General features: G+C 42.1%; 7 protein-coding genes, 1 long non-coding RNA gene and 2 other non-coding genes across 18 annotated transcripts in view; 6 read left to right on the forward strand and 4 right to left on the reverse strand.

Moving 5' to 3' along the window:
* Positions 1 to 1,402: 1,402 nt before the first annotated feature.
* Positions 1,403 to 3,193, forward strand: LOC122779842 (odorant receptor 131-2-like). Its single transcript, XM_044042493.1, has one exon. The coding sequence runs from the start codon at positions 2,043 to 2,045 to the stop codon at positions 2,982 to 2,984; it is 942 nt and encodes a 313-aa protein (XP_043898428.1). The 5' UTR covers positions 1,403 to 2,042; the 3' UTR covers positions 2,985 to 3,193.
* A 2,352-nt stretch (positions 3,194 to 5,545) lies between these two features.
* Positions 5,546 to 7,793, forward strand: LOC122779841 (odorant receptor 131-2-like). The gene has a single exon (XM_044042492.1). It carries the CDS (start codon positions 6,010 to 6,012, stop codon positions 6,949 to 6,951), a length of 942 nt encoding a protein of 313 aa, XP_043898427.1. The 5' UTR covers positions 5,546 to 6,009; the 3' UTR covers positions 6,952 to 7,793.
* An 818-nt stretch (positions 7,794 to 8,611) lies between these two features.
* On the forward strand, positions 8,612 to 14,269 carry trappc14 (trafficking protein particle complex subunit 14). Of its 3 annotated transcripts, XM_044042442.1 has the most exons (14): positions 8,612 to 8,857; positions 9,337 to 9,680; positions 9,935 to 10,030; positions 10,404 to 10,533; positions 10,638 to 10,724; positions 10,809 to 10,929; positions 11,140 to 11,287; positions 11,358 to 11,440; positions 11,515 to 11,666; positions 11,744 to 11,880; positions 12,332 to 12,410; positions 12,504 to 12,618; positions 13,059 to 13,133; positions 13,221 to 13,284. In XM_044042442.1, exons 1-13 carry the CDS (start codon positions 8,647 to 8,649, stop codon positions 13,117 to 13,119), a joined length of 1,764 nt encoding a protein of 587 aa, XP_043898377.1. In that variant the 5' UTR covers positions 8,612 to 8,646; the 3' UTR covers positions 13,120 to 13,133; positions 13,221 to 13,284. The 3 variants fall into 3 exon arrangements, with proteins under 3 accessions (XP_043898377.1, XP_043898374.1, XP_043898375.1); XM_044042439.1 differs by lacking the exon at positions 13,059 to 13,133 and having other exon boundaries at positions 13,221 to 14,269; XM_044042440.1 differs by lacking the exon at positions 13,059 to 13,133 and having other exon boundaries at positions 9,340 to 9,680; positions 13,221 to 14,269.
* zgc:152891 (uncharacterized protein LOC767741 homolog) lies at positions 14,132 to 21,195 on the reverse strand. Of its 2 annotated transcripts, XM_044042437.1 has the most exons (15): positions 21,164 to 21,195; positions 20,381 to 20,561; positions 19,768 to 20,002; positions 19,086 to 19,167; positions 18,871 to 18,960; positions 18,664 to 18,779; positions 18,175 to 18,347; positions 17,950 to 18,093; positions 17,670 to 17,873; positions 17,462 to 17,548; positions 17,188 to 17,357; positions 15,667 to 15,782; positions 15,487 to 15,587; positions 14,917 to 15,087; positions 14,132 to 14,794 (listed from the first exon to the last, which is right to left on the reverse strand). In XM_044042437.1, the coding sequence occupies exons 2-15, from the start codon at positions 20,534 to 20,536 to the stop codon at positions 14,615 to 14,617; spliced, it is 2,025 nt and encodes a 674-aa protein (XP_043898372.1). In that variant the 5' UTR covers positions 20,537 to 20,561; positions 21,164 to 21,195; the 3' UTR covers positions 14,132 to 14,614. The 2 variants fall into 2 exon arrangements, with proteins under 2 accessions (XP_043898372.1, XP_043898373.1); XM_044042438.1 differs by lacking the exon at positions 14,917 to 15,087.
* Positions 21,196 to 21,339: 144 nt separating this feature from the next.
* On the forward strand, positions 21,340 to 21,412 carry trnav-uac. Its single transcript has one exon. It is a non-coding gene; the product is annotated as a tRNA-Val (tRNA).
* Positions 21,413 to 22,426: 1,014 nt separating this feature from the next.
* trnaa-cgc lies at positions 22,427 to 22,498 on the reverse strand. The gene has a single exon. It is a non-coding gene; the product is annotated as a tRNA-Ala (tRNA).
* An 8,860-nt stretch (positions 22,499 to 31,358) lies between these two features.
* LOC122779867 lies at positions 31,359 to 32,866 on the reverse strand. Of its 4 annotated transcripts, none has more exons than XR_006361611.1 (6): positions 32,258 to 32,866; positions 32,114 to 32,155; positions 31,973 to 32,052; positions 31,775 to 31,869; positions 31,519 to 31,691; positions 31,359 to 31,390 (listed from the first exon to the last, which is right to left on the reverse strand). It is a non-coding gene; the product is annotated as an uncharacterized LOC122779867 (long non-coding RNA). The 4 variants fall into 4 exon arrangements; XR_006361612.1 differs by having other exon boundaries at positions 31,973 to 32,030; positions 32,272 to 32,864; XR_006361610.1 differs by having other exon boundaries at positions 31,973 to 32,030; positions 32,258 to 32,863.
* A 2,367-nt stretch (positions 32,867 to 35,233) lies between these two features.
* LOC122779801 (calpain-A-like) lies at positions 35,234 to 45,303 on the forward strand. 3 transcript variants are annotated; one of them, XM_044042431.1, is made up of 23 exons: positions 35,234 to 35,509; positions 36,544 to 36,601; positions 38,283 to 38,547; positions 38,896 to 38,977; positions 39,087 to 39,202; positions 39,287 to 39,420; positions 39,975 to 40,167; positions 40,255 to 40,329; positions 40,623 to 40,708; positions 40,831 to 40,902; positions 41,055 to 41,212; positions 41,344 to 41,498; positions 41,599 to 41,610; positions 41,713 to 41,915; positions 42,004 to 42,049; positions 43,110 to 43,166; positions 43,264 to 43,321; positions 43,442 to 43,497; positions 43,602 to 43,670; positions 43,965 to 44,043; positions 44,151 to 44,264; positions 44,736 to 44,788; positions 44,970 to 45,303. In XM_044042431.1, the coding sequence occupies exons 3-23, from the start codon at positions 38,308 to 38,310 to the stop codon at positions 44,994 to 44,996; spliced, it is 2,085 nt and encodes a 694-aa protein (XP_043898366.1). In that variant the 5' UTR covers positions 35,234 to 35,509; positions 36,544 to 36,601; positions 38,283 to 38,307; the 3' UTR covers positions 44,997 to 45,303. The 3 variants fall into 3 exon arrangements, with proteins under 3 accessions (XP_043898366.1, XP_043898365.1, XP_043898367.1); XM_044042430.1 differs by lacking the exon at positions 36,544 to 36,601; XM_044042432.1 differs by lacking the exons at positions 35,234 to 35,509; positions 36,544 to 36,601 and adding an exon at positions 36,660 to 36,678.
* A 1-nt stretch (position 45,304) lies between these two features.
* On the reverse strand, positions 45,305 to 48,328 carry nsrp1 (nuclear speckle splicing regulatory protein 1). Its single transcript, XM_044042469.1, has 7 exons — positions 48,267 to 48,328; positions 47,481 to 47,571; positions 47,348 to 47,404; positions 47,112 to 47,240; positions 46,779 to 46,986; positions 46,464 to 46,566; positions 45,305 to 46,354 (listed from the first exon to the last, which is right to left on the reverse strand). The coding sequence occupies exons 1-7, from the start codon at positions 48,284 to 48,286 to the stop codon at positions 45,613 to 45,615; spliced, it is 1,350 nt and encodes a 449-aa protein (XP_043898404.1). The 5' UTR covers positions 48,287 to 48,328; the 3' UTR covers positions 45,305 to 45,612.
* A 2,577-nt stretch (positions 48,329 to 50,905) lies between these two features.
* ssh2b (slingshot protein phosphatase 2b) overlaps positions 50,906 to 68,424 on the forward strand; it is an 18,133-nt gene continuing 614 nt past the window's right edge. Inside the window, exons 1-15 of the mRNA XM_044042419.1 lie at positions 50,906 to 51,135; positions 56,316 to 56,359; positions 62,501 to 62,613; positions 62,733 to 62,797; positions 62,880 to 63,001; positions 63,096 to 63,161; positions 63,251 to 63,316; positions 63,437 to 63,631; positions 64,139 to 64,232; positions 64,365 to 64,493; positions 64,757 to 64,803; positions 64,969 to 65,115; positions 65,196 to 65,396; positions 65,544 to 66,579; positions 66,788 to 68,424. The exon at positions 66,788 to 68,424 is cut by the window's right edge and continues 614 nt beyond it. Coding sequence (XP_043898354.1) covers positions 51,073 to 51,135; positions 56,316 to 56,359; positions 62,501 to 62,613; positions 62,733 to 62,797; positions 62,880 to 63,001; positions 63,096 to 63,161; positions 63,251 to 63,316; positions 63,437 to 63,631; positions 64,139 to 64,232; positions 64,365 to 64,493; positions 64,757 to 64,803; positions 64,969 to 65,115; positions 65,196 to 65,396; positions 65,544 to 66,579; positions 66,788 to 68,098 — 3,699 coding nt within the window. The 5' untranslated portion in view covers positions 50,906 to 51,072 and the 3' untranslated portion in view covers positions 68,099 to 68,424. The remainder of the gene's footprint in view (positions 51,136 to 56,315; positions 56,360 to 62,500; positions 62,614 to 62,732; positions 62,798 to 62,879; positions 63,002 to 63,095; positions 63,162 to 63,250; positions 63,317 to 63,436; positions 63,632 to 64,138; positions 64,233 to 64,364; positions 64,494 to 64,756; positions 64,804 to 64,968; positions 65,116 to 65,195; positions 65,397 to 65,543; positions 66,580 to 66,787) is intronic.

The raw sequence follows: 68,424 nt of genomic DNA on the forward strand, positions 1-68,424 counted from the left end.
AATCGATAAAATATGGAGAATTTCACATAAATCGCAGTGAAACAATAATGCTATTTTAATTATGTTCATATGAATGTTACTTATGAGGGTTGTCTTTTTGTTCTTTGGGGATTTTCCTTTTAATTTGAAGGATTTGGTTGCATTAATAGGTCCACATAATTGATTAGTTTAAAACAAAAAACATCAAGAAATCAATTGGTAGATTATTGTCTACATATATTTTGTCCCTTTGATGGAGGATTTATATAACATGATGATGCTGAAATACTTCATTTTCTTTGTCACTTACGCATTCAGCCTGTCGGCAATATTCTGCCACGCCACATCCCTCGCTTTATTGATTGCCACGGTATTGCCCTTCTTTCGGATTATGTGTCTGTAATCGTCATATACCTCCATGAGGAGGGTTTGCTCCGCTGCCGAGAACATCTCTGCACGCTCTTTTCCCTTGCTTTTCGGCATTTTTCACAGTTTCCGTGCTCGACTAGAATGGGCTTTTTATTTTCCCTGTGGGCGTGCACAAGTTGAGGCTTAACAGTTGAGGCTTGACTAAGCGTCAGGTGGAGCCAGCTGATTTCACTTGATGGAACGGCTTGGAGCTAGATTGGGAGGTGGAGCTTAGTCAAGCTTCAAGCTTACACCTAAATCTGGCAATTCTTAGCTACATTGATGGAATACCCCCCAGATTTTTACTGGCTGATCCTTTCAGCTCAATACTCCCTTCTGGAAAGGGTAACCAGAACAAGTACGGCAGGTATAACTCGATTGTCTTTCTGAGGTTTTTTTTTTTTCTTTTTTTCTTAAATGTATTTTTTCCTTTTTCTCATAAACAAACAAACATACAGAGGACAGGACCAAACAAAACAACAACAACAAGCTGGGAATAACAACACAAAAACCAAAAACCCAAACAGGGTTATCAGTTCCAGGCAGACGTGACAGGTACATTATTCAATACAGAGTGAAATACAGTGGGAGCTGAATAGAGAAAGAAAACAGAAATAAATAATACCATTTTTTATACAAATGCTCTTGTTAGTATAGCAGAAATACATTAATATAGTCAAGAAATGGTTCTTTCTGAAGGTTTATTCCACATACACCATTAAACAGCAGTTAGACAGCAGTCAGTTAGTGGTTAGACAGCAGTCCGTTAGTAGCTAGATAGCAGTCCATTAGTTAGCTAGATAGCAGTCCATTAGTTAGTTAGACAGCAGTCCGTACAGGTTCTGATGATAGATAGATTCAAAGGCACGCACGAAGGTAATATATCACAAAAAAGGGCTTTGACAATGCACCTTAAAGGCACTTTAAAAGGCAACGGTGCTTTGATACCAATTACAACAATAAACAGATAAATAGAATGAACGATAAATCGCTTTTCTTGCTAGAAAGTTCTACATCAACCGTGCGGCCCAGATCAGATAATTGGCCCAAATATTGACTTCAATAATAGGACTCTGTTTTCAGGATTACTAAAACAGGACAGATATCTGTTACAGATATTATTAATCTGTGTTCCCGTCATGGTGCAGTTATATCCGTCGCTCCCCCACATACGCGTCTTTTGCGTTCGTATAGACGTTTAAGTACCGTTTAAGACGTTGGGGTACCATTGAAGAGGTCATTTTATTGTGCTTGATCCGAAATAGACTGGAACACCGGCGGATTTTGCAGCAGTAGAATGTCGGACCACTGAACATGAAATGTACCATTAATGGGGAATATTACTCGTTGGTGTTTAGCAATGAGAGTGGCATTTTCAATATTTCTGTATGTCCGGCACAACTTTTTGACAACTTGCTTGGCCTCATAGTGCCTCTAATAAAGTGTGTTTACTTCATGCAGCCCTGTGATTGTCACCACCTACCAATCAGCTTTAGAGCTGATGATGTCACAGGAGGCAGGTCAGAGTTCATATAGAGTGAGTGGACAGCTAAACTCTGCACACACACACACCTGCGAGCTGCTGCCACGTCTGCTGAAGAAGAAAAACTTCAGCTTCAGCGTCAGTCATCAGATTTTCGTGGCGTTCGTCCTTCATGACCTTCACAAACCAGTCTCCCGCTAACGTCACTGCTGGACTTCAGTATCAGAGTTTTCAGGAGATTCTGATTTTGAACATTGCCAGCACAGTTCCCTGCTGTGTGTTCCTCTTCATCAACGGGACCATGTTGTACACGCTGCGCAGTAAAGCCGTGTTCTGCGACACGTCTCGTTACGTACTCCTCTATAACCTTCTGTTAGGCGACACCTTGCTGCTGGCGCAGAGTCAGCTGCTCTACCTGCTCTCTACGCTCAGGGTGACGATGACGTACGCTGCCTGCGCCGCTGCACTCATGGCCACCAACCTCTTCAACGGCATCTCTCCTCTTACGCTGGTGGTGATGTCACTGGAGAGATACGTGGCCGTGTGCCACCCACTGAAACACGCCACCATCATCACCATCAGGAACACGGCACTGGCCATTGTCGGAGTTTGGGCCCTCAGCTCGCTGAACATCCTGACTCAAGTTCTTCTTCTGCTAAAGTTTGGTTTTGTAGACGTGGCCTTTCTGTACACGAAAGACTTCTGTGGCAGAGAGAACATTTTCCTCAATCCAGAGTCCAATCTTTATGCCACAGGTTACATGTGTTTTGTGTTTGTTCTGACGACCGTGGCCATCGTTTTCTCCTACATCGGTGTCACGATTTCGGCCAGGTTGGCGTCCTCCACGGACAAAGCCTCGGCACGCAAAGCTCGCAAAACGCTGCTGCTGCACCTGGTTCAGCTGGGCCTTGGCCTCCTGTCGACGATACACAACCCCATCCTCTACTCCATCTCCACCAGTCTGGGCCGAGTCATGATCGTACGAATGCAGGTTCTTCTCTACCTGTGTGTCATTATTCTGCCCAGATGCCTCAGCGCTCTCATCTACGGCCTCAGAGATCAAACCATCAGACCCGTCCTGGTGCGACACCTCCGCTGTCACTGCAGACCATAGAGCAGTGGTCAGCAACTAGTGGCTCATGGGCCACAACTTGCCCGCCACCCCAAAATTTCAACAAAAATGACAATTTCTTACAGAATTCAAAGCTTTTATTCTGAAAAAAAAAAACACCACCTGAAAGAGATTCTGTTGCTAGAATTGACAAATAAGTGACATATGCTTGGTTTGAAATATTAGAAATAAATCATTGCTGTTGTAATGGAGAGTAAATGTGTGTAAAATTACTATTAGCATTTGTTTGGCTCAAAATTTAAATGCTTAATAATTATTAGTAGTAGTATACGAATAGTCTAGTTTAGTTTAATAGTTATAATTTCTTAAGAGCATTTTAAAGAGCATTGATTTAACCGTGGAATAACCTCAGAATAGGCTAAATAGGCTAAAAAAAAAAGATGGACGATTGTTTCAAAGTAAGAGTACTCACAAAAGAACATAAATGTAAGAAGAGCGGTAAATACTGTTGAATTTATGAATGATTTTCCATTGAAATCAGTGGTATAGTGATGTCTGACCTGATTTCCTCTGCTGTATTTCAGTAGAACAGTAGTCACATGTATCTTTACTCAATAATAATAATAATCTGCTGTACTACCAGTGGTAAAAGAGAGAGCAAAGTAAATAAAGAGGGGCTGAACTGAGTTTAAAATAAAATGTCATCCAAAGACCTTTACTTATGATTATCAAAAAACATTACAGTGTCAAATTTTCAACTGACATCCAGTGTTTGAAACTAAACCCTGACACATAATCCAAGAGTGAAGATCTATATCTATATAGACTATGTATAGAAATTAATATACTGTAGGTAAACAAGAAAATGCTTATTTTTGTCTGAGTTCATAAAATGCAGTTCTGTGGGTTTTCTGAATGAATTTGTTCATAAAAGAATACAATTCTGCTGACATGCAATTATTCTGTTTTTCTAATTGTTTTAGAAAAAGATTTAAAAAGAATGTCAGTTTAATTAAGGCCAGTTTTTAGTTATTGTCATGTGGACTTATATATTTAAATAAAGAGCTAATCACATAACATATATTTGTTAAATAAATTGCCATCATTCATCACAGACATAAACGCTTCATATGGAAAAGTGTCTACCAATTTTGCCTCACGACAAATTTACAACCACATCTGCAACATGTAATGTCATCTAGAATCTGTAAACAAATCATTTCAAAGAGATGTTTGGTGAATGAATTAAAATGAAGCTGTTTGAAGTGTTATGATTGAACTCCCTTCCTCCTTGAGGGATCCAGGATGAGGCCTCTGGATTGCACTTCTGGACTTCAGCCCTCCCAGTCAACCAGAAACTGGAAACCAAGGCCCCAATGGTGGACATCCAGAATGTGCCTGAAGGAGTAGGCTGGGTGACCATTGATGAGCCGGGTGGGTGGTTTAACAGAGAGACATTTAATGTGGGGTGCACTTTCAGAGGGGATTTGAGTCTCATCACAGAGGGATTGATGATTTTCTCCACCTCAAACGGCCCAATGTAGCAAGAAGTGAGCTCATGGGACTCGATCCTGAAGGGGCAGATCATGCAAAGGGATACAAACCTTCTGACCTGGAGTATTGGTGGGTGCAGGGGTATGGTGGTGGTCTGCTAGTTGCTGGTTCCTAGTGGTGGTACACAGAAGAGCTGCCCGACCCTCCCTGCAGACCCGACGGCAGTGATGGAGGTGTCTCTGAGTTGTCTAGGTTACGGCTAACTCCTCCTGCACAGGGAACAAGGGAGGTTGAAAACCATAGCAGGCCATGGAGGAGTCATACCTGTAGCCAAGGAGGTCAGGACATTATTGGTGTAATTGACTGATGTAGTTGTGTCGACCAGGAGGAGGGACTGTGGGTGGTAATACAGTGGAGAGCTTCCGCTAGGTCTTGATTGGCCTGCTCTGTCTGGCCATTGGATTTGGTATGATATCCAAGATCAGACTAGTGACCGTGCCCAGAGCCTCGCAGAAGGCTTTCCACACTTGAGAGAAGAACTATGGACCTTGATCCGAGAGGATGTCCGGAGGGATTCCATGGAGCCTGATGATATGTCCAACTAGGACGCCTACAATCTCTAGAGCAGAGGGGAGTTTGGGGAGAATCCTGATGTTGCTTCTGTCGCCCGCTTATTTCCCTTGCACTATTCAATATAAGAAAAATCAGACTGTACCTAACTCAACAGGCTGCCCAACTCCTAATACAGGCTCTGGTCATCTCCCACATTGACTACTGCAACACCGACTTAAATGCTCTACTAAAGGCTTATGTAAAGGCCTCGACGACTCCGGTAATCAAAGGATTGTCATCTGGTGGAGCCAAGACACTGCACAAAACAGTCCATGTGTCGTTCCACACTGGTGATATGACCTACCGAGCGCTACCAGAAACTCTTGAAAACCCAGCTCTTACGAGATCATCTTCTGTCCGAGCACTAACTCTACCCCTACCCCCACCCCTGCACTAGCTCCATCTGCACTTGCATCCACCTCGGCACTCTCACCTTCCAACAGTCCACTGTTAAGTGGATTTCTTTCCAAGACTTCTCATGTGGCTTATTCCTCTCTTGTAAGTCGCTTTTGATGATAGCATCGGCTAAATGCTTAAATGTAAATGATAAGTGGCAGGTGAGACACAAGAGGCACAGAGAGGGAACACAGGCAGAGACACAGGAGTCAGGGCCGGCCATAAGATGAGGACCCTCAAAGAAATCTCCCACAACCCGGCTGTGGGACCCAACCCAGTATTTGGGAACCACTTCATCACAGTGTGAACAGTTGTTTCTAATTGAGTGTGTGTTTCATCATCCAAACGTCATCTGAGGATGTTAAGTTTGCAGCCATGTGACTGTCACCACCTACCAATCAGCTTTAGAGCTGATGATGTCACAGGAGGCAGGTCAGAGTTCATATAGAGTGAGTGGACAGGTAAAAGCTGCACACACACATCTGTGAGCTGCTGCCACGTCTGCTGAAGAAGAAAAAGTTCAGCTTCAGTGTCAGTCGTCAGATTTTCGTGGTGTTTGTCCTTCATGACCTTCACAAACCAGTCTCACGTTAACGTCACTGCTGGACTTCAGTATCAGAGTTTTCAGGAGATTCTGATTCTGAACATTGCCAGCACAGTTCCCTGCTGTGTGTTCCTCTTCATCAACGGGACCATGTTGTACACGCTGCGCAGTAAAGCCGTGTTCTGCGACACGTCTCGTTACGTACTCCTCTATAACCTCCTGTTGGGCGACACCTTGCTGCTGGTGCAGAGTCAGCTGCTCTACCTGCTCTCTACGCTCAGGGTGACGATGACGTACGCTGCCTGCTCCGCCGCGCTCATGGCCACCAGCCTCTTCAACGGCATCTCTCCTCTTACGCTGGTGGTGATGTCACTGGAGAGATACGTGGCCGTGTGCCACCCACTGAAACACGCCACCATCATCACCATCAGGAACACGGCACTGGCCATCATCGGAATTTGGGCCCTCAGCTCGCTGAACATCCTGACTCGAGTTCTTCTTCTGCTAAAGTTTGGTTTTGTAGACGTGGCCTTTCTGTACACTAAAGACTTCTGTGGCAGAGAGAACATTTTCCTCAATCCAGAGTCCAATCTTTACGCCACAGGTTACATGTGGTTCCTGTTTGTTCTGACGACCGTGGCCATCGTTTTCTCCTACATCGGCGTCACGATAGCGGCCAGGACAGCGTCCTCCACGGACAAAGCCTCGGCACGCAAAGCTCGCAAAACGCTGCTGCTGCACCTGGTTCAGCTGGGCCTCGGCCTCCTGGCGACGATACACAACCCCATCCTCTACTCCATCTCCACCAGTCTGGGCCGAGTCATGATCCTTCGAATGCAGGTTCTTCTCTACCTGTGTGTCATTATTCTGCCCAGATGCCTCAGCGCTCTCATCTACGGCCTCAGAGATCAAACCATCAGACCCGTCCTGGTGCGACACCTCCGCTGTCACTGCAGACCATAGAGCAGTGGTCAGCAACTGGTGGCTCACAGGCCAAAACTGGCCCACCAGCATCAGTGAATAAAAGTCCGGTTTTGCCTGATAATTTTTCTAATTGCTTAGAAAAACATTGGCCCTAGGTCAAACTGACCTCTGACCTTGACCATAAAACTTGATTACAGAGGGGTTGAAATTAAAAACCATGTCGAAGTCAAGGTCCAAGAACATAATTCAGAACAAAACAAATTTAAAGATGAATTAAAGAAGCAAGTTAGAGGTCAAATTTGAAATTAAACGTGTTAAGATATATGAGTGAATGTAATGGATACTTTTATGATGAAAGGTCATTGATTTAACCACGGAATAACCGCAGAAGAGGCTAAATGTCAACAATGGGAGACTGTTTCAAAGTCCTCTCAAAATAACATAAATGTAAGACGAGCGGTAAACAATTGGTGACCAACATGGTGGTGCTAAGACACAGCGGCCACACAGGGCCTGAAAGTTAGTTTTTTTGTTTGTTTTTGTCACAAACAATCAGACACTGCAATCTGTTACATATTATATATACTGTGTGTTACATGTATATATTCTATACACAATCTGTACATTCTGCATATTCTGCATATCTCTCCCTGCATCTACTTATATATTCATATATACTGTACATATACTGCATAGAACATACTTACCACTGCTGATAAATGTATACATTTAGATTATAGATCTGTGTATAGGTTTGTCTCATCTCACTGTCTCGTTTAAGTGTTGATGTAGCACCAAATAAGTTCTGGGGAAATGTTATTTCATCTCAATTGTGTATTTGTATGTGGCTGAAATGACAATAAAATCCACTTCACTTGAAATACTGTTGAATTTATGAATGATTTTCCATTGAAATCATTGGTATAGTGACGCCTGACCTGATTTCCTCTGCTGTATTTCAGTAGAACAGTAGTCACAGCGACACACAGTCTGTACTGTCATCATTTTTACTTGATGTAAAAAGGTATAAGAGAAAGAGAGAACAAAATAAATACAGAGAGTCTGAGCCCCCTTATTTTAGACTTTTCTAGTTGGAAAAGTCTGTCTCACTGAAAGAGATCATAGACTTAAACTGAAATAGATTTCATAAAGGTGAGTGGTTTACAACTCTGGTTTAAAATAAAACGTCATCCAAAGACGTGTGCTGAAGAAAAACATTAAATCATCAAAATGTGAAGTGACGTTCAGAGTTTGAGATTAAACACTGACACAAAATCCAACAGCAAAGACAGTCACGCTAATACAAGATGTATAGAAATAAATCGGTATATTGGAAACAAGAAAACAGAACAAACAAATTATTGAATTCATGAATAAAACACAGTTGTGTGGGTTTTCTGAATGAATTTGTTTTTATTAAAGAATACTTTTCTGCTGCTGTGTAAAAAAATCAATAAAACAAATGAAAGAAACTGTCATTTAGTTTAATTTTAAAAATTCACATTATTTTCCATACTATTGTGTTTTAATTATAATATAATACAATTGTGCGCATTTAAAGAACAAAACTGTGAACAGAAAACACATAGAAATTCAGATTAAATATGTGGCCACTGAGAGGCGCTGTCGTAGCCGTTTCCCACTTTTGTGTGCTTTTATTGTGAAAGCTCGGAGCGGAAGTGTGTGTTCCATTGTTGTGTGTGTGGTCCAGCTGCTCAGCCTCCTCCCGTCGTCATGGTGCAGCAGCAGATGATGATGATGATGATGGAGTCTCAGTGTGAATACTTCATGTATTTCCCGGCGGTTCCCATCACGGACCTGTCGGACCCGGCCCGGTACCGGACGCTGCCGCGGCGGAGCCACCTGTACCTGGGGGAGACGGTTCGATTCCTGCTGGTGCTGCGCTGCAGAGACGCTGGAGCGACACCGACCGAGTGCGGGCCCGGTAAGAGAGGGGAGGGGAGAGTCACTGACACCGCACACTGGACACCAGACACCTTCATCATTGTCGATATTACATCACGATTTTATATAAAAAATAAATAAATAACAACAATAACAAAAAAATCCTCCATCCAATAAAATATCACCATTTAAATCATAAAAATAACAATAATGTATGTTTTTTTTCCCTTGGCAGCCATTTTGACTAATTTAAGCAGCAAAAGCACTGTTTTAAAAAAAATTAATTATTTATCACATTCAAAATGGCCGTAACCTCACTATTGTGCCAAGACTTAAATATCGTGACAATATCGTATCAATCAAATGATATAAATATCGTGATAATATTGTATCATGACTTAAATATTGTAATAATATGGTATCATGACTTGAATGTCTTGATAATATCATATCATTACTTAAATATTGTGATAATATCATATAATTACTTAAATATCATGATAATATCATATCCTCCAGCAGGAGGCAGCGACGGCCCAGCAGCAGGTTTTGGGACGGAGTCGGCCAGCGGTCGAGCGTGGCGAGAGCTCGCCGGCTCCCTGTGCGCCGTGGCCAGCGTGAGTCCAGGCGAGAGCAGCCGTCACCGAGGAAACCACCACCAGTATCACCACGACTACCAGAGCAGCGGGGACGAGGCCAACGAGGACGGCGAGGAGGCCTACATCGCAGCGGCGGAGGCGGCCATCGCAGCGCTTGGCAGCAGGGTGGACTCTCGCTGTCGCAGCTTCAGGGACTGTAAACCGCTGCTGATCCACAACTCCTCCGGGACGGCATCCAGGGAGTTCCGCAGGGCACCGGTTCAGGTATTGCGAGGGTTCTTCCATCATTCGTCGTCCATTTTGGTTCATGCAGCCATTTTGGTTCATGCAGCCATTTTGTACTGACATTCATGTGGATGATGAATCCTGGCAATGGTGTCGCTCATTTTGGCTTGTAGCACCACCTGGTGGTCACCCGACAAAGCACCATGACATCAACACAGAATAAAGACACAAACGCTAAGTTTCATATCTTGGAATCATGATAGTTCTGACACATGTTTGTTTGTCCTCGTCAGTCTCCTCTGGACGAGCCGGTGGTTTTGACGGACGAGGTCATCTTCCCCCTCACCGTCTCCCTGGACAAACTTCCTGTCAGCACTCTGAAAGTCAAGGTCAGGAGCTGAGACAAAATACATAGTTTACGATCTCTTTAAGAACACGTTCATGTCTTTATCTCACTGTGAGATAGACTTTTCCAACAGGAAACTGAAGTTTGTAAACCACTCACTCTCCCACACCAAACCTTATAGAGAAAATCAGTGGTTGATTTTAGCTGCTGGAGACATAGGAGCTGCTGGTCTACTGCTGCCTGGTGTGGTCACTTTGTGTCACTGATGTAAATCTAAAAAAAGTATTTCAAATGCCAAATTTAAAAATTAAGACATGTGAACTTAGTGATGGAGGCAGCAGTGGATCAACAACTCCTGTGAGCTGTGATACGAAAGCGTGACTGTGGTTGTGGACTGAACCGTCCCTTCACTTCAGGTGATGGTCACAGTGTGGAAGAAGGAGGCGGAGAAGGCAGAGGTTCTGGAACTCGGTTACCTGAGCGTCCTGCAGCAACGAGAACCCACACACACCTTCAGACACGACCTGAATACCTTCAAGGCTCAGGGTACAACACACACACACACACACACACACACACACACACACACACACACACACACACACGTACGTGTCAAACCAGGTGTTGACCCTCATCCTCTTCGTCCACAGTAAGCACCACCCTCACCGTCCTTCCTCCACCGACTGTGCGCTGTAAGCAGATGACCGTCTCTGGGCGGCAGCTCACCGTCCTCAAAGGTAAATAAAAAGATTCCTGATTCAGAGCAGACCGACATGTCTGCTCCTCGGCCCCTGAACTCAAATCACCTCCGCCGTCTCCAGTGTTGAACGAGTCGTCTCAGGAGGAGCTGAGTGTCCGCGATGTTCGCATTTTGCCGAACCTGAACGCCTCCTACCTTCCCATGATGCCCGACGGCTCCGTCCTCCTGGTGGACAACGTGTGGTACGTACATGGACTTGTTTAAGTGTCTTTACTTTGTCCCTTTGTGTAACAGCACTTCAGTAAAGGTCTTAAAGTATATGACACTGAATACACTGTTCATTTAGGAAATGGAGTAAAAGTACACAAATGGAGTAAAAGTACACAAATAGAGTAAAAGTACACAAACTTCTTCTTCTTCGCCTTCTTCTTCTTCCCGTCCTCGTCCTGCAGTCATCAGTCCGGTGAGGTCGGCATGGCGTCTTTCTACCGGGTGGACAGCGTGGCCTGCCGCCTTCCCAGCATGCTCAGCGCCTTGGAGGAGCATGATTTCCTGTTCCAATTGCACCTGAACGACATGAAGCAGGACGACTCCAACGAGGTTTGGACACCTTTTCCACGATTGTCGATTCCAGTGGTGTAATTAAAGGTGTGTGTTGACGTCTTTTCAGGGGTTGGAGGTTCCTCTGGTCGCCGTGCTGCAGTGGTCAACTCCCAAGATGCCTTTCACCAACTGTATCTACACGCACTACAGGTAAAGAGCGACTCAGGTACCAGGACGTCTTTTTTTCTGTCTTCTTAAACCTTCACTCACTCACACAATCTCAGATTACCCAGCATCCGTCTGGACCAGCCTCGCTTCGTCATGACGGCGAGCTGTCCAAGCACAGTCAAGGTCAAGGAGCACTTCAAGGTCAAATACGTTCTGCTGAACAACCTGCAGGACTTCCTGGCTGTTCGTCTCGTCTGGACTCCAGAGGGTCAGTGTGTGTGTGCGTGTGTTTACACTAACTCTGTGTGTGTGTGTGTTCACACTGACTGTGTGTGTGTGTGTCAGGTCGTGGTCAGGTGGAGGACGCCGTGTTGACTGCTGTGGTCTGTCACACTCCATTCAGTAACCTCGGCCACTGTCGTAAAGGAAGCACCCTGTCGTTCAGCGTGGCCTTTCAGATCCTCAAACCTGGACTGTACGAGGTACGTCACCATGATCCACCGCATCACAACCGCGGCGCTCGCTGTCGGGGCGTCACCATCTCTTAAAGGATCTAACCACGCCCCCAGTGTGACGTCCTCACTTCCTAAAATTGTCCTCACATTCTGAAAATTACCTCACGTCTGCTGTCCTAAACAACTAGAAACTGAAAGTGTAAAAATGTCCTCACTTTTCACTCTGAGCTAAAAGAGAAAAGATTGAGAATCAAATGGAGGATCTGGAGAATCGTGACACAGTCACATGATTAACTTCAGACACAGTCACATGATTTACCTCAGACACAGTCACATGATTAACTTCAGACAGTCACATGATTTACCTCAGACACAGTCACATGATTAACTTCAGACACAGTCACATGATTAACTTAAAACACAGTCACATGATTAACTTCAGACACAGTCACATGATCATGTCCCTGTGTCTCTGCAGCTGAGTCAGCACATGAAGCTGAAGCTCCAGTTCACAGCTTCGGTCTCTAATCCTCCACCGGACGCTCGGCCACTGTCGCGTAAGGATTCTCCACCGCCGCCGCCTGCCTTTGTTTCCGCAGCTTAAAGTTTCCATGGTTACCTGTGAAACGTGATGCCCCTTTAACTCTCAGGTAAAAACAGTCCGTCCAGTCCGGCGGTCCGAGACCTGCTTGACCGGCACCAGGCCAGTCTGGGTCGATCGCAGTCCTTCTCCCACCAGCAGCCGTCCAGGTCCCACATCATGAGGTGATTTACACACAATCTCTATACGCTTTAGTCCGGTTTATTCTGGTTTACTCTGGTTTATTCTGGTTTACTCCGGTTTAGTCTGGTTTAGTCCAGTTTCTGATTTTGTCTGGTTTAACTACATCTGTTCTTTTAGTCTAGACTATTGATTTTTGGTTTAATGTGGTCTAATCCAATCATGTCCACTTTAGCCTGGTTTAAACACATTTCCGTCTGGACTGACAAGATCTGGTTTGACCACATTTAGTTTAGTTTAGTTTAGCTTAACCACATCTGGTTTAGTTTAGTTTAGTCTAGTTTAACCACATCCAGTTTAGTTTAGTCTGGTTTAACCACATCTGGTTTAGTTTAGTTTGGTTTAACCACATCTGGTTTAGTTAAGTTTAGTCTGGTTTAACCACTTCTGCTTTAATCTGAACTGTCTATTTCTATTTTTTCAGGTCTGGTTTAATCCTGTTTGGTTTAGTCTGGACTAACGAGATCCGATTTAACAATGTCTGATTTAAAATTTTCTGGTATAACCACATCTAGTTTCATCTAGTTTAGTCTGGTTTGGACGCTGCTCTGGTCTGATCTGATCTGTTGTGGTCTCTGTGTTTCAGGACAGGCAGTGCCATGGAGCGTCGGGCCATCACTCCACCCGTGGGCTCACCTGTGGGTCGACCGCTCTACCTGCCACCGCAGGACAAGTCTCTGCTGTCGCTGGACAAGATTGCGAAGAGGGAGTGTAAAGTCCTGGTGGTGGATCCTGGCAGCTAGAGAGCGAGGAAGCAAGGAGGAATAGAAGGGAGCAGACAAGGAAGCAGAGAGGGGGAGGGTTTTATGACGTAAAAAAATCTTTTGTTTTGAACCATTACCGTCTACAACCACAAACTGCCAGCAGGGGGAGCAGGAGTCCTGAAACCAAGGCAACCTGTAAATGTTTGTGTGAAATGTTTCACGCTTTGCTATTATTTAAAGACACAGCGCCGCGCTAATGAGTGGCTAATCCACAACGTTATCAATACATCGTTGACCGGAGAGATAAAGACAGAAGTGTCTGCCGGACAAATAGCCGCATTTCATTTACACGGGAAGTCGGAACTGGGAGTCACGTCGCAAAGCCTACATCTGGGGCTAGTTGTTGTTAGCCGATGCTAGCCGATAACGGCTAGGTGTTTGTACAAGTGGCAGCCATCTTGCAATCCCAAGTTTCCAAGTTGGAAATCTTCACTTGGTGGAAATTGCGAGTTCGGACTACATATGGAACACACCAATAATCCTTGGCTATTACAAGCTAACAGTAAAAATGTGCAGTTTTTGTATGAGAGGCAGCCATCTTGGAATCCTATGTCGGGGTTTGTGAGGTTGGTCCAAGTTCCTCAACTTCCAGCCACAACTGGAATGTACCGCAAGCCACAGTAGTGACAGTATTGAAGCCCCTCCCACACACCTATGAAACCTTAAATAGTGTGGGGGGGCGGGGCTTATGACCCATGATGTAGCCTGACACCAGGAGGCACTCACACAAAAATGATTGAATAAATTGCAGTTTATTGCAGGAAAATCATGTTGTTTAAATCAGTATTAAATCACGTGTGATCATGGCTGTCGGAGTTTCTGTTTACATAAAAATACACAACCACAAATAAACAGTGTTAACTTACGCTAACACCATGTGTGTTATTGTTGTTTGCGGTGATCCCTGGTCTTGTTTGAGCAAGAAGCAACTTTTTCTGCTTTAATCTGTTTTAGTTCAATGTAACCCTGTCCAGTTTGACCACATCTGGTTTAGTCTGGACTCATGATTTCTGGTTTGAACATTTCTGGTTCAGCATTTGCTGGTATAACCATATATGATTTAGTCTACTTGTGGTTTAATCTGGTTTGACCACATCTGGTTTTATCCTGGTTTAACCAAGTCTGGTTTAATCTGGTTTCACCAGCTCTGGTTTAATTAGTGATTTTCTCAGGGTAAAAAACATTTGGGTGTATTTTCTGATTTTCTGAAGTTAATTCAGATGTTGACGCTGTTGTCGATGAGGCGGGGACACAGGTACGGGTACGGCAGCTCCAAGTGACTGTTCCTCTCAGAAATGTCCTCAGAAATCATCTCCAGTTCAGCCTGCACTTCCTCCAGCAGCCTGCGGTGGGCATCGTCCCTGAAAACGGCCTCCTTGTAGTGACACAGAGGAACCTGCAGGGGGAGAAATGCAGAGTCTTTTTTAGTCAAATCCAAACCCAAGCGTTTCTCGCAAGGTTTTCGTGTGATTGGTCGTTTCTCTCCCGGCGGCGCTGTGGTGGGGGGCGGAGCCTCACAAAGTCGGCAGCCAGCTGCGACAGCTGAGTCAGCACCAGGAGAACGCGACAAGACGTGTTAACGTATGGCAGAAAGGACACGATGTCTTCCTCCGTCACCGCACCTTTCACCTGCGGAGGAGGACGCATCATGGCGGGGGGACAGTTTGGCGTCCAGAGAGCAAAGTCCAGCTGGAGGACGAGATGGGAGACGAGACAAAAGAGACAAAGACACAAATCAAAGGAAAAACAAAAAGATGAAAACAGGAAGCACTTTGTTGCTTAGTAACAGAAAAGCCAAAAGAAGTTTCCAAAATATAAGCCAGAGTTACTGTTTATTCATGGTACAACGCAACTTTGCAGTTTTCAAAATAAAGGCCAGAGTTTCTGTTTATTCATGCTACAACGTGACTGCAGTTTTCAAAATAAAAGCCAGAGTTTCTGTTTATTCACGCTAAAACCAACCCCCACAGTTTTTAGAATAAAAGTTTCTGTTCACACAGTCCTACCATTTTTTTTTTCAGAATAAAAGCCTAATTTCCTGTTCATCACACGGACTTCCTGCAGACTTCTGGCGTCTGTGTGACTCACCTGGGAGAAGTTGACAGCGGCGTGCTGAGCTGAACACGTGTAGATGATCATGGTGACATACGTGGAAACTTCAGCTTTGCTGTTGAAAACCCGAGGGAAACCTGCAGGACGTCAGGAGACGATGACCAACGGGATCAGCGGCCATTTTCACAACAACAACAACAACAACATCTAACACACCTGCGCTGCGCGTGAATCCGTGAGTGTTGATGTCATCGAGCCAGTGTTGAAGCTCAGGGTCTCTCTGCGCGTCACTGTCTGCATGATAATACAGATCCACCCAGCTGACCACGAACCTACCACACACACACAGAGTCTGGTTTCCATCGCTACAGAGGACATCACATTGACTTGCAAGGGTGCCTGGAAAGTTTCATGATTCATACATTTTTATCATAATCTCGCCTGAGGTTTACAAATGTCTTCCATCAGAGTCGTGTTTAAGCTCTCAAAAATGTGTCCACTGCACAGACTTGATCTGCTTCAAAATGTACCCAGTTCTCCTGGGACATGAGCAGCCTGGTGAGCTCTGGATCAGGGGTCTAAAGCTGTGTTTCCATCGAGTGGAACGGTTCAGTTTGGTCCAGTTCTGTTTCCATTAGGAATAGTACCAAAATAACCAGCCCCAACTGCTCCATTCTTTGGCACCCTTCCCTTCAGGTACCAGAGTGTGATGGTACGGTTAGGCGACAGAACAATGCCACTTTGCTGTGGACCAGTGTTTCTTTGATGCCGTACTGTTGAGACAAACCGAGCAGGAAAGAAACAAACCTGCCGGATGTCCAAACTGAACTGTACCATGATGGAAACACGTCAAAAGGCTGTGGCACCCACTCAGTGACATGACACGTGAATGTTCTCTACTTCTTCATGGGGCATATTCCCATCACCATGTTCATCAATGTTTTCCAAGACGTCTGGTCCTTGGGTCAAGACTCCTTCTATCCCTCTTGAACTCACCTGCCCTGGAGCATTATCTCTTTAATGTAGCAGCCTGTTGGTGAAGGTTCTCAGTCATCCAGGCCATAGTCTTCTTCAGCAGTCAGCTGTGGGCGACTGGACTTGCTTTTAGTTAAGTTGAATACGTTCAAACTGTCACCGGACAGAAGAGCCAGGACTCAGCTGTCCACCTACATCTGAAGGACAAGGGACACTCTTTTGAGGATGAGGATGTTCATGTTTGAACATCCTCATCAGATGAGTGAAGGACGAGTGAAGGAAGCCATCAATGTCAATCTGGATAAACCATCTCTCAACAGAGGGGTGGACTAATACACCAACTATCAGCCTTAGAGATTAAATACCTGGTTCTTCCCAGGAGTTAGTCAGAACTGAGGAAACCTCTTGGATGAGAGGGTGAAACGTCTTCATCCAGTCGCCCACAGCTAACGACTGAAGAAGATCATGTAGCACCACTGTCTGCATGAATGTCCTTGGCCAACTGAAACCCCTTTCTCTGCAGATGTATGTCCGTCTTCACGGAATCTCTCATACTAATAATCAAAAGTCAGCTCTGAAATGTTTGAAACTTTGCAGTTAGAATCGTGAAATGTTGGATTTCATGGTTAGATAAAGGTTAGGGTTAGGACAGCAGCGGTTATGACTGAGGTGAGAGTCATAACCGCTGCTGTCCTAACCCTAACCTTTATCTAACCATGTCTTCACCTTCATGTAATAGTGTGCGTTATGTTGTTTGTTTACCTGTGCAGTGCGCGCCAGACTCTGAGTGCGTCCTGAGCGTAGTAGCTCTGCGGCAGCTTGTCCACGCCGCGGTCGGACAAGTCCTCGGGGACGCACAGGGAGCGGTAACGGATCCCCTTTGAAGCCCGGGACAAGACCACAGGTATCGCCTTGAGACCACAACCCACCATCTGAAGGAGTACAGGAGACAGGAAGGAGTGCTGGAGGAGGATTGTCCACAACCTGGCAACCCACACGCTGTTGTTGTTGTTTGACTAAACCCTGAATGTGATACCTTATCGAACAAGCCGTCAGCAGCGAGCAGCAAAGTTCTGGCCTGGAGATTAATCTGAAGCGACGGCCTGACGTGCGGCATCAGCAGCTGAGGACCAATCAGAAGAGAGAGGCACTCAAACTTGACAAAGACAAATAACAGCGTGTGCTTGTGTGAGGATTCCGTGTTGTGCAGGTGTGTGAGCGTGTGATTCTGAGCTGAGGTGAACCTGGTGCAGTGGGTGGACGTCGGGCAGCTGCCTCAGTGTTGCCACACAGAACAGTTCTGCCATCATGTGGGTTCTCAGGTAGTGTGAAATCAACTGGTGATACTGGAAGTCTGCACTGCGAACCCAAATCTTAGCCAACAGCCAATCACAGCCGGGGTCAGAGGGCAGGAAGACCGGCGTCTCAGGACCAGGAGTCTGCTGCAACTGAAGGGGTTGGGGTTTGGGAGGAGTGATAAAATATGGTCCTTGAGTCAGAGAGAATCTGTGTGTGTTGACTCACCTGGATGGCAATGGGGACGAGCTGCTGCTGCTGGTTCAGGTGCAGCAGGCAGAGCGGGGCGGACACAAATGTCTGTCTCCCATTGACGACATTGGCAGGGACGCCGTCCAAAACCTCGTAGTCCAGCAGATAAATGTGTCCTGTCTGTTAGAGGACAGAAGATGAGGACGACGAGAAGACAACAACAATAGCAACAACAACAATGTCACAGTCCTGCGTGCACACCTGCAGCTCCCGCTCCAGGGAGGAGCCTTCAGGCAGGAAGGGGCGGAGCATATCAGGAGTGACAGACAGGTGAGGAGGGAGGAGGCGGATCTGACGCAGCAGCAGAGGGTTTGAGCCGTTGACACACTGTTGTCCAAAATACCAGTCGTCCTTCCAGTGACCCCTGACCTTTTCTGACACAAGTAAACAAACACAAGTGACACAAGTAAACAAACATCAGCTCTCTCTCAGGTTGTTTCCTGTTTCTCTCTAAGGTTGTTTCCTGTCTCTCTCAGGTTGTTTCCTGACTCTCTCTCAGGTTGTCTCCTGTCTCCCTCTAAAGTTGTTTTGTTTGTTTGTTTGTGTGTGTTTGTGTGTGTGTGTGTTTGTTTTGTTTTGTGTGTTTCTTTGTTTGTTTTGTTGTTTGTGTGTTTGTTTTGTTTGTTTATTTGTGTGTGTTTGTTTGTTTTGTTTGTTTGTTTGTGTGTGTGTGTGTGTGTTGTGTCTCACTGGCAATGTCATTGTTGTGTCCACTGTGGACGAACATGGCCTCGAGCTCGGAGAAGCTGGTCCAGGCCTGGACTCGTCCAGTGAAGCCTTTCAGGTAGTGGACGTTCAGCTGTTGACTGAGGACAAAGACAGCGAAACCGTGGTGACTCGTCAGCGCCACCTGCCTGACACGGACACTGTGTGACAGCGATTCAGAGACACAGTCACCTGGTCCTAGAGAAGCTGAGGTTCGGTCCCAGTTCTGACAGAGTATTCATGTCCACACAGTGTGGAGCTCCGTCCACAAACACACACCATCTGTGAAGACAGATAGGACACAGCAGCTGCAGTACCTGCACTTCACCTGCAGGTTTCAGGCTTGTCACACATTTCAGGTTCTTTCTACAAACTCATGTCGTGTTCAAACACAAATAAATTCAAACCTGATGAGTTTCTGTCGATGCGTCAGCTGCTCGTGTCTCTGCTGCTTCAGCTTGTCCTCAGTCTCGTCCATCAGCAGACACACTGAAGACACAGTGAGACTTTAAAGGGATGGTTCAGGTGAGGTTTTATGAGCTGCTAGCATGGGTCAGAAGGAATGTCTTCTGAGAAACTGTCTCTATTTCACTCTTAGTTTGGAAACCGCTCACTCTCACACACCAAAGTCCACAGAGAAAATCAGTGATTTTGGCTCGAGGGGACACAAGAGCTGCTGGTCTACTGCTGCCTCTTGAAGTCACTCTATGTCACTGAGGTAAATCTGAACTAAGATTTTTAAATGCCGAATTGACCAAGTAAGACATTTGAACTTAATGATGGAGGCAGCAGTGGATCAACAACTTCTGTGTGTGTGTGATGTTAAAATCACTGATTTTCTCTATGGGGTTTGGTGTGGGATTGTGTTTTTTGTTTTTCCTTGTGTATCAGTGCCACAAAAACCTTGAACTATCCCCTTAAAACCTTGTTATCTCATTGATTGTGTCACATTCATTCTTTCACAACAACGTTGACACGTCAACATCATATTCCTGGTGCAAAGGCTGCTCCTTTGCTGCCACCTGTTGGACTGAAGTGGAACAAGCAGCCAAAAGGTAATGAAAATGAAATGAAATGAAATGAAATTACACTTTCCACTCCGCAGCTCCATGTCGCCATCTCCTGTTTGAAGCCACCTGTCACAGTGGAACACCTGCGTCTCTGCATCTTCAGGTCGTGACCCCGGTCTCTCATGCTGCCGTCGGACCTCCACATGGCTGCAGTGCCAGTCCAGGTTTGGGAATCCAGTCTGGACCTCGAGCCGGAGCCGGACCAAAACAAGGCGACCAAGAGAACTGTCGGTCTGGACCAGAACTGGACAAGTCTGAGACAAAAGACGTCGTAAAACCTGAAGACTCCCCATCGACATCCGGACAGCTGAACTAAATCTTCCGCCGCCGACTAAAAACACATTTCTTCCGACTCTACCTCGACTAAGACGACAAAAAAAACAAAAAAAAACAAACAAAAAAAAAACCTTGTACTTCGCACTTATGACTAGCACTTCACAGTTTCATCTACTTGAAGCTCTTACTTACTTCTAGCTCTTATTTGTACCCAAATGTTGAAATGCACTTTTGTAAGTCGCTTTGGATAAAAGCGTCTGCTACGTAAATGACATGTAATGTAATGTAATGTAATGTAATGTAATGAAGACAATTCTAAAACTCTGCTTTTATTTTGTGTTGAATGAAACACTCACAGATCCCGGCAGGAGATGACACTCGCCCTCGTTCACTCTGGTGGGCGGAGTCTCTCCCTGTGAGCCAATCAGGCTGAGCCACAGGTGACTGAAGGTTCCACTGGTGGGACCAGGTGAGGTGTGAACGCTCACTTCAAACTTCTCACGTGAAGCCATCGTGTCACCTGGACGTGAACGCCACCTGGTGACCGAAACATGATGTCAACCACAGGTCCAGGAGTCTCCAGGAGTCTCCAGGTGAATCTCCATACTTTTCGTGTCCATACATTTATTTATTTACATTTAATGACCTTTCAGGGACCACACTTTGGGCCTCTCTTGGTGGGGGTTTTGACATGTGTCCGATGTCACATGTGTGACGCAGCTGAACCTGGTTCTGAGGAGCTCATTTGTTTTTGACTCCAATGCTGATTTGATTTGGAAATTAGGTAAAAAATGAACACACACACATACACACACACACACACAGTTCACCCTTTCATCCTAACACACACACTCATGCACACACATAATTAACAAAATAAACTTTCATACTTTTACACTTTTATGGTGTGTCTTTAAAAAAAAATGTTGTTATTGCACGTGATAAATAACATATTATTATTCTTATTTTTCTTCTTATTATAATAATAATAATAATAATAATAATAATAATAAGAATAAGAATAATAACAACAACAATCATAATAAATAACAAACGTTGCCATGACAACAACGTGTTTAAAAAAAAAAATCAACATCATCATTTTGCTAACCCAAGAATGAAGATAAATATCAGCTCACCTGCAGATGAAAAACCTCCTCTGGCGTGTGTGTGTTTGTGTGTGTGCACGAGCGTGATGAATGGAACAGCTTTACACTCTCTCTCTCTCTCTCTCTCTCTACCTCCCTCTCTCTCCCTCTCGCTCTCTCTGTCATCATGTACTATTAGTATATAAACACTAAATGGTGTTAAACAAGGTTCCATAGTGTAGTGGTTATCACGTCTGCTTTACACGCAGAAGGTCCTGGGTTCGAGCCCCAGTGGAACCATATCTTTTTCACGTTGTATAAATAAAAACAGAAATAAATTAATGTATGAATAAATACATAAATAAATAAATACATGTATAAAATAAATACAGAAATAAATAAATGTATAAATAAAAACTGAAATAAATAAATAAAAAGATAAATAAATAAATATAGAAATAAATAGAGAAATAAATAAATACAGAAACAAATAAATAAATAGAGAAATAAATAAATGTATAAATAAAACAGAAATAAATACAGAAATAAATAAATAAATGCATGAATAAATACAGCAATAAATAAATAAATGTAAAAATAAATGTATGAATAAATACAGAAATAAATAAATGTATAAAATAAATACAGAAATAAATAAATGTATAAATAAAAACAGAAATAAATAAATGCATGAATAAATACAGCAATAAATAAATGAATGTAAAAATAAATACAGGAATAAATAAATAAATAAATGTATAAATGAATGAATAAAAGAATAAATGAAAGAATAAATAAATGCTTTACATTTATTTCTACATTTCTGTTCACCTACATTTATTCATTTATTTATTTAATTTATTTCTGTGTCCATATATTAATGAGGTAGGAGGTCCTAACCTCAGTCAACAGCATGATTGGTCAAATCGGAGACCCAGACAAACGCAAAGCAGTTCCAGTTAGCGTAATGTCCTCGACTGTCCTCCTGCAGACCTTCAGAGTGTTGCCAACTCTGTTGTGCGACTAGCGACAAATCTAGCGAGTTTTTCTGGTGTTACTGGAGACTTTTGTGGGACAGTTACAAAGCACTCACAGGCGGTCAGTCTCACAGTCGCCTCTGCAGCAGACCCAGCCTGCAGCATGGATGGCCTGCAGTCATTGCAGACCCTCACCACTCCGCTATGGAGGACGAAACCTGACTTATGTCTAAATAAATACAGAAATTAATAAATAAATGCATAAATAAATGTATGAATAAATAAATGCATCAATAAATAAATACATAAAAGAATTTCACTGACTTGTGAAAACACATGGAGATGCCGGGGATTGAACCCGGGACCTCATACATGCGAAGCACGCGCTCTACCACTGAGCTACATCCCCACGATATCGAGATTTTGCAGTTATATGATTATATATATGTACAGTAGTCAGTAATTTTGACGGAAGAATATCGCGAGAACTCTTCATCTCAGCCAATCAGAGCTCACGTTTGCAGTCGGTATTCTTCCGCGAGGTGTTTGGATACCATCGCGGGACGCGCAGTAATACTTTGTGCTCGTGTCGTATCGGAGAAAATGGAGTTTGAGCAGCGGAGTTAGGCGTGAACGCTCCCGAACTGTTTATCATCCCGTGTAGTCAATGGCAACTTCGGAAAAGGCTCCTTTCAGAGGAGGCGAGTCAGGAACGAACCACCGCTTCCAGTGTGTATGTATTCATCCGCTCTGACGTCGCGTGTGTGCCTAGAAATGTCGGTTTTTAGGCGATAATCTGTTAGAATGTTGTTAGGTTAAGAACTCTTCTGATCTGTTTGGAGATGCTAAGACTTTGTTAGGAGGTGTCAGGACTTTATCTATGGAGGACGAAACCTGACTTATGTATAAATAAATACAGAAATAAATGTATAAATAAATACAAAAATAAATAAATTAATGCATAAATAAATAAATGCATAAATACATGTATAAATACACAAATAAAAGAATAAATAAATGTTTTACATTTATTTCTACATTTCTGTTCACTTACATTTCTTTATTGATTTATTGCTGTGTCCATATGTTAATGAGGTAGGAGGTCCTAACCTCAGTCAACAGCATGATTGGTTACAGGAGTGTGCTCGATTCGGGTCGACAACTTCTGCCTTACTAGTCGTGTACAGGAATGTCGTTTGCAAAGAACTGAATCATATGAGTCACTGGCAACGAACCAGAGAGTCAAATCCTTTGAACAACTCCAATTCTGAAGTGAGTCAGGAGCTCAAAGAAATAAAATGGCAGACGAAAACCTACAGCGGAGACGGTCAAATGCGCAGTGGAACCTAACAGCGCGTATTAACCGCCTTAATGTCAACGCTGGTCGTCTAGGTACAGAAATATTGTCACAAGAGTTGGCAGGGTTTGAAAACGACTATGATGTTTTCGTCGATGCCTGCAATGAATATATTGAAGAACTGGGACAGATAGATAGAGAAGTATTCAGTTGTATGGCTTCCAGGGCACTGCATGCTGACATCGTGGAAGACCTGTCAATGGATGGATTCCTAAAGGCGTACCAGCGCTTCACAGCTCTCAGGGGCCACCCAAGAAAACTTTGGTCGGATCAAGGGACCAACTTCGTGGGCGCCAAGCCAGTTTTAAAGGAACTCTACGAATTCCTGAACAACATCAACAAGGACCTGTACGACTTGTCGGTTTTACAACAATATAACTGTCTAACTAATAACTGTCTAACTACTAACTGACTGCTGTTTAACTGTGTATGTGGAATAAACCTTCAGAAAGACAGTTGAGTTGTGGCGTATTGAGCTGAAAGGATCAGCCAGCAGAAATCTGGACATCAACACATCCATTATTACAAGTCTGTATGTCTAGTTGTCTTAAATCAGCACATATCGCCACATATTGAATCCAAACTCCACTTACGCATCAAATCAATCAAAAAACTATATTTTGCCAATATTTTAGAGACCCTGACACAATCGCACAAATCATGTTTCCAGGGGAACTCATGTCTCATTATGGGGGGCTGAGACCACCCTGGATCCCCCGTAGTTCGCACCATGGATATGTTATTTCTGATATGTATTAAATGCAGTGATTTCTTTTGAGAGAGACTGAGTTCGAAAAACTCGCGTGGTGTAAAGAAACATTTACACCACGCTCTGTAAGCCAGGGTGGAACACAACTGTGTGCTCACAGTGTTTTATTGACAACGTACACTCTACATCAAAACTTGGGGGCCTCTCTTTATTATGACGTCACACTCATGCGACTTCACTATCCTACGGTGTACAGTCATACGGTACAAACTGCAGAGTGATACGTGCTTTCATGTGAGTCTCCAAAAACCACAAAAATTTCCAATAACACCAGAAAAAGTCGCTAGATTTGTCACTAGTCGCACAACAAAGTTGGCAACATTGTGAAGGTCTGCAGTGAGCTCCCGGTCGAGGACATTACGCTAACTGGAGCTGCTTTGCAATGTTACGTTACATGGAGGAAGGATTGGGATCGGGAATCATTTGCTTTTGTCTGGGTCTCCGATTACATGTTAGTTCCCGCTGCTCCTCGTCCTCTCGCTGTTTCTGTCTCTGCGCAGAAGAAGCTCCGCCTCCGACAAAGGAAGTGGAACATTCCAAATAGATCGACACAGAGGGGAGGAGTGGAATGTACCAAGTCACGGAAACTACATAAATGCTTTTAAATCAGTGCGTGTTTGTGCAGGAGCAGCTCCACCTGTAATTAATCAACGTCCATGTCCTCGCTGGACAAATAAAAGAAAAATAGCAGCTGAAATTGTGAGAAGGGTCCAGCTGCAGACCCGAAGACCGCTCCACGACTCACCCTTTTTTTTAACAACTTTATTGCAATACGGTTACAGTACAGAAGTGATAAAAGAAACATACTGCATTTGTGAATAAACAAGCAGAGTAAAGACGAAGTTAAAGTTTCTTTTAACATACAATATTCCAGTAACGCCTCGAGATTTGCAATTGTATTTGATGCCATTCCATCAGGCACTTTAATGCTTTTCAGAGATACTGGCAGAACTCCTTTTTTAATGATTGGAGAAAAATTTAAGGGACATCTCACTTTCTGATCTTTGGAGATAAGAATACCCAGGTATGTAACTTCTTCCTTGATCGGAATGTTGCAAATAGTTTGTATATTCCAATCTTTTAAAGGTAACAATTCACATTTATTTATATTTAGATATAGACCAGAGGCCTTTGAAAAAGTGGTTGATTACATGAATGGCGACAGGTATCTGGCTAGCATTTTTTAAAAAGATTGTGGTGTCATCAGCAAGCTGACTGATGATGACATCCCTACCCGCAATGGAAATTCCTTGTATAGCACTGTTAATAACATGAGTTGTGAGAATTTGTGTGCAAAGTAAAAATATAGATAAGGTGAAATTGAGCATCCCTGCCGAATACCACGTTTCAAGTTAAATCTAGGGGAAGTTCCATTTTTCAGTTTAATAGAACTATTGCCATTAACATATAAGGTTTTAATCGCTTTGCAGAAAAAATCTCCAAATCCAAATTTTTTTAAGGAGAGAAAAATAAATTGGTGTTCTATAGTATCAAAGGCCTTATAGAAATCTAAGAAAAGGATGAAGCCATCTTCAGATATCAGGTCAGAGTAGTCAAGAATATCTAGTACTAACCTAATATTATTAGAGATGTGTCTATTTCTCATAAAGCCTGACTGGCTCCACGACTCACCCCCGACTACAGGTCACAGAAGAGAGTGCGTCTGAAACGTGAAGACGTTTACGTTGGTGAAGAAGTATGAAGAGAGAACCCGAGAGAACCCGAAACAACGCGGGAAAATCTAAAACGCGGGAAAATCTAAAACAACGTGTCGTACTTACAAAATGACGGAGGGAAGGGTAAGAATGGATTAAAAAAACAACAAATGTTGATATTGAACACTGTATGAATAGTCATTATTTGTATACATTAAATCAATTAAGTGTGGTTTATTAACCAGTAATGTCTGTACACTGTAATGATAGCGTTATTTATATGTATAGGTTATACCACTGAGACAGGGCGTCTCATTTTCAACCAACAAACGTATAAGATAAACTATATGCTCTTTATATATTAGTATTTATCTGTTTGTTTAATCTTTAAATGACTCTGAGAAGTTGCGTACAGCTTTTCTAATTTGAAAAACATGAAAAACTTAGTTCTACAATTGTTAAGATAAAAGATTTGATGATGAATAATATTATTTCATGTTTAGAAACATAACATAAATATTTCATCAGTCATCAGACGTTTTTTTGAAGTCATGAGTTCTATTATTGAAAGACTTCCAAATTGGCTGAAAACACATACAAGGACAACTGGCTCACATGGTTCAGACAAGGACTGGTGTTTCTATGGTCAGGGGTTCGAGTCTTACCTGAAGTGAATGTTTAAGTGGAAATTTACCTCGTCACTGTATTGCATGTTTGAATGGACTGGTGAACCCCGCCTATGACCCGATGACAGCTGAGTTTGGCACAGCAGCCCCCACGACCCTCCAGTGGAGGACAAAGTGGCAAAAAAGACAAGATCATAAACCTTGATCGGGGTCATCCATAACCCTGGGGTTGTCCCAGTCTACATGGTGGTACTTTTGGTTCCACACTGGCAGCCAAAATTTCAATAAACAAATCCTAAACCTGTCACCCTGTGCACTGGAACAACCTTTTGGGTTTGAACAAAACCACCACACCACTAGTTCCTGATGAGATTAGGACTTCAACTTGTATAGCTCTTCATGTCTGACGTGGACTCTGCGAGATCTGCGGACTTCAAGTTCAAGTCCTGAAAGTGTGAATGACAAGAACCTTATTAAGAACTCCAAGACCAAACTGTTTGTCAAATAGCTTTGTCTACCAGACGGTGACATATATTGAAAAAATTGATAAAAACACCTAATAAATACACTGTTACATGTTGAGTTGTTGATCTTAAAATATAGGTGTAATGAAGAGAGTATTTTCAAAACGCTGACCAGGATGAGAAAGTTAAACAGAGAAATGCAGCTTGAGAACATCAGGACAAATAGCTCAGTCTGTCAGAAGATGACTTGTATCTCTGAGATTATAAGTTTGAATCTCACAATGAATTGCTGAGTTCAAATCTTGCCATGATGGCTTTCTTTAGTTCCAGATTCATCTCACAAGGATCTTGTGTTTTTTTAGGTCAAGATTCAATGTAAACAGTCAAAGCTCCACCAAAACCTGAACAAGTGTAAGACCCGGTAGCTCAGTTGGTAAGAACCCTGCTGTCAAATTCTGATTGTGTGGGTTCAATTCTTATAAAGAACAACATATTTTAAAGTTGAACATGCACAGTTAACATTGAAAGGAGACCAAAAGACCCACACCTATCAGGAACTTGTGGCGCAGTGGCTTTGCTCTCAACCAAGATTGTGGTTGTTGTTCAGTTCATGAGGTCGCAGGTTCAGTACCACAATGGTTGGTTTGTGGGAATGGTGATTGGTTACACAACGGCTGGGTTGTGCGATAGGTTGATCGGTGGCATGCAGGCAGGGACTCGGCAATGTGTGGATTGACAATGGCTGGCTTGTGTAGACTGTGGTGGTGGTCAGATTCACACGGGGAATTTTTTTTTTTTGGGCGAGGGTTGCCAGGTTGGGTCCCACAGCGGCTGCTGGGTTGCGTGCAGTGCCAGGGTTGCCAGGTTGGGTCTCACAGCGGCTGCTGGGTTTGCGTGCAGTGCCAGGGTTGCCAGGTTGGGTCCCACAGTGGCTGCTGGGTTGCGTTCAGTGCGAGGGTTGCCAGGTTGGCTCCCACAACGACAAGGTTGGGGGTTTTTTTTGGCCACGGTTGTAGAACCAGACATACTGGACCGGAACAATGCAGCAGTTGTAGAACCGAACTTGCCGGACTGGCACAAACCTGCACCACAAATCTGGTAGGTTTGGTTCCACAACCGCAGGGTCGTTCTGGTCCAGCATGCTTGGTTCCACAACCACGGCATTGTTTCAGTCCACAGCGCGGCAGTCCCTGGCTCCCTCGAAGTGGCTGAAATTTTGGCCACACAGTGTAAAAATTCCTTTTCACTAAAATTAGGTTTTGGGCCCAGGTTCTGAGTAACTACTGTTTAAACATGATCAGCATATGAATGTGTGAGTGTCACTTTTACATTGTTAACACATGAAAACTAGTTCTCATGCTTTGACTCGTCTCAGTTAAAAGTATAATAAAAATAAATAAAATATCGTTTTAGCTCCTCCTCCTGCATGAAGTGCACAGGTTGTAAGACCTCCTACTCCTATTAGAGTTGCAGATAAAGTTTGCAGTCCAATGTTTACTCTTCACAGTAAGTCGTCGCTTGGTCTTTCTTTCTTATTCACTTGATCCTGGTTTGAAACATTACATTTATTATGTAACCTAGCTTAATACTGAATTTTGTTTGAAAAATCTTGTTTCCACAACAGTGTCAATACCTCATTCAAATATGCTTCTAAAACACCTGGACTGTCCCTTTAACTGCAGCCATTTGTAGGTCATGGCACAGGACGAGACAAAGTAGTAGCCATTTTAAAATGTGGTCATTGCAGAAATGAGTGAAGAAACGTGAGAAAAATATGTAAAACCTTTTTATTTTGATTAGTCCATATCAACACAGACACTTGTATATCGTACCTGAAGTCCTACAGACCTTGACTTTCTAAAGTGATTTTGGACGACATAATATACTATGACTTTTTTTAAGTGATTTTAGACCACATACTATATACTAAGACATTTTTAACAGTTCCTATTCGGATATTTTTGGATGACATACAAAACTAAGAAAAAGTTTGACAGTTTATGTTTTGACATTTTTGTTGACATACTATACTAAGACATTTTTGACAGTTGTTGACATAATACACTAGGACATTTATGACAGTATGAAGACATTTTTGACAAATACTAAATTCGTTTTTGAAAACAGTGAATTGTGACAGTTTCATTGACAACACACACATGCATGTTTAGACGATGATCGTTACATGTGGACTCGTGTCGTCACATTAGCAGCAGCAGTAGATGTAATCTGAGCACCTATGATCGGATCACTCGGGTCGGATGTTAACAGCAGGTGTGAACAGAGTTTCAACAGAAAATCTAAGAAATGTGTGGATCACTAAGGCTGCAGTTACCATATGTTTGTCCTCGCTGTTCCTCGTACCAAGTAACGGAAGGTATACCGTGGCCTTCAACTCGGTGTAGCTTTGTGCAGGAGCAGCTCCACCTGTAATTATTCCATGTGCATGTCCAAATTGACCAAATAAAAAAATGGCAGCTGAACTTGTAGTCAGTTAAAAACGTTAAAAACAGAGGGAAACCCACCACCGTAGGAAATGCTGCCATCTGCTGGACGTTCTTTCCCCCTTCATCTTTTAAAGGTCCTTATCTTCAAAGTATCAGCATAGATAATTAAGTCAGTGTTGAAATTCCATATGTTGTGTGTAAATTGCCACAGCTGTTTGCTGTCATGTTACAATTCACTGATATTTTGTTTTTGCATTTCACAGTTGGACACAAAATAATTGGACACCCTTTGTTTCCAATTTCCTCTTCATTCCTCTTAAAAAAACTGTTTTAAGTCACTCACAGTGGTAGTATGGTATTTATTTATTTATTTATTTATTTTTAAATAATAAAGAATATCTTGGGCTGTGACATATTTTCCGCCAAGTTTTGTGCAATTTGGTGCAACTTAAGATTCTGCTTTGGAAGCGCGACTGAGCCATTTTACACCACTTGGACACTATACCCCTTATTTTATAAAACATTTTGCCAGTTCTGCTTTACGTGCCAATTTTTTGTTACTGACCCCAACCCTTGAGGATAATTGATGGTTGTTTTATTTATGTATTATCTATAATCGGACTCTCAAGGTTTAACTCTCAAAATCTGTGAAAATCCCCACAACAGGCATGAGTAAACTATCATAATCACCAAAATCAAAGCCTATTTGAATCATAGCATGTTTAGTTGATGATGTAACACTGAATAATATCAAAATAAAACAAAGGACACGTGCAACAAATGTCATAAAGTAGTGTGTAGTGATGTTGCATCATTGTGGAAGGTGGAAGTTACATGTGTTGTGACCCTGGTACAGATAACCTTCATAAGTGTTTATAAAAGGCTTTGATATACATATTTGACTTAATTAATGAACTCATAGTATGTTTTAAGGTTTAAGAAACAGTGAATTTCTTTTGAGATAGACAAAAAATTATCTCTGTAATTTCAACAGCTGCTCCAATTTTTGTTGTTGGTCAATTAACAATGCATTTTCTCACTTGTTGGAATTCACCATTTGTTTCATCTCTTATATTCACATTACACAGTTCACAGTTGGAGCGTTAGGGTAGACTAACGCTCCAGACCCGCAGACCACTCGACAACACTCTGACTGGGTCACAGAAGAGACTGCGTCTGAAACGTGATGACATTTACTAACGTGATGACGTTACATTTATTGAAACTTTATTTACACACACGTATTTCACAGACACTTGTTGACAAGAGACTTTTATCCAACGATTGGAACTAATAAAAGTCTACTTGATCATGTTTTTAACCTGAAAAAAACCCTCCGAAAATTCTCTGCTGCTGTGGTCCAGCTGGTGGTGACAGACAGATGTTAAGTAGACGAGATCTGCTGAGTGTGTCATTAAGGAGATGTTATCTATTTCAGGGAAGATATATGAAACATTGGTATCTGAATCAAACCCAGCCAGTTGGACATCAGTAGGTTTTTTGATGAAAGTAAAAAAAGCACTGAAACCCTTGATTCTGCACAGGAAGTTGCATAACTTTCAAATCCATGTCATGAATACAAGTTATGAATGATCTATCATTTTTATTTGTATGCATAGCAGACAATTAACTATTTACATTTTTCAAAACGTTGTCATGGATTACAGGCGCCTGACAAAGGCCTCACTCTCTAAGGCTTTCCAGTTTGAGCCTTGCTTCCTTGGACATGTGGCTCTGAAGCTGAGTTATCTCGCTGATGAGACAAAATGATATAACAAAATAAAGTCATTAATGACACTCACATACATTATGGGATATAAAGTGTTGTGAAAATTGGATTAACAGTTTCCTAAATGATCAGTTTACCTGATAGATAGATAGATAGATAGATAGATAGATAGATAGATAGATAGATAGATACTTTATTGATCCCGAAGGGAATTCAAGAAATTCAGTCTTTGTCCAGGGAGATGGAGAGAACAGCTGCAAGGACATACATCAATGATGAAGATTTAAGATTGTGTTGGACAGTGAGCGTATGTTAAAAGGAGACATATGAAGTCATATAAAACATGTAGTCTACAAATCAGTGTCAGTGTCTGATATCTCACCTCTGTATGCTTGAAGCCACAGGATCAGCAGACTTCTTATCTGTCTGTGGACTTTCAACCACTCCAGACAAGAAGTGCATCACCTGGTCCACTTGGTCATCATCTTCAAAAGGAATGAAGACCCTGTCCTCCTTCTTGGCCCAGGGAGACACAATGTTGCCTCTGATGATTTTCTATAAATATATTATAGGTGTTTAGCTTGGGTATTCATATATAAATACACAAACACCACACACAAAATGCCATTGTCACTCACCTTAAGGTATTGCAGCATGCCTTCATCCTGAGTAATGACATTAATTAACAGACAACTGGACTCACATGGTTGCTGTTTGGCTTGTTGGGCCTCTCCTAAAATTAAATGATACAACGCATAAATATGTAACAGTGAATACATGTGATGAAGTACTTTGAATAAGACATTTTCTTTCCATGATCATTTGCACTTCCTTACATAGCACAAGACAATTTGAAGACGTGTCCTCTTGTCTGGCCACAGTAACATCACTGCTCTAAATGGACACACACATAAGCCTGACTGGGAGAGTAAGGATCTGTGTGGTTGATGATGTGTGAAAGAAATGCTGAGACTCACCAAGTCTTTGCTGTAGGGATGGTCTTCAGTGTCCTCTGGCACCTGGAGACCATCATCACAGTCACAATTGTTACATAATGTCTCAAATGCAAATGTCAACAACTTCCAAAAGAGATCCATGTTGAATTCAGAATGACACAGCACCATAGTAACCATACATGTTTCTTTCTGATGGTCTGCTGTGGACGCTGGAGTCACCGTGGACGCTTAAGTTGCAGTAATATTTGTGGTTGCTGTCTTGCAGCAGGGTTCAAACTGACAGACAAAACATTTTTCACAAAGCCACAGTGTTATGCAGCCGTAACACTGTGGCTTTGTGAAAAATGTTTTGTTGGCTGCCGTTTAGTGTACGTTCATTGTGTGTTCCCATGAGTGATTCTGCCAGGCATGCAAAGCAAGCTGTGTGATTCCCTGATGAGGATTGGTCCGGCCGAAGCAGAGGCGGTCAACTTCCTGCTTCCTGTCCACCTGCGTCTGTGATTGGTGTGGCTGTGTGTCTACCAAATCTACCAATCGAGACTCTGCAATCAACCCCAGCTGCAACATAAATAGCTTGTGTGCCCTCAGTTCATGGCGGCTGTGAGTCAGTGATCAGTTCGTCTAGCTGTTGGTTACATACTGTTACATTCCGTTGTGTTAAAGCATATTGAAATAGAGTGTTTGTTTAGTTTTGCCTGGCTGGAACCTATTAGAGTGGTTTTAGCCAGTGTGCTGAATCTGTGTACATTTAACTAGTTTAGAGAGTACCTTGATGGTCCTCAAGGACGAAGAGTTTGGTGTTTGGTGAGAGTTTGTTGAGCTCCGTTGATTACTCGGTGTGTTAAGTGTGCTCATTAGGGATTCAGCTGTCTGCTTGAGTGAATGCTGCTAGCTACTCAGCACCATGGCAGAAAAGTTTAACTTGAAGATATTTGTAGCCCATCCCACTGTTGACCAAGTACATAGTTGCAGGAAGGATGATTTAATAGAGATAGCGATTCACTTCAATATTCCTTTCAGCAGGGCCATGCTTAAAAAAGAAATTAGAGAACGAGTGATTGGGGGATTGGTGGAACAGGGTGTGATTACTATACTATGTGTGATGCACTTGAGCTATGAGATTAATGTATTCACTTTAATCACAGACTGAGGCGGGATGTGCCATCGCCTAATACTGGTATAAATAGTTTTCACAACAACTCAAGTTAGTCTGTTGGTTGTTTCAGGTCTTCTTGAGTAAAACCTGATGTAAATTTTGTAACTCATGTTCCCGTTTAGAGGAAAATAGATCAGCAAATTTTGGGATTTAGATTACGGGTGACATCATGACTACACATTGATGCAGGCCTCCAAAATCAAACTCTAGTCCAGTTGCTACTGACTGATTTGGGTCACTCTAATTCTGGATAAAACTGTTCATGAGGTCATGAAGTGCCACACACACCTGAATCAAAATGCTTGATTACAACTAGGGTATTGGCTTTTTTTTACTGATATTCGATATGCTGATATTGTCCAACACTTCATTTAATATTCCGATATCATCCGATGCAGATAAATACAGGCTTTCTCCCCACAAAATTGTCACATCACATATCTCGTGTCAGGGTGTGTGGTTCATATGCTGATATGAACATTCAGACTTCAGAACGTCAGACTGCCGGCCACTGATTGGTCATCACAGGAAGAGGCATGAGCGCGGCTTCTGACACAAGAATCATACCAAATGATGCCGAACAATCAATTAAAGAGACTTAACAATCCTGAAAATGCACAAAATGTCGCAAATCTCAACATTTAACAGGAGTCTGGTGTGTTTAGTGACAGCATTGCTGAAAGCCTGCGATGCCACTGTATCTCAGTGCAGTGACTGTGTCAGATGGAATCTGTGCTCCAGTCATGCAGGAAATACTGAACTAATCTTTTTAATTAACTAATTCCAATGATTCAGCACACTGAAAACAACTGCTTTACAAGGCACTTTGTTTGTGTTGCATGTAAAACAAAGTCACGGCAGTTTCATGCTGCAGCGCTGTGAGGACTCCGCCCACATCGAGGTGGAGCTATGTTGTAATGGAAAACCAACCAAACCGTGTAGAGTCGAGTCAAGGTTTACTATGTAGTGGAAAAGCGGCTTTGGATTCATGTAAAAAGGATTATCTGTGATACTAGGTTTAATCTCCATCCTTGAGAGCATGGTCCCAATCACATTTAAACTATAATATTTACATGTACATGTGGGTTTATGTGTCTATGTATGTCGACTCGACTGTCCATGACAACAATAGTGTTGTTATTTTTATTTTTCAAACCAAACATTTAGTTTAGGTTAACTGTCAATTCTAGCAACAGAATCCATTAGAATAAATGAATATCTTTTCAGAATAAAAGCTCTGAACTCTGGTCATCTTATGATTGGTCACTTTCAGTGTGGTCACACCCACAAGGAACTTCTTGAGTTCGACTGACAGCTATCACTTGGGGACATCCGGAGTGGAGAGCGCTTGTAATGTTCATAAAATGGAAGACTCCAAGTAAACAATTGCGGAGACGAGAAGTCACATTGAAGCATATGCTTGATGTTAGCTTTAGTAATACTGTAATGAGTCGGAACTAATCAGTCCAGTCTGTCTTCCTCTGTGTGGCACCAGGCACGACCGAGCTCTCCTGCTACAGTTTCAACAGTGCTGCTGTTGCACTGATACTATATACATACATAGATAGCATAACAGGTGTACGCTACTGACGTGCGCTGGCGGATTTCATGAATACCAACGGCACGTTTTCTTCGGGCGTTCAATTTAATTGACCGTAGTTATTCGTTTATGTGTTGTTACTGGCAGGAATCATGGTCCTGCAGACTCATGGTCACATTATTAGGAACAAAAACAACGTGTTGAAAGAAGTTTTATAACGCCAGATTCTTTCACTCAACATGTTACTTTATCTTCAACTCCAATTCACGTGTCCATCACATTTATCAGTAACGTTATGAACCGAAAGCGACGATAAGACAAGCAGCCTCCCCCGGAATCAGTGGTGAAGTGACCGCAGGTCTCAGTGCATCACACGGTCACAGTTCCACAGTCCACAACGGGGCCAAAGGGGCGGGTGCTCTGTCCAGTTCTTATAATACATCCACGCATCCGTCCCGTGTTCACGATGTCACTCTCCGCTCCTTAATGAATCCACGTAGCAGCTCGTTAATACGTTTGAAAATTAATGCTAATGCGGTGCTCTATCCAGTTCTTTTCAAACATCCATGAGATCGACCCTTCTCCTCCTGTGGGAGCAACCGGACAGTAGGAGGTGGTCGACCACGCCTCCGTAACAACAGCTCATCAGGTACATCACCACCGAGCATCAAGTGACACTTCTGAGGAAGGTGGAAAGATACGCGCGGAACTGTTTAACAAGGTAAAGGAAAACTTACTGTTAACTTTTCTTTTTATGTTGATTTTATGGTTGCGCACCCCCTGGTTTATACAGTATAGTAATATTTTCTAGTTGACTGGGGATTTTGTTCGTATTGACATTTGTATTTAAACTATATTTTTTTACAGTATAGAAGATAATCTGGAGCACACCGTTTTTGTGATTTTTGTACAATCATTTAGTATGTGTTAATAAGAGATTAAGTCTGCATGCAGTGTTACGCAGAACATGCAGAGTACTCTTTTTGGTTTTTTTTGAACTTGAATGTTTACTTGAATTCTTCAAGGCGATTACGAATCGTTCCCTTTAACATGTCCACTGATAAAAATCTGTAAGCAATAATGAGTCATAACTCGGACGATTAAAATCACATTTTTATAGTTGAGTGCCATTTAGCAGGATTGCTAAAACTGTCAAAATGGCTGCCGTATAAACAGGGCCGGCTCTACCTAATTTTGTGCCCTAGGCGAGATTGCTCTCCGGTGCCCCCCCCCCACACACACACGAATTACACCAGCCAAATGAACAATCACACATGTTTAATTTGAACAACAACAGCAAACAGCAAAAAATCACAACTTTCAAGTATTGAATTACAGCAACCAACAACAACAAACTTTCAGGTAACTCTTTCCAGCGTGTCTTTCACTTCAACTAAAATTGTACATGTCTGGACTTCCTTGCAGGAAAAGCATCTATCATCAAATGACACCTGCCTAGACACTTCACCGTTGATGCTCTTTTCAAGAGAGAACACACAAATGAGGGCGACTGGGAATAGAAAATCATTTTTATTTTCATTGTTTTAAATAAATTTATTTATTTTTTTTTTGCTGGAGGGGCGCCCCTCCAGCAGATGGCGCTCTAGGCGACCGCCTATATCGCCTATGCCAAGAGCCGGCCCTGCGTATAAAGAACCACTATAATCTTTGTTTCAGTGGACATTTTCTTCATTAAGTCACTTCCTTTATTTGTCCTGCCACGTGTAAGAACGAGTTTTGTTTTTATTTTTTTAGTGTGCCACGCCTTCACGTTCTTGTGCAACTCAACTGTTTGGAGTGTCCTGCTCAGAAGGTGACGATTATAGCGTTCTCAGACACTGAACTGCTGCCAAGCGTCAAATACTAGGGGACACAAAAGCCTTTTTGAAGGTGGTCATTACAGTTAAACCATAAGCAATTGTATACTTGTAGAGCAACTTTGTCATGACTGCTTCCTTGTCTCTGTCCAAAGCAAACAGTAACTGTGATCCTGGTGTATGTCCTCACTGGTGTCTGTCCTCACTGGTGTCCCTCTGTGTGTTGAAACCTTAGAAACACGCAGTAATCACTACAATCGTGGGCTTTATGAGATGGATTTGTCTCGATTGAATGTGAATATATTTATTTTCGAATATAGGAGAAGTGTAATTCTTTTTCTTTCTGATATACATACTAAAAAAATGAAGGTGCTGAATGGAGTTCTGGAGAATCTGAATTTATTTAGTTTCTAAATGCGTTCCTTCCTAAATTGATTGTTGGGGTGCAGAGATTCGGATGGTTCATGCCTTTAAAAGTCGACTGTTTTTAAATAACCAAGTTTCCATTTGGCTGAAATTGAAGATAAAACCGTGTTGCAACATGCAGTTTGACCCAAAAACTGTTAACCACACTGTGCCGTTAATACTGAGTCAGCTTAACAGAAGGGGAAATACTTGTTAAACAGGATGATTCACATTTAGGGTGTTGACTTGAAGTGAGCAGATAAAACTAGACTAACTTAACATTTTGACTAGTACAAATTTAAACATACTGTATGTAAGAAGTTGAGTGCAATTTCTTTTGTATATTTTGAATAAAACTCATAACCTTTTACGTTTAATTCACATACTACACATTACATGCTCCCTGTAGCATGTCCTACAGATCATTTGCATGTTGGAGGCATGAACTACCTGAAGTTGACATGTTGCAGCAGCTTCCTCTGGAACCTTAAGCCCTGCAATTAAAAGAACAAAATGCAGACTAGGTGGCCACACCGGTCGTAGAGTCTGTCTGGTGTGAAATGACTTGTAGTAAATACAGTAGTTGTAAAATCAAATTGTCAACATTCTTAATTTGCATGCAAACCCTCAGGAGTCTATATATAGATACATGTATGTGCACGTCATGAAATAAACAATTTCAGGAGTCTTTTTGAGAAAAGGGTTTGTGACAACAGAGCATGGATTATGATGACATGAAACAGACACACCCATGCAGATCAAATTGCATGAGAAGCTCAAGTGTCCAGTTTACAGGGAAGTGGATTAACAATGAGCTGTTTTTAAGTAATATTTAAACACAAACTACATTACACTGGATTTCTTCACAGTTTTCCAAACACGAGTCTCCTTCCTATCATCTTTTAAAAAACTGAAATAAGGAAACTGGAACACTTTCCACCTCCCATTACATATTTAAGAGGTAACAAACCACTGATGATACACTTTTTAACTCATGAGTTAAAAAAAAACCCAAAAACAGACATGGTAAGAACAATAGAAACACATAGTGAAGCCCCCATAAAAGCACATTAAGAGTCCATACTGTATAAGCTATTGTATGTACGTATATGCCTTTGAAAACACACACCCACCCCCCTTTTTGCCCCCAAGCAGCATGACATTCTGTGTGTTTTCTATACATCCTTGGGAGGAGGGTCTGGCTCCGTGTCGCTGCAGTCACAGGTGTTTATCTCCACTCTGCTCTTCTCTGATCTTGTGTCTCTACCTCAGACTCTGCCCGAAGCTTCTCACCACCATGGCTGTGTCTGGTAAAACCACCCCCCTCATCAACCTGAGCTACGAAGAGGGCAGTAAGGGCACCGCTTCCAACCCTGTCAAATACAACAATCAGGACTACAGGGATCTGAAGCGTTATCACATGGAAAAGGGGTGGTTGTTTGTCGACAGCTCCTTCCCACCAAACAGCTGCTCTCTGGGAGATCTTGCTTACCTCAACAACTGGGAGGAGGACAATGTAGAGTGGCTTCGTCCAGCTGTATGTCATTTAAAATTCCTCTCATTTCTATAATATTGTAAGATGATTAATGTACATTTTTGCATTCTGCAGTCAGCATTGTGTTATTTGACTCCAGATGTAAAAGAAAACCAGATTCTTTTTTCATATTTGGTTACACGGCAGAGTATTAGGGCCAAATCGAAAAAAAAAAGTTGTAATATTATGAGAATAAAGTCGTAATATTACGTGAATAAATTCTCAATATTATGAGAATAAGGTCTTAATATTCAGAGAAAAAAGTCTTATTACGAGAAAAAAGTTGTGATATTTTTGTTTCTGTCTACATTTATTGCCTAATGTTTTGTTGTTGTTGTTGTTTTTGTCCAGGACATAATGAAAAGACAGAACAAAAGTGATGAGCCCACTTTCTGTATGGACGGGACCATTGAATGCAGTCAAGGAGGCATAGGTAAGCAAGAAATTCTGCTTTTCATCATTTGTGTGTTTGAAAATGTGAACTATGTGAAGTATGTGTCAGTGCTTGAGTGCTTTTCTTTTGTTGCTTTGCCATTTGCCAGGTAATTGCTGGTTTCTGGCTGCGCTCTCCTCTCTGACCTTTAGTCGAGACCTGATGGTGCAAGTGGTGCCTATGAACCAGTCCTTTGTGGACTATGCAGGGATCTTTCACTTCAGGGTAAATATGTTGTCTTTGTCAAGAGTTAAAACTATGCATACATGCTTTGGTCAACTAACTCACTGTACATCCTGTCTGTGTCAGTTCTGGAGGTTTGGCAAGTGGGTGGATGTCGTCATCGATGACTTCCTGCCAACGATGAACAACGAGTTGCTCTCTGTGTTCAGCAAAGGAGGAAAGGATTTCTGGATTCCTCTGCTGGAAAAAGCATATGCAAAGTATGAGATTAATGTATTCACTTTAATCACAGACTGTGACGCGGGATGTGCCATCGCCTAATACTGGGATAAATAGTTTTCACAGCAACTCAAGTTAGTCTGTTGGTTGTTTCAGGTCTTCTTGAGTAAAAAATGTAAATTTTGTAACTCATATTCCCGTTTAGAGGAAAATAGATAAGCAAATTTTGGGATATAGATTACGGGTGACATCATGACTACACATTGATGCAAGTCTCCAAAATCAAACTCTAGTCCAGTTGCTACTGACTGATTTGGGTCACTCTAATTCTGGATAAAACTGTTCATGAGGTCATGAAGTGCCACACACACCCGAATCAAAGTGCTTGATTACAACTAGGGTATTGGCTTTTTTTACTGATATTCGATATGCTGATATTGTCCAACACCTCATTTAATATTCCGATATCATCCGATACAAATAAATACAGGCTTTCTCCCCACAAAATTACTTACCTAAAATTACTAATTTTAGGTCACATCACATATCTCGTGTTGTGGAATTACTACATGGAATGTACACCCTTGTTTCTCAGGGTGTGTGGTTCATATGCTGATATGGACATTGGGATACCGGCAGACGCCTGCAAGGACTTCACCGGAGGAGTGAGCATGAGTTATGCACTCGGAGGGCTCCACTCTGAAGGCCGTGAAGAGCAGCTTTGGCTCTCACTGACCAGAGCCACCGGATGCTTGTCGATGATTTGCTGTGGGACTCCTCCTAAAGTGGTGAGAGAAGAAGAACAACAAGATAAAACAAAGGAAGAATCTATCTTTTTACACATGATTTACTGTCGTTGTTGTTGTTGTTTTCAGGGTGCTCTGGATAACACTGTAAGCCACAATGGACTGGTGGCTGCACATTCTTACTCTGTCACAGCTGTCACTGAGGTACAACGCAATTGTTCATAACAAGGAGGGAGGGAGGGGTGAGATACTGTATTTATGTTGCTTTTCCACTACATGAGGACAATTACAAACTCAGTAGCATTTGTTTCTCTTTGAAATAAGACCAACATGTGTACTAGACGACCCACAAACATCTCTAAGTGCCTTTAACAGAATACAAAAGAACAAGCAATGTTATACTACTGTAGGAATCTTAAGGGACAGTGTAAAGTAACGTGTTTGTCTCGTTTTGAACGTTTCTTGTCTCATTTGTCAATTTCTCCTTTCATGATAAGGTCGAGTATCTTGGCTCCAAAGTGAGACTGGTTCGTCTCTTTAACCCCTGGGGCGGACAGGAGTGGAACGGAAAGTGGAGCGACAAGTACGTGATTTATAGACATGTGCCACAATGCATATTTATATTTGCATACTGTTTTTATAGTTGCTGTGTACAACAACTGAAGATGAGTGTCAGTGTCAAACTGTCCTCTGTCCTCTGCTCAGGTCAGACATGTGGAACAGTGTGAGTGCCGACGATCAACAAAAGCGGTTCAAACGCAGTGATGGAGAATTCTGGTAAATTACCTGAATTAATATAACATTTGTACAAGCTATGCTTTGGAAATATGAACATTCAGTAGAAGCCATTAAGTTGTCTGTAGACTGCAGTATAACGTAGGTTTTGAGTTTCCTCTGGTGTTTCACTTTTGCTTGTCTCAATGTCTCAGGATGGAGTTGGAGGACTTCTGTGACAATTTCGCCATGGTGTGGATGTCTTGTGAGAACCCCAACTTCACCGATGGTGATGTCAACTACCAGTGGATATGTATGATGCATGAAGGCAGCTGGGTGTCAGGGAAGTCTGCAGGCGGCGACATGTCTGAAGGTGGGTCATTCTTTTTATCATTTGAACTAAAAGCACATGGTGAACATGTTTCTAACATTTTGTCTGTGCACAAACACAAGCAATAACCTGTCTCTAAAGGTGTCCTATGCATCGTTCATTTTCACTTGTAGTGATGTTTGAGACAAATCCTCAGTATCGCATCAAGGTGGCGACCAACGACAAGACGCAGCCAGGAGACAAAAACCTGATGCTTTCACTGATGCAGAAACCTCAAGTGAAACGCAGCAGAACACGGTGCTACCCGATTGCATTGACCATCGTGAAGGTCTGCATTCTGAAAATGTGCAATTATTCATGTGACAAGCATTTTTAAATGGCTTTGAATCTGTATCATAACATATTTCTTCCCATTTTACATTCAACAGCTCCCACCTGGGGTAAGCACACACACACATATGTATAATATATGTATTACAATGACAAACTCAACAACAACACATACTTCAATTGAGGTTTATTCTCCATGATTCTAACTCCAGACACCAGAGGGAAGACTGGAACTCCCCTTCTTTTACGAAAACTACAGCGTGAAGAAGGGAGATTACTACGTCTATGACAGAGAACTGATTGAGCTGCACAGTGTGGAGTCTGGAGAGTATGTGATCATCCCCTACACCAAGAAAGCCTACATGGATGCAGAATTTGTTCTCACGATCTACACCAAAGATGATGTTAAGATCAGGTAAAGACATACTGTGATATTTCTTTACCATGTGCATGTGTGTTTATGTGTCTATGTATATGTTTGATGCATATGTCTCCCTATCCAGTGTCCATCAGAAGCATCTCGAACAGAATGAATCCGTTCCACCCAAGGTATGATGGATATATTTTAATGTATAATGTACGGCAGTTGCTTACAAAAAATGTGGTCGAGGGCCAATTTTTTGTAAGCAACTGAATATTTGGGCCAAAACGTTGTATCTTCATCAGGCAAAACTACCTTAAAACGTCTTCAGTCAGAAAGAAAAACCCACATTATGAAGACAAATGCATGTGAGATATGTATGCATACTGAAATGTGTTGTGCATTATTTAAATTTTAAGAATTACTGCTTCTTCTTTGAGCCTAACATATGATAATAGTTATTTTACCGACATTTACTCCCCAAACACTCCATGACAACAGTAGTGTTATCATTTTTCAAACCAAACATTTAGTTTAGGTTAACTGTCAATTCTAGCAACAGAATATATTTGAATGACTTCATATTTTTCTTCAGAATAAAAGCTCTGAGCTTATGCTGGTGGGCCAGTTTTGCTGACCACTGATGTATGGCGTGTCACATGTATGTCAAAATTCGTGAGAGCTATGAAACATGCTCATGAGCAAACACGTTTGGGGGTGGAGACCAAGCAGGGCACAGGCCCTCTTATGATTGGTCAGCTTCTTGTATTTGATTGACAGCTACCACGACAAAACGTCCAGAGCGGAGAGGAAATCAGGCGAGATGAATGTTAGCCTGAAGCAAAGCGTTTGCAATGTTCACAAAATGGCTCAGTGACAGTTTCAACTGTGTTGCTGTTGTGCGAATACTGTCTATATGAATATACTAATATAGATTATATACTAATATAGACAATATCAGTAATGTTATGTATTTCCATCTCTCTCTGGTCCGTGCGTCTCACAATACCTTCCCCAAAATTGGTTCCTACTCATTACAGTAACAATATGCAGTGTTACTTAATAAAACTAACATCAAATATGTGCTTCAATGTGAGCTCAATATGCAGTAATGTTATTTGTTCGTTTTACTATTCTCATGACTTTTGACAAATAAAATGTACCTATTTTAAAGGGCTGGGTTTAACTTATCAAAGCTGTAAATCCAACTGGAAAAATATCATTTTACATCTTCTTTTCCGTTTTAAGATTTCTGACCCCACTGATGTGGATCTCCGTGCCTTGTTCAGTCGCTATGCGGATCAGGTGTGATATTATTTATCTGCTTTAATATGTTTCATATGTTTTTCCGGATGCATAGAGTATGCAGAGTTTTAAATTATATTTCTGGCTCTGTTGTCAGAATGAGGAGCTGGACACCGCTCAGCTCCAGAAGCTCCTCAATGAAAACTTCCCTCATGGTCAGTTCAGGTTAATTACTATTCATTTGTTGTGAAACATAATTAAATAACCGTTTTGCCAGTTCTACAACCATGTCAATTCGCTGTGGAGATGTTTATTCTTTCTTGTTTTATTCCCAGGGAGCACAGATGGCTTTAGTTCGGATGTTTGCAAGAGCATGAGTGCTCTGGTGGACGTATCCTTACAGACAATAAATGTTTTGCTAGGGTCAAAATAAAACCGCATTAGTGCTTTGTTTTTTTTCATCTGCTGATGAGACATTCTTAACCATGCACCAAGGAAGACTTCAAGCTGACAACAACTATCTCTGAGTTCTCAGCCTTGTGGGAGAAGATGTTTAAATACAAGGTAAGGCGAGGGATGTTAATGTAAAAGAAATGTGTTAAACTAATCCTTTTCAGTCAACTGTTATCTCTGATAGAATGCCTGTCTCTTACTCTCTCATTTGCTGCCATTATGTCTTGCTCCACTGTCATTACTATTATTACTATTATTATTATTATTGTTGGTAATAATAATTTAAGGAAAGTGTCCTGGTTTTGTGTTCTGTTATTGGTAAACTTGTGTCTGTCAGTTCCACACAAAAAGTGTTAAATGCAAAAAAGAGCATAGTTTCTAAATGAAGGTCAATCTTATTTGCAGAGAATTTTCGACATCTATGATATGAATCTGAACGGAGCCCTGTCCAACTATGAGCTCGAGAAGGCCGTCGAGTCTGCAGGTAACACAGTTTATTAATGCTTTTAAATCTGTGGCAAATAAAGGCGGGAACCCCGAGGTGAATTTTTTTTTTTTACATTTGTCGCTTTCTCCTTGTGTCTCTATCAGGAATAGACGTGGACATTGTCCTGGTGAAGCGTCTGTTGTGTCGGTATTCAGACAACTCGGCAACCTCCTTGAGGAACTTCATCATTCTCATGATTCGCCTGGAAAACAAATCAAGTGAGCAACGAGACGTCAATTACATCACTTGTAAACCACACAAGTCTTAGTTGGCTTTTATTTGTTCGGGTCGGGGCAGAAGACCTTGGTGTAACTGTCTGCAGAGATAGGTGTCATATTGAGGTAGTTAAAATGTGAAATGTTTGGGTTAGCGCATGGTAACTGTTAATGTGTGTATTAAAACAAGTGAACTTTGTACATCTAGAGTCAGAGGTGTACGCTCATATCTTTTTGTTTTATTTTATAGTTTTCATGGTGTCCAAAGAGTACAAAACATTTGAACAAAAAAGAGAAATTAACTAACTAGTCGAAGACATCAGTATCGAAGTGTAGTCATTGTTGAATCAGTGTAGCTGCAGTTGGGGTGAAAGGAGTCGTCCTTTAATCTGTTCTCAACTTAATAGTGTCAAAGTTAAACTTAAATACACAACACAAAATATGTTTTTTAATAGTATTTTAATTTCTTTACAGGCGTTTTCAAGAAGAAAGCCGTTGATGGAAAGATCCAAATGAACTGGGAAGAGGTGACTTTTTTTTTCTTTTCTTAATTCCTTGATTATGTTTTCACGTTTAAATTTATCCATCGTATAAAACCTCAACACGTGCCAGATATTGCTGCAATATATTTTAAAAAAACTGTAGTGGGTAGCCCATTCATATGCAGATTAAAGATATAAATTGCCTTTTGTTGTTGTTTTGTTTCAGTGGTCCAACGTCACCATGTACAGCTAAATCACTGCTCAACACAAAAGCACACGAAGCAAGCGAGAGTCCCGCAGTCCAAGATTATTTCTACAAGAATAAATGCTTTCCTGCACCGAACTTGCAAAGCTTAAACCTGTTTCTATGATGAAAAACTTATAACCTTCTGAACTATAGTCTGCAGAACAAACGGGTGGCAGCTGACGAAATCATCAACCAGAAATCATTTTTATTTTACTACATCAACTACAAGAAACTGTGCAGCTAAAGTCTAGTATTGCTTATTCCTCTGTATTTCTGTTGCTCATGGCTAATAAAAACACATCATTAAGACACACTTTTTGTTTTACAATTGTTTTTAATCACATAATTAGAGCAGTCTTTAATTGTTGCATTATTTACTTCCAACTCAGGAACATTAACCAAAAACAACAGTGCCCTCTAGTGTCTGGAAGTTAGTAGGACTTAAATGGGAAGCTTGGGGAAAGGGCAGGGGACGTCTCCAGAAAGTAACCCAGTCTTCTGTTTACTTTAATGGAATTCAGTGAGGAACAAAAAGACAACTATAAAATAACATTAGGTTTGTCTTTCTTAAGATGAGGGCTTCTGCAGGTCAGAGATGCTTGCGGTGTGTGCTGAGCAACTCTCAGTCCTCCTCCTTTTCTATATAGGTCTTACTGGCCGAGCGTGCCATCTGTCTGGCCATGAACCTCTCTTTTGCAGAGCTCACGGTCTGATCTGTGCTGCGCTTTGCAAACTTGTTCACCTTTTCCTCTTTCTCGTCTCCCTGCACTTGCGCTTCTTCCTTTGTTTGTGGTTCTTTTTCTGGTTCTTTTTCTTCCTTGATCACTGCCTTCTCCTTTTCCTCTTCCCTATTTTCGTCCTTCCGTTCATCCTCAACTGTATTCCTCCTCTTCTCCCTTTCCCCGTTCTTATCCCGTGCTCTGTCTTTGGGGCTCCTTGTCCTTTTACCATGCCGGTCTTCCCTCTCCGTTTCCCCCCGCCCTCTACTTCTGTCCTCATCTCTGCCTCTGTCTTTCCTCCTATCCCTGTCATCTTTTCTGCCTCCGTGTCTGTCCTCCCTTTCCCTTGCCCTGTTTCTGTCCCTGTCCCTATCTCTGTCCCTCTCTCTGTCTCTATGGCTCTTCTTGTGCCTGTCTCTGTCCCTCTCTCGTTCCTTCTCCTTATCCTCGCTTCCCGATGAAGGTGACCTCTGTCTGTATTGGCGTTTTGAGTGGTTTGATCCAGCCCCAGACTTGCTGAACCCAGACTTCTGCTCATGTCCTTCTTCACTATCACTGCATGAACTTGGGACATTGTCCTGGGATGGAGGTGAGGGAGCAGCTGAGGTCCTCTCTGTGTCTTTTGAGACATTTGATGGCTGAGATCTGTAGGAGAAAGCATATAAAGATGAAATTAAAAGCCCAGAATATTTTCTTTGAAAAAAAAAGGTGCTTGTGACAATGGACGAGCCAGTAATGCGGGGCGATGACTGACTTGTTTGCTGAACGATCTGGTAACTCCTCCTCTCCTACAGTCTGATTCAACAGGTGTCGGTAGAAGCCGCTCAGGTCTTTTTGTTTCCTCACATCCAAAGCAGCTGAGCAAAACAAACAAACATTAACAAAAATGATCGACATTGTGCCACACAGTGTCATAACTCTACAATATATGCTGTTAAGCTCATCTCCTCATGCCTTGTGTGCCCTTAGGGAGGAGACACTATAGGGCTATTTCCAGAGGTTTGGAGTGCACACTATATCACATTTGCCACCAGTGTAATCATACTTGTAGTGAAGTTATCAGTCTGACCTTCAATTGCTGCATCCCTCTTCTCTTTTTCTTGTTCCTCTTTCATCTCCAATAGTTTTTGCTTATAGGCGGATGTGACATATGCGTCTTTATCAGCAAACTTCTCTCCCTCTGCCTCTCTTTCCTTCTGGATGCTCCTTTCTTCTCTTCGCTCTTGCTCTTTCTTTCGGTCCTCGACTGCTTTCATTAACTGGTGGATATACTTTGGCTGTAAGTAAGAAAAGGAGAAAGAAAATTTAACATTCAATCTAATGTTTTTTAGGTGCATGCTGGCCAAGGAAAGTCTTCATGGACAAAGGCAGCTATACAATCGTTTAACATAAAAGAGATTACCCTTTTGTCAGTGCCTCCCAGGACCTTTTTGTTGCCGTCACTTCTTTGTTTTTGAATGGTATCGTAGACAGCATCATATTCGTATACAGAGCTGTCCTGTTCCAGGGCCTTCTGCATCTGCAAATGTGTCTTCAGAGAAAGAATGACAAGCAAAAAAAAAAAATGATTATGCTCATTTAAAAACTTGAGAGTTTCTGCCATTAAGTGGAGTCAAGTTGCATCAATGATGCATTTACCTGCTTCATCGTCTTCTTTTTGATTGCTTCTCTCTGCAGACTCTCCCCAACTGTAGTCTAAGAAACAAGACATTTTCAGTATTGGACAAAAAAAGAAAACAACAAATCCAACCATTTCCAAACATGAACCCACCTCATCGTCTGAATCATCACCGAAAACCGAGGGTTTCTGTAGGTTTGCTGTCTTGAAAGCTCCTCTCTTCTGTGGCAAGATCAGCCCATACCTGTGGACAATCAGTGAACATGGCTTCTATCAAAGTCTGAGGGTCTATTGATCTAAAACTCTACCAGTGTCTGCACTTTGTTACCTATCAAGTGTAACCCTAGATGTTTATTTCAATCTATAGCTGAATAATGGCTGAAGCAATAATGGAGAGAAATTGCTTTATTCTTAAAATAAGCCAGAAAGAAATGACCTGACTGTTTAAAGTGGACAGAAAGACTATGGTTTAGGGTTCTCATCCACTCATTTGTCTCCACTGGTTTCAAGATTTCTTGGTTTGAAAATGCGGCCCAACTGAGTTTGTTATTGAATAGTCCTGGTCTATAGCATAGGTGACTTCCTGTAGGTTACGCGTCCTGCACCAAAGAACCGCACAACGTGCTAATCTTATGATGAATAATAGAAATTATCTTTTTTTTTTTAAACGATTAACATCAGACAGTAGTATAAGGACAAGTAGAAAACATTAAAGCTTAAAACGAACAACACCGTACCCTAGCATATCGTTTACTAGCTAACAGGAGCAGCGGAGGGTGAAGAGGATGCTGTTCTTTATAAACAACCCCGAGCTTTAACACTGCTACAGCGAACAAATGTCCACAACACAAATACATTAAAAATAGCCACCGAGCAAAACATTGTTTTATTATTCAAGCCACATACTCTCAATTTAGCGTTAGCATGTTTGCTACTTACTGTTTTGAAGGGGCCGCCATCTTTCTCTGACGACTGAATTAGCAACGGCAGATTCGACACAGTAGTTTGTTACTGGGTAAATAATATCTACGGCAGGTGTGTCTTCAGTTGAATAGCGACGTGAATATGATAATTATTCTAAATCTATTGTTCAATTTTCTAATGTTTAATTGTGTTTGTTTAGTCGTTTTTGTCAGTCTGTTGCGAATGTGCAGCCTTACGTTGAAAGATAATCTGTCACTTTAACTAAATTAACTAAAATGCCGGCGTAAATTTTTTTTAAACATGTCATTATAAATTGCTTGCTTAAAAATGTAATTAATTATTATAATAAATAAATACATAAATTAAAAAATCACAGTGCGCTGAGGCTTTTATGATTATGTTGACCAGCAGATGGCGACATGCTCCAAATTGTAACCTATTGGGGAAAAGGCTCATGGAAACATTGACCATGTAATTTTTAGGGCGTTGTTTGGATATTTGTATTTGATATAATAAATTAATAAAGCTACACACTTAAGCTTAGCCAGGCGTCAGTAGTCATTGTGGTCATTGTTATGCGTGGTTTGCACACAGTAGAACGTTTTGTTTTGATCAAAGCTCAAACTTCAGAGGTTTGAGGCCCACACCCAGATCATGGAACATGTTGAAGTAAACCGATTCAACACAGATTAGCATATTTTGTCCCTAGAATGCATGAATAATCATGAACTCAATATTTATCGATATAATAATTTTGAGGGAATAATTCTGAGGGAATTTCCATTCAAAGTTACACCTATAAACTTGGTTTGTGTTCATATTTCATCTTTCACTTCAACACCTCTAAATGGGCCCTGCACAGAAGTAGATGCAAATAATCAAATTAACATTGGCTCTAATTCAATTTAGCTTCCTTAGCTGTTTGTCTGCCCAACCAGGGGGATACACTGGAATAATTTGATTTTATTTGCTCATGTCATTTGTTATTTTCCATGTTGTCAGCTGCTTTGTTCAAAACCTGTGTTGAATCATCCTCTCAAACCAGATCAGAGAGCCCAATGGCTCACCTGTGATTAAAGCTGCAGCACTGCATTTCCACTGCCTCCTCTGAATATCTCCAAATCCAAACACCATTATCTCTGTCGTAATCCCATCTCATCTCCTCCCTGGCCTCACTGTTAATCCCTCTGGCGCAAACAGAGCGACCAAAGATGCGTTGTTGAGGGGACGACTTGAGGGAGTGTGGTATGTATGTATAAATTAATACAGTGACAGATAGATGTAGTGACAGAATCAATACAATTCAATCAAAAATGAGAAAAGGTTTCACAAAATACCTCTTTTTATATCAATAGGGGGAAGTGAATTCTTACGATTTTTGTGCAGCAGTCATGTGGCAAACAGTCATCTGAATGACCGTATTGAAGCCTCCTTAATCGCAATTTGGCTGGTGCTGCCATTTCAGAGACTGACTCTTATTGGACAATATCAGCTGTCAGTCACACTGGTTTCCACTCATGTGCCATATTGTATTGTCTGTATTCCACAAAAGTGTAAAAATGAATGTGCTTGAAGAATACATGAAACTAGGACTGAGACCAAAAACCCTTCAGGAAAATGTTAACTGTGTTTATTAATCAAGTGGAATGTAGGTATACATTCACACATCCTTCATACAGAGATCCGCTTGCAACCAGTAGAGTTGCGCCCTAGTGACTGTTCAATATATTTAGATTTCCTGGTTGGCTTCATAATGGACCCAGAAGATTACATCCATTTCTAAATATATGGTCTATAATGGAGAAATGAATACTTTGATGTATGGTTTTAAGCATTTGAAATTCATTTGAAGCATTGAATTTCTGCACATATTTTACCTGGTGCTGTGTTACATGTGCATTTGTGAGACGTCCCTCCTTTACCTATACCCTCAGGCAGTCATTAAATGTTAGCAGTTGAAGCTCAGGTCACAGGCTACACCTCAGGAGCAGGGGATTTTGGGCCATAGCCTAAGAATCTAGACCGGTGGCTTGAGAAAATAGTGAACTCTTGAAGTAACACCATTATTGCCAACGTTAAACTGCAGTGGTGTAAGTAGGCTGAGCAAAATCAGCTACAGACTTTTGACAGGAGGCAGCTTTAATTCCAATAAGATAATTTGCTCTCTCATCATCCTCACATACTGGTATAGTGAAATTAGATTAAGATTGAGAGAGATATGGTGATGCTAATTATTAATATTCAACTTATTAATATTATTTTTTGGTATTTGTTTAATTTTTTTACACACTTTTCTCTGGTCACATACCCTGGTATTACATTACATGTCATTTAGCAGACACTTTTATCCAAAGTGACTTACAATGGAATTGAGTACAATCGACCATGATGTCTTTCGCACACAGGGTACCAGTCTTATCCGACTTAGCCACTCTAGTATATACAGTATATATAGGGTATATATACAGTGGTATATACAGTAGAATGAAGCAAATACAAACTTGTTTTTCACCATTTTAAAAGGTGACGTCTCACATTTCTCAGACGCGACTGTCCTGCTCACAGTCGCTTTGTTTATGTCCAGCACACATACAGTTAAACGGGACTGACAAGTGATGGCATCTGCGCATGCGCATGTGGTGGTGACAGAGGAAACAGCCGGGGAGTAGTCAAACAGTCAGCGATCTGCGAGGAAAGAGAAGGGGGAAACGACAGAGAGGAGCGACAGCCTGGGTCCAGCGGGGTTGTCTCCCCCCATACAACAATAATGCTCATCTCGCCGCTGTCGCTTTCTCGCAGGTGTCTGCTTCCCAGTCGCTGAATGGCGCTGGTTACCGTGCAGCGTTCACCGACCCCCAGCACCAGCTCCAGCCCCTGCGTTTCGGTAAGAACCGCCTTCGTCGAGCTCTCCTTCACAACTGCTGCCTCCACAACCACCACAACCAAAATCTCGTAGCCGTCGAGTGGCAGTCTTGGCTTAATTTCCAATTCCCCTGTCCTATTTTTATATGGGCTGCTGGCTGTCATAAAGTGCCTTGCCTTTGTGTCCCTGCGCATGCGTGAAATATAGCTGCTCATCTGAGAGTCAGAGTCGCTGCTAAAGTTAACTTGTTTAGTCGAAATACTGTGTTTTTATCTGCTCGTCGACTTCTAAGTGTTGTTAGCAACATTAGCTTGACAGGTTTCTCCTTGTGGTTTTCACTCTTCTCCTCCACGGTTCACACGCTTGTTCCTGTCTGCACATTTCCGTCAGTTCAAAGGTTCAGTTGTTCACTTGCACTGAAAACAAGAGTAACTCCTCACACCGCATCTCACGCCGCGCTGAAAATGGTTTCCTGTTCGTTTACATGACAGTGAAACTGCAGCATGGGCTTTCTTACGTGTTGTTGTCTGAAACAGGAAATATTTTTTCCACTTCCCTTTAAAGTAAATACCTTTGTGTCACGCATGAATACAATTATGAGCTGCCTGCTCTCGAGTGCTGTACCTGATTTGTAAACAAGGCTGGGGACGTGTCTCTTTGTGTATTGTTGAGTCCCTGTGTCCACAATTAAGGTTAATTGTTTCAAATATTTGGTTTATTCTTATGGTGTACTGAATTATTCTACACAAGTAAAAGTACCACTAGTTTGTTTTCATACTGGTCTAAAATTGTACTCAACCTAAATTAAAAACTAGCTTGTTTAAAATGTACAGGTAATAAATGTATTAATATAATGTTACCTTCTTAACAAGGTTGGGGTTCTTTCTTGTGTATAGTGCAAAATAGGACAAGGGGACACAAATCTCACATTAATTACAAATGAAAGTGGCAACAAAATATGTAAATACATAATGTATCAGTCAAAATGGGTCGAAGGTCACAAATGCTTAAACTTTTTCACTCACTCAGGGACCATAATTAATGCCAATTCACCTGTCCACTGTCCTCGTCATCATTCACTGCCAAAGTTTCCGGTGTGTGATTTATTTATTTATTTATTTATTTTTTAAAATTCAGGCCAACTTTTTTTTACTGTGATTGAAAACGTAGCTTCCACAAAGTAAAAGTAAAATCACAAAAAACTTAACTCAGTAACACAAGTAAATGTAATTCATTACTTTCCACCTCTGCTGTTACAGCATCAATTACACTTTTATACCTCCTTAAACTTCACGCACACACGCGTGCAGTGCTAGTGAATGAGTGAAACTGAATATAAATACATTCAATAACCATGACCAGTTAGGCTACATTCAGATTACACAGCCACATTGTTCCAATCCGATTCAATTTAAATCGGAATAATTACAGACCGGATTTGATGATTCAAGTGTCTAGCATTTGAATGTGATGACTCTCAAAGTGCACACACTCACGCAAATACCTTTTGTATATGTCATCAACAACAACAGAATATTTTAGCAGGATTTAGCCCCGAGATGATGGAGGTCGATGATGTCAACACTCGAGAACCACATACTAAAGTGACAGCAGTCAGATTTGAAAATTGGTCTTGACAATTGGGAAAAATTCTGCCCAAAAATTGGATATGAGTCATACGAGTTCTGCCTGGTAATCTGAATATCTTGCAAGGTTAACAGTCTATCCTGAATTGTGTCTCGATAACTGGCCAAAATCAAATTAATTCTTTATCTTTTTCCACAGAAAAATTCATCCAAATATTTTTTTTTATGAAAGAGTTATGCTGCTCACTATCAGACAGGCTTTCAGAGCCAAAAAACAAAACCTCATGAACTAATTTGCATACACAAATTGTCTTGACTATGTAGGGCGACAGCTTACACGATTTGCACACATGTACTAGCATTGTCTTCCATTTGTGTGCCATTTAATTAAGTTGTATATACTTTCGAACTCTTATCACAAGGGGGGAAATGACTGAAAAAGAGGACCTAACATGTTTTTTTTTTACTTAAGCTATCATAACTCGCACTATATTGCCAGGGCTCGAGAGAGCAGCGTTTTCCAAATGGTGAACTGTTGCTGTTGTTTCCCGTCTTCGTCTCCACAGGTCACACGCAAAAACTCACATTGGCTTATGACTCCGCTGTAGCTTTAGAAATCTGAACCAAATCACTGTTGTTGTGTGATGTGACCTCTCAACTCTCTCACCACAATTTCCTAACTCTTACAGACGTCTGATTCTCCTCTCCCCGTGGTCACTCATTTTTAATTTTTCAGCTGCATAAGAGTGTGTGTGTGTGTTGTGTCGTGACGCGATGGCAGAGCAGAGCAAAGACGCAGCTCGTCCGGTTGCTGCTTTCTTTCTTGTCTTGTTTCTGTAGACACGGGGAAGTCCACAGGATAATCAGGAAGAGAGAGGGAGGTAGTGATATACTGCACAAATGTTTCCAATTTAAAGGTTTTATGTATTGTTCACACAATGTGTGAGTGAGCAACTTGGGCAAATAACAAGGGCACAAGAACCGTTACAAGAACAAGCACAGACTGCTATTGGATTCTGCCTGGTCTTCAAGGACGGTTGAATTTTTTACTTTTTTTATTGGCAGCAATGCAAAAGGAACTCATCCGGATATTCTCTTACAGTGCTGGAATATTATTTAGATCCTCCACTTATAACAACATTTACAGAAACTCAGTGAATAGCGGTGTAGGGCTTTTACTATCTTTGACGTCGACTAACAGTTAATTTTATTGTATTCTTTTCAATCCCAACTTCCTCTGTTGTTTAGGGAATGAGACTAGTGACTAGACATAGATGTGCTGTGAGTGAATGCATATGAATGGGTGAATGACATTTTTGTTTTTTTTTTTGATCATTTTTTTTTAACTCAAACGTGTCCCAAATCACTGCAGTGGTATTGTTTTCCTTGAAAAACCTTTTACCTTGAAAGACACCCCATCCTTTACAGGTTTTATATCCTCAGACTAAAACAGGTTCTTTGAGTATAATAATAACTATAGAATTTGGAGATTGTAACATTGAGCAATCAGCTGCCCGAAGTATCAGGGTCAAAGCCTGTTAATTTCATGTTTAACTGCAGTTTGAATCGCATGCATAAGTGTCATAGGTGAGGCAAGACGGGGCGGTGAAGGATGTGAAGCATTTTCTTGTGGAAATATGCTTTCAACCCATATGCACGAGTGGCAATAAGGCTTCACACAGAAGAGAAATGTCTGGTTTCCTGTGTCTTGCTGTCATGTGACGTATGCGTGCATGCAGTCTTGTGTAAAACGTTTGTGTGAAATGGCTGCTGGTTGTTCTATTTCCTGCCACCATATTTACTTGAACCATATTTTGAACCCACACAGACACACTGGTATGTGTCTGCCTCACAATAAGGGTGTTTGTAGTGAAAACAGAAGCATTCATTAAATCCTTAAGGGAGAACTTTTTTATTTTATATTGGTTTTGACTTTAGTGAAACTCTTCATAAAAGTTAGATGCTGTAGTTGTGGCTCCTCAGTGCAGCACAGACCTTTTTCCCCATTGCCGTAGAACCCTGAATGATTGGGACGGACATTTCCATACGCTTTGGTAATTCCTCTCACATTTTCACATATGCAAAATGCACGTTTACCAATTCAATCCAAAGCTGGGTGATAGCACACGATGTCCGACCCATCAACAAGGAACAACAGATTGATTAGATAAAGTGACCTAAAAAAAATGATTAATCAACTACTATGTTATTGAGTGTTTTTTAATCAAGTTATTTTATTTTAACTAATTAAATTAGTTAAGACTATTTGTTCCTATTTGTTATAGTTAACACATTTTACACATTTATGGAAATGTGTAAAATCTGGGTTTTACTAATTGAGAGTAATTAATGTTGTTTCTGATAGGTGTGGACTCACTCACTAAAGCATTTCAGAGTTACTGCTTCACCTAGCCTTTGTTCTTAAACGGGGCTTAATTATACTTTCACTGGCTCAGGGTCACATACTCGACATGAGATGGTTTACAATCCACAGGAACTGTTTTAAATATCTTTTGTGCCGCCGAGTGAGAGAAACTGCAGACTACACCTGGTTTGGATACTCTCAGTTGACGGACGGTACAAACAAATGTGCCATTGCACTTATTAAATTGTTACACATCACATTACACTTGAGCTGGAACACAGTGTCACATGACCCACCGGTGAACACCACCATCCATCCATACCTGTCCTTTTGTTTTTTGTTTTTTTTTCTCCCTTCAACAATAACAAAACCTACCAGTTCTCTGCCACCTTACACTTGCACTGGAAACTAAATACACAGATGCTTTGCACATACTTTACATTGACCATGTCAATCATTGCTGCGCCTTCACAGATAAGGAAAAACTCATTGGTCATGTGATATCATTTTCCACCTGTATCCTGCAGCCTCATTCGGCCTCATTCATTTTTTTTTATCTCCCCGTCATTAACCTGTAATCCATTTCCTCCATTAATGACGTTGTTAATGGTCTTATAGTGTTGTTAAGGTTAGTTTTCAGACAACATATCTGCTGCCAATCTTCTGCCTCTTCATTCAAGAAAGTATCTGTAGATTTCTGTCTGTGTCATCCTCGTGGACTTTCCTGTTTTTGTGTGTCAGTGTGTTATTGCCCAGCTGGATTCACCTTAAAAACAGTCTGAGATCATTTTCCTGGAGCGTGTGTAAATTGAGTTGATGTTGGACTCTGCTCTCCCTGCCGTCTCTCTCCGCCCTTTGTGTGTGTGTGTGTGTGTGTACTTGTAATTTTTGTCTCTTTGGGACATTTCCTAAATCAAACACTGATCTTCCCAGGACCAGTCATGTGTATGTACTGTAACTGTTTACAGTATTTCTGTGCTGTGGCAAATAGAGTTGGTTAGTTTCATCAACTTTTACATAGTAATATTACACAGTTATATGAAGTTGTGAATGCATGTGATCATAGGATGTCCTGTGTTTGTTTCATAACCCAAACATGGACACAGAGAATAAAGAAAATGGGAAAATGCATTAATATCCTTTTATAATATTGAAGTTAATATGTTGTAGTGTCTCTGTTTTGTTGCTAATGTGTTTTTAAAATAACATATCACAATTATTAAATGTATATTTTCTCATATTTATTTTAGGAGTCCGGCAGTGGGGAGGATGACCGTCGCTCTCAACCGAGGAGGTAAGATATGACATAAGAGAAGACCATGTACTCTGTCTCAAAATTGTTGTCATCGTTCTTTCCCCTTTTGTGACCTCTCGGCCCATAATTAAAACACAGGGCCTCTTATGTGGCTGCCGCTGATCCCTGACCTGGGAACAGGAAGTACGAGCTGATGATTAAGTCTCACACATTGCATGCATGCCTATGCCTATGGAACTATTTTCTTTTATTGCTCTGACCTGACAAAGAGCTGCTGGTGTATTCTGTGTCGTCCCTTGTTGCCTCGGGCGCTGAGCTGGAGTTGGGAATCTGGTTTGTCCTGTTTCACTTAAACATATTTGGTCATAGTACACCAGCAATCAGCTTTTTTTATGTGTTGTTGCTGCTTGTGATATCGGAGTAAAGCTTAGCCGCAGCAACACTTTTCCTTTCATCCTTTGTGTTGTGTTGTCCTCTCCTCTCTTGAGCACAGATTAAATCCCTGAAATCCTCTCCTGTCTGATACAAAGGTCTGTGGTTTCCCCGACTGTCCATTAGAGGGCAGGACAATTCCCTGCATGTCAGCTCTGCCTATGTGGGTCAAAGGAGCTGCAGTGCTGATCCAGGGTCTGATTGGTAGCCACTTCCTAAGTCAGAGTGCCTCTGTGTTTGTTTGGTCACTGGAACTCTGTGCCATCCAACTGAGAGGACTGTCTGTATTTATGCAGCTGGGAGTGAAATCTATATTCACATAGCAGGTCTCTCTCTGTGTGTGTGTGTGTGCGCGCGTGTATGTAAAGACATTTTGACCTTGTGAGGACACTTTGTCTGGTCCTCACTACTTTTATTTGACTTTTTTGAGAGTTAAGACTTAATAAGGGTGAGAAATATGTTTTAGGTTAGGGTCGGTTTACCATGTTAGGCTTTTAGTTGTGATGGTTAAGGTTAGGGTAAGGAGCTACATATGCATTATGTCTATGGATGTCCTCACTAAGAATGAAGTGTTTCTTAAGGAGCAATCATACATATTTAGTAACAGTGTGCTGAAAAGTAATGGATGAATTACTCATTTTAATATATTAATTTCTATATGTTCTTATTTAGGACCATCACTATCTTTAAATATATGAGCATCCCTAGAGAATAAGCATTTATTTGTCTTATTTCTGCTGTGGAGCAGATGATCTAATAACCTCCACATTAACCAGCTTCCCTTGTCACTTAAACGCCATTAGTCAGCTCAGCTGTACGGACAAATGTAATGTAGCCGATGATCATGTGCTGGAGAAAGGCCGTGAGAAAGGTCATGATGTGGTGTAGTAGTTGTGTGAAGGTTAGTTTGAAATACAGGTTTATGTCTTGTTTTTAAAGTCAACTGTTAGTGTCTCTATGTTCTGTTTTATTGTGACATGTGTGATTAAGTCACATGTGGCGAGCAGGTTGTTCATTTTCACCCACACTGCTGACGGATGTCCCTGCAGACGTCAGCAGCTGTGACACATGCAACGACGTCCATTAAGACTGGAATAAGGCTTTAGTGGATGCAGTGTGTCTGTCTGCATGAGCAGGGCCCACTGCAGTCCTGCTGCTGATTAAAATGACCGAAATCAGCATAATAGTTACACCAGCAGGAGCAGCAATGTCACTGGAGGACCTATGGGAGGAAATACAGAAAAAAACCCAGTCTAAATTCTTTTGTTAGATGAAAGGTTGAATCATGAATTTAAGGAATGCCAATAGACTAATATAGTTGCCTGATTTTATTTACTCTTTTTGTAATTTTGGGCTGAATCAAAATCAGTTCCGCTGGAATAGACTCTCAGTGTGCGTACACGTGTGTGAGAAGAACAACCAGTTGCCTTGGGCGCACTATACAATACTATACTGTATATGTGATCTGATACCTAAGGTGACTGTCTGTGCGTTTGTATACTTGGAGACATAAGAGCAACAGAGCAGTGTCCGATATCTGTCTACATGTAACAACCACAGGCTGGTCATCACTGCTCGTCATTGGATGGTGTGAATTTCAGCAGACAAATGAGAGAACAGTGAGGTGGAACTTGAGAGACGGGTCTTAAAGCACACACACAAAAAACATTGCAGGTTTCTGAGATTCAATTGTCTACTTGTTCAGGATTTTTTTTACCCGTGATGGTTCCTTCCTGGCTCGACCTGGAACGCCTTAACCACACATTTGTCTGAAAGCTGAAACTGATTTTGTTGTTTCTTAACAGAAAAACTGAATATTTTTGTTTTGTGAACAAAACAATGGATTTGAGTGTTGTTATTTTGAGGTTTTGTATAAACACCATTTGATTTTTTGTTTTTTACCATTTCCATAGTTGTAGCCCCAGATTAAATCATACATGATGATGAAGATGAAATATCCTTCACCTTAATTAATCATAAAAGATATGTTAGAACCTTTTTGGTATGTTATGTAACATATTCAATTAGAACTATTTTTCATTGTCCAGATATTTTTATTTAGCCTTTATTTGGCCAAGAAGGTCCCATTGAGATTAGAGCTGCAACAAACGATTATTTTCATAATCGATTAATCTAATTTTGGTTTTGTCCACAAACCAAAATTATTCCGTTTTAATCATTTCTTTGTTATGTGGAGCAAAAAAATGAAGAAAATATTCACATTTTAGAAGCTGAAACTGAATTCTTGTTTTAATCATAACCGATTATATTAAATAGTTGATGATTCATTTAGTAATCAATTAATAATCAAGTAATTGTTTCAGCTCTAATTGAGATACAAGATCTCTTTTTCCAGGGAGTCCTGGTCAAGATGCAGCATAGATGGTACAAATAGTTACAGAAACAACACAATGTCTGATATAAAACTCTAAAATAATAATAGTTTAGGTTATTAAAAGAGAGTAAAAAAAGAGTAATAAAAGGAAAGTGCAGAAGTAAACAAGCCCTACCACTTAATCCGAACCCCTCAAAAAGGTTATTACCGATTTACAGCTGGTAAATGTGTGCCTCCCCTATAGCATGCCCAAAATCTTGAAGCTATGCTGTGTAGCTGCTTTCAGACATGCAACCTTATCCAGAATTCATGTCTGAAAACATATTGTCTTCTTCTTCCTTAATACCATCATTACTACACTTATTGACTTATTGTGGTTTAGAAATTGCTTTTGAAGATCATCGAGAGGAGATCAAGCCTTTTCAGCTGACGGCTGAATCAAGGGCAGCATAAACACAAAGCAAATACACACTTGTGCAATGGCACACAGGACACCTAGTAGGAAAACACTGCTGCTGCTGTTGTTGTTTATCGCTTGCTGTGAAGTGGTAGTCAGCTGGTGTCCACGCATTTCCCCCTCTGTTTGTAAACCGTCTTCTAAATTGAAACCACTGGGAATCAACAAGCAGCATAACCAAGTGTAAGGTCGGATTTCTCTCTGAAGTCTCCTATTTGATTTCTCAATCCCTGCTGTTTGTGTTGTGTTGTCCAGTTGTTGTTGTTGTTGGTGTGCTGTTGCTGGAAGGCAGCCGCTCACGAGGTGTTGGATATCATTGACCCCGATGAGAATTTTCTACTGGCCTAGAGTTTGTTACTCAACGTTGTCACCCGTACAGCAGGGTGCTCAGACAACACAAATGTGATCGGTTCAGTTTCACTTTACTTGCGCCAGGTGTGTGCTTATTGTGTGTGAATTGTTGACTCTCTCTCCTCCTCTCTTTATAATATTGTAAGGTTTAAGGAGATAAATGTTATCTTAGATATTGGGAGACATGTCGAACCCTGCACTCACTTTTTGGACATGTCGTAAGACTGTGAAACAGCGTAAATGGGGAGTCATTATGAAGTCCAGTAACACCCTGAAGCCTTTATATACAAGTGTGGTGCGTAACTTTTTAATATAAACAAAAAGTCTGTTAGAATTCAAATCTTTATTAAATAAGTTCACACAATGCTGATTAAGCATCTTTGGCTCCACGTGACTCTTTTGGGGTCCCTCTGTGTTCTTGTGTCACTTGTGGCGCATATCCACGACACAGTTCAAGCACCTTTTTTAAAAAAATACTTTTCCATTAATCACAGTACCTGGTACTTTTTTAGTACCTGCTCTAGCGAACCATACCAAACCCCTTTGAGTCGAGCGGTGCCGCGCCGTGCTGGAACTGTATAGGGGTAAGTGCCTCTAGTGACATTCCTACATTGTACACAGGAGGTGATTTGATTTATATCAAAACAGATGGAGTCAGGACTGATAGTATTGTATGACACAGCATTGTTTTGGTTAATGTAGACAATAAGCAGAATAAGGACATCAGCAACAAAAATCCCCACTCAACTTTAATTAATTGTGGAATAATTCACTAACATAAATTAGTTTTATTGGAGTCTTTTTACCTTGACTTTTTACCTTGACACTTGTGGCACTGATAATCCTCCATACATCCACAGAGGATTGGCTGTATGACACGTGTGTCTCCTCCCCCGTGGGTCGGTCATGAGCAGGATTTACCGCAGCGCGTGCTGCAGAAACAGCAACACTGAGCAGATGTGAAGACACCTGCCCATCAGCAGCCCGTGTCACTTTATTTGCGTGTATTTTGGTGATTTACATTTTTAGCGCTGTTTGGTTTATATCGGAAAAAAATCGGTGCTTCCGCGATTCTACAACAACCACCATCATTGCGGAGTGATCATCTTCACATCCACAACAGCGACTGTCGGAGACTCCTCCAGCCCGCTTTTAGTGCGCCCTGTCCCCGCCACCACCGGAGCAGCGATGCCTCCCGGTGTCGTGAACGCGCCACGGAGCTCGTGTGCCGGCTGCTTCTGTGTCTTCTCCTGCGGGGAGAAGATGAGACCGGGGGGGATTTATCAGCTGTAAGTTGAACGAATACGCGGTGTGTGTGTGTGTGTGTTCACAGCGTCAGGGTTTGTTTATTTCATCATCACCATCATTTGCTGCAACACCTTAACACTGGCAGGCTGATTCAGTTTGTTTAACACCAGTGGGGTTGTTGAGCAGATTCCTTTGGCATGAAGCTCTGACTCTGACACAGTTCTTGTTGGTATCTGCTCCGCTCTCCAGTGTTTTTGGCAGTTATCCATTATGACTATGACTATGATAATGACATGCGGTTTTTCCCATGATGACTAATGGGAAGGATGTGGCAGCAGAGTCAGTAGCCGGAGGTAGAGATTTCCTTCCCTGTGCTCCTTGTGAAATGTCTGACGGATGCCAAACTCATCTGCTCACAGGCACTCCACTCCACACACCTTTAATTATTATTTTTTTTGTACTGTTTTTTTTTTTTTGTTCTAATGCATATTGACAGTGGTGCAAAGGGACACATTGTATCTGACAGATTGTCCCAGAGTCAGAGGATGTGATGAATCATCATCTGGCTTCAGAGGACAGACGCTGGCAATGGCATCTTGGCTTTTATTGGTGATTTCTGTGTTTGATTGATCGGCTGAGTCAATAGTTTGTCTGCACTCAGACATCATTTACAATTTTGTTTAAGACACGTGTCCACTGTTTGTGTGGATTCACACTCACCATTTCTCATATATTATAGTGCACAATTCATTTTACTGGATAGCAAGTTGAGCTTTGTTTCCACTTAGTCAATGCACTGTTTTAAGCTCATGAAGGTACATGAATCTTTCAGTTATTGTTCTGTATAGGTTAGGTTTGTACGGGCTGATACGTGATTTATTTTTTCCTCAAGAAAACACAAGATTAAATCCTTATTATTGAGACATCTGCAACTTTAGTTGATTCACCCCTTGAACTCACCCGCTCACCTCCTTAAAAACATAAGGATCTGCATCATGTACTTACACCTACTGGACGTAGAAGTAGAAAATATTGACTGCTATCCAGTAGGATACAAGACAGAGGTGGAATATACTTGAACAATTAATTCCTTGATTGACTGAGTTTAAAATGTTAAAATGTGTCAAACAAACACTCAAAGTGCACAAAAAAGGAGTAAAAGTTAAAGTTTTGAGGGATACCTGCTTACCAGTTATGGCATTCAGTTTTTTAAGCAGCTGGTTGTTGTGGGAACTCAATGTTTTAAAGGGTTTTAAGAACTAAAAATATTTATTGATGTTTATGATTCTCATACACTTTTCTTTTCTTTCTTTCTTTCTTTCTTTCTTTCTTTCTTTCTTTCTTTCTTTCTTTCCAGCATCAGTGAAAGTTTCCTGACAGTCAAAGGAGCTGCTCTTTTTTTACCTCGAGGAAATGGCTCCTCCACGTCTTCTGCCTCCCGCTTTTCGCAGCTGCGCAGCAAACATGCAGGTAAGGTGAACGGTCTTCCTTGAGACCAGTGAATGTTAATTGCATGACGATGAAATGTGCTTTTAGTAAAATAAGGTGTTATTTATTCCTCCACTGCACTCTTGTTGTCGTGTAACCAGGAGACATCCAGCAGCACCTACAAACCATGTTCACTCTCCTCAGACCAGAGGACAACATCAAATTGGTGGGTACGCCTTATAACACAAATAAACCTGTAGGTAAACGTCGGAAGACAGACGACCACATGTGTGTGTTTCCTCCTACAGGCGGTTCGTTTGGAGAGTGTCCACCCTCAGATCACCCGCTACATGGTGGTGGTTTCAACCAACGGTCGTCAGGATACGGAGGAGAGCGTGGTGCTGGGGATGGATTTCAGTCCTGTAGACAGGTGAGACAGAGACACACACACAAGCGTATATGTGTCCACGCCTGTTTTTTTTTAAATATATAATTGTAACATTATGATTTTCTTTCCTCTCCAGTTCATGTTCTGTAGGGCTGATTTTGCCCTTATGGAGCGACACGTTGATCCACCTGGATGGAGACGGGTAAATAAAAGTCAAACCACATGCTTTTAATCACAACACCAGTGAGCGAAGATGGATAACTGAGTTGTTTTCTTTCTTCTTGCTCTCAGAGGTTTTAGTGTGTCAACGGATAGCAGAGTGCATGTTTTCAAGCCCGTTTCTGTGCAGGCCATGTGGTGAGTTACACATTTCAGTAATCTGCATCTTTCGTAGATCCTTAGCAAATGTTTGTCCTTGTATCAAAGCCTCAATCTCTCTTTTCAACCCCCCATCACCTCTTTCACGCTCTATCACAGGTCGGCCCTCCAGTCACTCCATAAAGCGTGTGAGGTGGCTCGTTGTCATAACTACTTCCCAGGCAGCTTGTTCCTCACCTGGGTCAGCTACTATCAAAGCAGGGTCTCCTCCGACCAGGCACGCATCAACGAGTGGAATGCCATGCAGGATGTGCAGTCACACCGAGCCGACTCACCCGTCCTTTTCTCTGATGCGTTAGTATTCATTTCATGTAGAATATTTGTTGTTGTTTTAACCCTTAGTGCTCAAGCGGCACGGATCTGTGCCTGGGAATAATAAACTCCTTATGTGGATATGCTTAGGTCACATATTCAAGCTTTGAAAAAACTTGTTTTTTCCGTCTTCGTATGTGTTGTTGAGTCAAAGTTATGATTCATTTTATGTCACTTTTTTAGTAGTGATATGAAATAGCAATAATTGTGCAGAAGTCACAAAACAAGACTGTTTTTCTTTCTTTTTGTTCATAAATAATGAGCCTCGTGAACTTTGAACTCTGATGTATTTCCAAATTTCACAAATTCAATCCAATTTTAAACATTTTTAGTACCTTATTTGTTCAGGTGTGTTTATATAGTTGGTGAAAATGGAAGACGTTTTTCATCTCTCTGTGCTCTGTGCTCTAAGGGCTAAACAAACACCCTGAATGTTTTTTGGCACATATTTAACATACACTGTGTTTCAATGTCACTGTGTTTTCACAGACCTACAGAAAGAGAGCTGACGGAGCGTCAGATCAAAACAAGTTTGCGGGAGATAATGATGCAGAAAGACCTCGAGAATGTCACCTGCAAAGAGGTGAGCCCAGGCTTAAGATGCACTAGTCATCCATGTTTATCTTGTAGAAATAAAAATGTATTATCTGCATTTTTGGCTTCAGTCTTAACATTTTTCTGTTCTGTTGTTTTGCCGCCCGGTTGTGCTCTCTAGATCCGAACAGAGCTGGAGATGCACATGACCTGCAACCTGCGAGAGTTCAAGGAGTACATCGACAATGAGATGATAGTCATTCTGGGCCAGATGGACAGTCCCACAGAGATCTTTGATCACGTCTTTTTGGTGGGTTGGCTGCATGGTTGTTGCACATTTCAGTGAAATCCACAGGGTAAAGAATTACCAGAATGGCCAGATCATAGATTAATTAATAAAAACACTTTAATTGAATGCCTTAGTTTTAATCAAGAGTAATTCCTCATTTTTCCCTTGTTTGGATTGGACTGCACATTGGACATTAAAGCACGTCTTTCCGTAGCATTTGAGCATTATGAAAAGCTCAGTGGAAGATTCCGAATAAATCTGAAGATTGCTTTTGTTTTCGACAGGGATCAGAGTGGAATGCATCCAATTTGGAGGAGTTGCAGAACAGCGGGTAAGGAAGAAGTACAGAGGCCGCAAGACGCACTACATTGCATTGCACAAGTTTTTGTCCATTCAAAAAAACACATTTTAAGATGATTCTCAACAAAGTTAAGATCTTAAATTGAACGTGTCCCCGTCTCACCTTCTTCTTTTCTGTCCTCTCATTCTCACACAGTGTTCAGTACATCCTGAATGTAACGAGGGAGATCGATAACTTCTTCCCCGGTGTGTTCGAGTACCACAACATCCGTGTGTATGATGAGGAGGCCACTGACCTGCTCGCCTACTGGAATGACACCTACAAGTTTATATCTAGAGCAAAGTAAGTGTCACAAGACTGCTTGTCTTGTTTTGTCTTGCTTTTTGTATCTATATGTCTCTAATTCTGTACATCCACATCAGGAAAGCTGGGTCCAAGTGTCTGGTGCACTGTAAAATGGGTATAAGTCGCTCCGCGGCCACAGTGATCGCGTACGCCATGAAGGAGTATGGCTGGGACTTGAACAAGGCGTTTGATTATGTCAAGGAGCGCAGAGCTGTGACCAAACCTAACCCCTCTTTTATGAGACAGCTGGAGGAGTATCAGGGCATACTACTGGCCAGGTACACATACAGTAATGACGCACACACAAGTTTATTCTAGGTGTGGCATGATGGAAATAATAATTGCTTCAATTACGATGGACTGCGTATGTATAGTTGTACATAAATGGTCTATTCTTGACACCTTTTTGTTGTCTTCTACCACAGTCGGCAGAGGCACAACAAACTGTGGCGCTCACACTCTGACAGCGACCTGTCTGATCACCACGAACCGCTTTCAAAATCCCATGTCCAACCTCACAGCCTGGGCCGCTCGGACCCCCATAATCAGGCCAGCAGTGCGCCTGGACCGTCTGTCAAAGAACTGCTGGAATCGCTGGGAAGTTCGGCCAGCACAAAGAAAGCGACACACTCGACCAGCCAGCCTGATACTGGCATCCACTCCAATCAGCCCAGCTTCCCGCTGTGCGAGCGGGTGGCAGATCCGTCGGGTCCGGAGACTCCCTCTGTAGCTCAAAGCAGTCGGCTGGATCCCCCGTGCTCTGAATCCACAGCTGGCTCTGTGTCTCTGTTACCTCCTGCGCTCTCCAACGGCGTATGCGGCGCCGCGGAGCAGCCGCCGTCGCCTCCTCTCTCCCAGCCAAGGGCTGCCACTGTGGTGCCAGAGCCTCAAAAGACAGACATTGTGACTGTTGCCGAGAGTGTTTTAGTGGGCCAGCCTCACCCCCCTCCCTCAGTTCACCACCTCCCACTCTCTCCTGCTCCAACTCCAGCCTCTTTAGATGGGGGTAACACTCCACAGGAGTTGTCCTGCCCCCTGCCAGCGACAAAACCGATGGTAGAGTCAGTGTGTGAGCCTACGTCAACACCAACTCCATCAAGCACGCAGTCCACTGAACCCCTGTGTCCGTCTGTACCGGTGCCTGTTAAAACTCCAGACGGTAACCAGCAGATATGTGACCCCAGTTTGGACGGTTCGGCGGCGCATCCTCCCTCTGATAGTGATTTTAACAGTAATCCCAGTGCCATGCCACGGGACAGTGAGATGATGTTGGGCCACAGTGCAGATCACATTAACTTTTTCAGTGCCAGGGAAAAGTTCAAGGGCATGAGTCAAGATGGTAAAAGTCAGTGTGCTGTGCCGCAGCAGTCACCCCTGCTGAAGAGCTGTGCCAAGGAACCACAACTGCTGCTGCTTCCAGATGTTTCCACCAGAGATGGGAAGGAGGAGGAGAACGGAAAGGTAAGACTACTGCTGAGTGTATGTTAAGGTTGTCTCTGTAGCAACAGTGGAGCTAATGGGATCTTGTGTGCAAGGGTAGCACCTAGTGGAATAAAAGTAGAATGCAACTGTCTCATCTGAAACTCTTTCACTTGAATGTCTCCAGAATAACTTATATTTATTTGACTTTGTAGTAAATCTCTTTATATTATCTCTGTTTTTATTCTAGGAAATGAGCGTCCCTGTGCAGGTCACAGGAGTGAAGCCCGCAGTGAACCCCGAGACTCCTGGCCCTCCGAGCCGACCGCAGGACGTTCACGACCAGGGTGTGAAGACATCCTCGCAGGAAATAGAGGATGCACATGCCTCATCTCCGAAAGAAGCTGAGAATGTGAAAGAGAAAGTGAAAAACAAAGAAGTGGAGGAGGAGGAGGAGGAGGAGGTGGTGGATACAGCTCGACTCTACAGGGACTGGACGAGGGGCTCTGTGCGGCGTGTCACACAACAGCTGGAGCAAAGAATGAAAGAGGAACATGAGACTCCTGCAGCGGCCTCCTTGCCACCATCTAGTAGCACCTCCTTCTCGCATCGGCGTTCTCTCAGTGTCGACTCTGCTCCTGAGACGCATTTTCAGGACGTGTCTGTAGTTACCTCTGTGCAGGAGGAGAGCGACTGGACTTTAGGATCAGGGAAAAGTAAGAGTGGTGATATAGTTGAGATAGAGGCGCTAGGAAATAACAACAGAAGCACAAAAGGACACAAACTCCAGCCTGCTGATACTAGATTGCTCTCTACCTCGTATCCATTCCACCACATCCCCCTTTCGCCCTTTGCCTCTGTGAACTTCCTGTGTCTGGAGGGCGTGACGGAGCTCGAGTCCGGCACAGACCGGGACTGCTTCACAGAGGAACCCCACAGTGACATTATCATGCGGGAGATGTGGGAGACTTTGTGTGAGCTGGGTGCCTTCCTGCAGCAGGTGAGCACAGAGGGAGCCTGCAAGACCAGTTGTGTGGACCAGGTTTTTTGCCACAGTGCTGGAAGCACCCAGGCGCGAAGTAGCAGCTTCCAGAAGAGGGTCAGAGAGGTGGAGGCCAGGATTCGCCAGGCAGGCTTGACCCCTCCATCCCTGATGAAGCGCTCGGCCTCTCTCGCCAAGCTCGGCTGTCTGGAGCTACTCGCCAATGACCTGAGTGAGTGGGAGCTCAGTCGCTCCCCCGTGACTACGCCATCTACGGCACAACCTCCGGCTCACACCAGTGACGAGTCCAAGAAGCAGCGAGTCCACACCTGTCTCGCAGCAGCTGACCATCAGCCCGATGTCCCCGGAGTGGATGTGGAGAGTTTCTCTGAAGCGGGAGAAACCTCGACGAAAGTCTCTCCACCAACGTGTCAGAGTGAAGAAAACCTGAGCAATCCTGGCCTTAAATCTCTGCATTCGCCCGCACTCACTCTTATAACACGGCAGCAGTATGGAAGGACTCACCCGCTAAGAAGGCTTAAGAAAAGAACTGTTAGTACTCTTTACCACACCATGTAACCCTCACAGTGCGAGTGTGAGAGAGTGTGTTTGAATGTGTGAGAGAGAGAGAACATAATGTTGCCTGAAGTGAAAGTGTCGGGATTTATTCAGCGAAACAAACCAATGCCTCTTGCCTTAAAGGATATGAATAGCCTCTGTAAAAAATCTGTGATAGGAGACGCACGCGAGTCTCAGCACAAAGGCGGTGATGAGGCTATGAAGGTCTTGGTGACGTGAAACAACACTGAAGTTGAACGCAGCAAACACAATCATCTGATTGTATATTTGGTAACAAATGTTACGACACCTGAGCCTGCACACACACACACACACACACACACACA

This window comes from Solea senegalensis, linkage group LG13 (assembly GCF_019176455.1).
Source record: "Solea senegalensis isolate Sse05_10M linkage group LG13, IFAPA_SoseM_1, whole genome shotgun sequence".
Taxonomy (NCBI): Eukaryota; Metazoa; Chordata; class Actinopteri; order Pleuronectiformes; family Soleidae; genus Solea; species Solea senegalensis.

Bases quoted from the DNA above. Each gene is read 5' to 3' on its own strand.
- nsrp1 (XM_044042469.1), bottom strand. From the start codon at position 48,286: ATGGCGGCCCCTTCAAAACA. The intron at 47,241-47,347 runs GTAAATGCATCA...CTTTCTCTGAAG, and splicing joins AAAAGAAGACGATGAAGCAG to ACACATTTGCAGATGCAGAA. The intron at 46,355-46,463 runs GTCAGTCATCGC...TTTCTCCTACAG, and splicing joins CCAGATCGTTCAGCAAACAA to ATCTCAGCCATCAAATGTCT.
- trappc14 (XM_044042439.1), top strand. From the start codon at position 8,647: ATGGTGCAGCAGCAGATGATGATGATGATGATGGAGTCTCAGTGTGAA. The intron at 8,858-9,336 runs GTAAGAGAGGGG...CATATCCTCCAG, and splicing joins ACCGACCGAGTGCGGGCCCG to CAGGAGGCAGCGACGGCCCA. The intron at 11,288-11,357 runs GTTTGGACACCT...ACGTCTTTTCAG, and splicing joins AGCAGGACGACTCCAACGAG to GGGTTGGAGGTTCCTCTGGT.
- LOC122779841 (XM_044042492.1), top strand. From the start codon at position 6,010: ATGACCTTCACAAACCAGTCTCACGTTAACGTCACTGCTGGACTTCAG.
- zgc:152891 (XM_044042437.1), bottom strand. From the start codon at position 20,536: ATGGCTTCACGTGAGAAGTTTGAAGTGAGCGTTCACACCTCACCTGGT. The intron at 18,961-19,085 runs GTTTGAATTTAT...CTGTCTTCACAG, and splicing joins CATCGACAGAAACTCATCAG to ATGGTGTGTGTTTGTGGACG. The intron at 15,088-15,486 runs GTGAGTCACACA...CTCGTCCTCCAG, and splicing joins CCGCTGTCAACTTCTCCCAG to CTGGACTTTGCTCTCTGGAC.
- LOC122779801 (XM_044042431.1), top strand. From the start codon at position 38,308: ATGGCTGTGTCTGGTAAAACCACCCCCCTCATCAACCTGAGCTACGAA. The intron at 38,548-38,895 runs GTATGTCATTTA...GTTTTTGTCCAG, and splicing joins TAGAGTGGCTTCGTCCAGCT to GACATAATGAAAAGACAGAA. The intron at 43,322-43,441 runs GTCAGTTCAGGT...TTTTATTCCCAG, and splicing joins CAATGAAAACTTCCCTCATG to GGAGCACAGATGGCTTTAGT.
- LOC122779842 (XM_044042493.1), top strand. From the start codon at position 2,043: ATGACCTTCACAAACCAGTCTCCCGCTAACGTCACTGCTGGACTTCAG.